The sequence below is a fragment of the Lissotriton vulgaris genome, chromosome 3_1 (assembly GCF_964263255.1).
Source record: "Lissotriton vulgaris chromosome 3_1, aLisVul1.2, whole genome shotgun sequence".
NCBI lineage: Eukaryota > Metazoa > Chordata > Amphibia > Caudata > Salamandridae > Lissotriton > Lissotriton vulgaris.
Window position 1 is genome coordinate 1856197619 of NC_141689.1, and position 72089 is coordinate 1856269707.

The 72089-nt window shown below is 42.0% G+C and overlaps 1 protein-coding gene across 1 annotated transcript; it reads right to left on the minus strand.

Moving 5' to 3' along the window:
- Positions 1-26291: 26291 nt before the first annotated feature.
- Positions 26292-44706, minus strand: LOC147728543 (uncharacterized). Its single transcript, XM_086963815.1, has 3 exons — positions 44107-44706; positions 34154-37275; positions 26292-26426 (listed from the first exon to the last, which is right to left on the minus strand). Coding segments are annotated over exons 1-3 (3258 nt in total). The 5' UTR covers positions 44108-44706.
- Between the last annotated feature and the right edge of the window lie 27383 nt (positions 44707-72089).

Here is a 72089-nt window from a genome sequence, read left to right on the forward strand (position 1 = left end):
TTAGGGGACTTTACCGCCCAGTTGGCAGAGCTACATGCCCTGGTGCTTGCACTAGAGTTTGCTGATCCTCGTGTGACTACTCTTATTGTAAGTGACTCCTACTACTGTGTTCAGTCTTTCAATGACAATTTATTCTTTCGGACTCAGAATGAGTATTGTGATTCCAAAGGTAGTACAATCAAACACGAAATGCTTTGGGTTCGAGTAGCAATATTAAAAGAACGTCTGCCTCTTATGAATGTAATTCCTACTCTTGGTCACCAGCGCATAGGAGTACACGCTGTTGGTAATAGTCTTGCTGATGTAGCAGCAAAGACGGCAGTGGCATCATATGTAGTAGAAGCAGTTACACGTTCCAAAAGTAAGATTGGTGATGACATCTTGGCAGCCATTGCTGCAACAGAGAAGGGAGGTAATTTCCCTAGAGGTTTCCCTTCTAAATACTCTTATCATTTAAGTCCTGATAAAGTTCCCTATGTGAGAATTAACGACGTTGGTGACAGATTGATTCCCAAAGCGGACCGCAGGCAAACCTTGATAACAGCCGCTCACAAGGGCATGGCCTCGGCACATGCCGATGTTTCAGCAACTGTCTCTATCTTACAGCAGCGTTACTTGTGGCGCGGATTGTACAAACATAGGCGTGATTATGTCCTCAACTGTGACATTTGCCAGCACATTAAACCTTTGACTGCTGCACGTCCACCACAAACACAGCTTTATATGTCTAATAAACCGCTTGGGTGTGTTTATTTAGATCACTGCGGTCCTTTCTCCTCTGATACTGTGTATGAGTACATCTTAGTTGCAGTGGATTTGTGCACACGCTTCTTATAGGTCTGGCCGCAACACAGCTCTGATGCTCGAACTGTCATCAGGGATTTGCGTGTATTTATGGGAATTTTTTTGGCATGTGGCACCCTCCATTCTGACCAGGGTCCGGCGTTCACTTCTAAGGCATACAAGGAAGCCATAAGGTCTTTAGGGGTGTTGGTCAATTTTTTTCTCCATACAGGCCTCAGGGCAATTCGGTTGTATGAACGAATGACCCGTGACTTAAAGCAATCCTTGACAGCTAGGGTTTTAGGTACTGGCAGAAACTGGCTGGCCCATTTGTATAGCATTCAACATGCACTTAATAATCTCCCTAGAAGGTCTCTGGGTGGGCAGACCCCATCCAAAATGCTCTTTGGCATAAAAATGTTTGTCCCGGACCTTGAGGGTCTAGACATGGCGGCGTCAACCGCACCCTTTGACGTAGATGATCATTCTGCTGTATTACAGAACCTACAAGAGACTCAAGACAGTCTTGCAAAGTAACACTTGCCCTCCACAACTGATGCTACGTTTCAGATTCTGGTAGTTGGCTGGCTACCCCAAGTCCGTGACCTGGTCTGTGAGAAGGTGGAGAACAAGAAGGAGTTTGGCCCCTCATATCGAGCACCAGTTTCTGTGCTTGGAGTTCAGGGTACAAGAACAGTCATTTTACCTCCACTTCCTGGTCGTAGGAATAACAGGTATATCTCCATTGACAATGTCAAATTACAGCGAGTGGACGATTCTTCTTAGTATGACTCCAGTGGTCTCTTATCCAGCAATGCTGAGAAATTCTGTTTTGGCCTCGGCGAATACCATAAAGCCTGACGTTGCCATCGAGATGAACACAATTACTAATCCATTACTGAATCTACCTGCTGGTGATCCTCATGAAGATACTGAGTATACGTATCCCACAGATGTGTCTTTTGCCTGATGTGCAAACAGGTGCAGTTGACCAGTCACATTTTTCATTTGACACTGACTCTACAACATCGAGTCCCCCATTGAAGATTTCTATTTTTGCTGTTTGGTTTAAAAGACATTTTTTGATACCCCCTTGGACTTACATTTGGCTGGTGCTATTTTACATTTTTTTATTCATATGAATTAGATTTGTAGTTGTATTTTTTCATCTAGTGAATGGATATTACGTTAAAGAAAGATCTACAATTAGGTCATTTGCTGGAACTTTGGCACCCCACTCCTCGTCCCATATCATGAAGCCGGACCAGACTTTTGTCAACATCTCAGCATGGCCTGTGTTAGATGGGATTGTATGGGATGCTGTTAAATTTCAAATACATGGCCCTACAGATGTTATAAATGTCCCCAATGTACTTTGTGTTTCATTGGGGAATGTTGTAAAACAAAACATAAGATCTGACGATTGGGCTGTCCAAGCCGTAGAGGCTCTTTTTTCTGATTTGAAATATTATGTTGCTTTTGATGCTGAAGATTTGTACTTAGATTCAGCTAATTATGCAGACTTATTCTGCTACCAACTCTATGGCAATCATTTCCTGCACAAAAGCAAACACATTTAGAAATGTGGTTAATTATACACAATGGGAACATTGCCCGGCACCCATTGAAGGCAGTTTGAAAACTCTTTTGAAGAAGTTTACATATTTTACTGATTTTAATCAATCCAATCCTGACGCCTTTTATTTTAAGATGACTGCTAAGTCCTCTTCCAAAGTTAGACTCACCCGCACTAAATTACTGTATTCGAAGTCTTTAGCGATCACTTGGCTATAGGGGGCTATGGGCTGTGGAAAGATACTATTGATCTTAAATCTGTTTGGGGTTCTAGAAACTGGCAAGGCACTGAAGCTTTGCATCATGCATGTCTAATCCCGAAGCACATATTGTTTTTGAATTCGACTATTTCACAAACTACTTGCTTTGGATTGGCTACATCTAAAAAATTAAATGCGCCTTCCATTCCTGATTTGGGGGAATACTCTACATGGTACAATCACACCGATAAGTCCCTTGATGAATTACGGTCCTTAATTACAAATTCCTCCTTTAACATTTGTGCCTTGTATCCTGAAGGTTGGTTAGTATGTCAGAAAAGTTCAGATTCATGCCAACATCGTTTTCTGGGTCTGGCCTCTGGCTATACACCGGTTAGGGTGGATCCCCGTTTTGATAATGCCCTTTCGTTTACTACCTATTCAGTAGGCAAATTATGTCAGTCCTGGCTTAAACATTCCACTTTAGCATCAATTAAACTTCATTTGTCCCGCTTCAACACTCTTGCCGGGAAAAACAGTGTGCTGTAAACTCCCCAGGCGGGGGAGCAATGTGAAGTTCTTTTTGCTGCCAGAGCCCGTGGTAGGACAGGGGGCTCAACGCTGACCACAACGCACGGGACTCCAGGTACCAGGAGTCCGTGCACCTGAGCGGAGCTCCGCCCCTTCATCATCTCGGTATTTAGTGTTGCGCAAGGTCACGCAGCGCGGGACCAACGCCGGACTAAGCCTGGGACAAGGGTGGGACAGTCTGCGACAGTCCACGACTGGTCAAGGCTGGGCTGGGCCACGACCCCTGCACGACTGTACCCAGATTCAACAGACTTAATTACCGTAGAGAACTGTGGACTATATATGGTAATTCTAATTTTTATAAGTGAATTAGCTGCTAGCGCTAATCATTGCAGTTGTACCCCGGACTATCATTTATTAATTTTTATCCGGGTTTCTGCTTACTTTCATTTCAGTGCTTTTCGGATTTTTAAAATTTGATCTATTTTCTTAACATAAGGCTTCCTATCATCGTATTGGTGTTAAGTGTTTTTTCCCTTGTAAAATGTCTAAAAATCTGGGAGGGAACGTCCGACCCACTGTAGCTACACTCGACAACTATCTGGTGAAAGTTGTTGGCAAAATTAACAAAGAACGTAGATTATCTTTGGGACGGGGGATTGTCTTAGATCCACCGATCATCGCCACTGAGATACCAATTCCCCTGTCTACCTCTCAGTCCATCCCAGCTATAAATGATAGCGATGTGATAGGTTCTCCTGACAATTCAATTATCCAGGGCAGCATTGCCTCGGCGATACCACAGGATAACCAAGATACTAATGTTTCCATTAACGACTCTGAAGTTCCCAGCACCCCAACCCCTAAAGTGCAGAGAGTATTGAGGTCAGGGAGACATTTAAGTAGACCCATGCTGCCAAAAAGGGGGGTAACCCGTAAGTATAAAAGAAACACTGACTCTATATCAAAAGGAGTAGTTAACGACCTACATAGATCGCAGGAGGATATAAGCCCCACCAATTTTACACTAGGTCCTGATCAGTTAGACGCTTTGATTGGTATCATTGATGCCAAGCTAGAAAAAATTGTACTACCCCTATTGGATAAATTCGAGACAGTTTCTAGGGAATTGACACGCTTGGGGGGATTGGTGCAATCTAGTTTGAGTCCAAACATTAGTCCCCCACCGGCCCCTATGGCGAGTGGTGATACCAGTATGCCCATGCAGCTCAACAATAGCCCCTTAGGAGCTGCTGCGGTTCGGCCTGACTCTTGTCCGCCCTCACAGCAAAGTAATATCCCAAACACAGCTGCCATGGTTCAGGGTCAAACTAATAAGCCTCCGCAGCCGACCACCAAAGGTTTAGCTAAAGTAACAGCGGCGATACCAGTATGCTCCAATACCGTCCCCTCGTCTCTGCCATCTACCTTGATTTCAGGTAATCGGACCACCAACGCAGATAGGGGGAAGTCCAAAACTCACGGCTATTCACACCCGAATCTTCCACCTGACTGCGCACCCTATGCGGCGGTACTGACCAACGTCCCGCCAGTCAGGGAAGATGGGCCCCATTGTGTAAACGAATCGCAGGAATCGCTTAAACACAAAATCGTGGCATGGCTCAACCGTGAATGTGGCTTCCCAGTTGCCCTGGCGGACCAGATTTTGGTCACCACCAGAACCAACTGGATCGGTACTACCCCTAAGAATATTTCTGGAGATTGTATCATTATAAACTTTAGTAATCCCCACCTTGCAACTACTACTCTGATTAGAGCCACCTCCCGCCCCTGTAATGAGAATGGTATTTCTCTTCGCCCCCTGGGTTATTTTTATAGACAGTTCATAGGCCAACCCCACAGGGACGATGGGCAGATGAATAGGAGGGGTGCAGGTTTTTATAGTGAGCAAAGTGGATTCCAGGTGGACATTTCCAACCGTTTCCAATGTCTAAGTGAGCTAGATCTTATCGATTGACTGGAGCCTGGTTTGACTACTATTATTGTTAACAGGGAGGAGCAGGGTCCATGTGGTGGTGAACAGAGTTTTTATCCACTGGGGTGTACAACCATTGCCAGTGAAGTATGTACCCCTGTAGATTGTATGCCTGTGGCTATGGTGGGTGATACTGGTGGAGGTATGGAGAGTTCACCCAAGATTACTACCTCCGAGGTTAGCCCACAGCTTGCACCTATTCAGCATGGTAGTGGTCGACCACCCTCTGGAGAAGGTTTTTGTAGCTGCCATATTGCTAGTTGGAATATCGCAGGTATTAGGTCTAAATCGGATTGTCTGGGTTGGACAGAATTTTTAGCCCTATTTGAAACTATATGTTTCCAGGAAACTTGGTGCCTGGACTTTAAGGGCTATGACGGATTCGTCTCATATCAGCTACCCGCTATTGGATCTTCGTCGGGGAGCGCGAAAGGGGGCCTCCTGGTTTTGATTTCTGTTAAAACTCTTTTGTTGGTTAAAAAATATGTAAAAGTGGGGGTGCATTCTCAGATCCTGTGGTTGTACAATGCGGATGGTAGGAACATCCTTTTAATCAACTTTTATAATAACACTTTTGACAACACTAGGGACCAGGCGGTAAAAGCACTATTAAGTGCCATCAACGATATTATTAAAGCTTCTAATGTCGTCTTTGATCTGTTTATGGCAGGGGATTTTAATGCTGCCACTTGCCCTTTTTCTGATCTAAACCTATGCGGGGTGGTAAATTGTGAAGGAGAGGGAGTATTACATTTTCAACATAATCATTATGGGGAATCATTAAATCTCTTCCTCCATGGACACGATATGAATATTATGGATAATGAGAAAAACGATTGTGAGGAACACACCCCCACCTTCACAGGCCGTGGAGCTTCCTCAGTGATTGATTACATCTATATCTCCTCGAGCCTAGAACCCTGGATTATGGCACCTAAAGTTGTAGATATGCAGCTTAGTGACCATAATTGCTTGACTGTAGAGGCCCTGCTATGGGAAAACAAAGGGACTCCCAATACGGGGAGTATTAATAACATCGAACCCCACCGCCCCAATGGCATGAGAATCAGATGGAAAGGGGAAAAGGCTGAGATCACGTCTGGTTCCATTATTAAAAGTTGTTTGTCAGAAATAGTAGGGATTTTAGACGACGGTGATGCCACTGCAAACTCTATAAAACGATTTATTTATATTAACTCTGTAATTGATTTTAAACTCACCATTACCTCTAAGCATAAGGAAGGTCGCTTGCGGGATGGTTTAACCAAGCCTGTACATCAGCTCTTAAAGAATTAAAAATGGCACTAGCAGCCAAACCCAGAGACAAGAGCTTGGTTTTAAACCTCAGAGGTAGTTATAAGGAAACTTTAAAACGCAGGAAAGCGGAGCTCCAGCAGGATGCGTGGGACAATTTGGCACAGGCCGCTGAACTGAACGACTGTACCCTGTTTTGGAAAACAATTAATTCCCCTTTTCTTAAAGATGAAAAAATCCCTGAATTAACGACCACCGTTCTTAGGGAAGAGTGGATTTCTCCCTTCTCTAAAATCTTTGACTCAGGCATTGTAAGGGAGGATACAGCGGTTAGATGGCCTCATCTGCCACTTAACATCTCCGTTCCAGAGGTCTTAGATAGTATCAGGGCTAGTAAAGGGGGGAAAGCACAGGGTCCGGATGGGGTCCCAATCGATGTTTATAAACTAGTACCCGAGGTATGGGGTCCACATTTAACTAATATTTTTAATGCCGCAGTCTGCAATGAGGTGCCCCCCCACATGGGAAGAATTGATTATTATTCCAATATTTAAGAAAGGCAATCGTGGGGATGTTAAGAACTATCGCCCGATTTCCTTGCTGGATTCTTCCGTAAAAATCATGAGCAGAGTTCTCATGGTAAGATTAGAAGAATAGGTGGAGGAGAATGGTATACTGGCTGACAGTTAATTTGGTTTCAGGAAAGGCCGTGGAACGATAGAGCAATGTCTTAACCTAGACTTGATTATCGGCAAATATACCCTAGCAAAAACAGGCTCTATTTATCCCTGCTTTGCGGATTTAAGTAGTGCCTTCGATCTAGTGGATCACACCATCCTGTGGGCCAAGCTTCTTGAAATGGGGGCTCCTGAGGGTATCGTGTTTTTCCTGGCACGGCTGTACACCAAATTACGTGCTTGTGTACGTTACGGTACCAAAGGGGAATGCACCACCAAGTTTAAAATCGGGTGTGGAATTAGACAGGGATGTGTGTTGGCCCCACTGCTTTTTATTCTTTTTATCAACGAGATAGACTCCACCTTAAAATCTATGTCAGTGGATGCTCCCAAAATACACAGAGACCGCGTCCCAGTTTTATTATACGCAGACGACGCGGTTCTAATTTCACGCACCCCCATAGGCCTTCAACGGTTGATGGATGGTTTTTCCCTATTTATTAAAGGAAGAAAGCTAGTGATTAACAAATCCAAAACCTTTGTAATGGAATGTGGGCGGAGGAACGGAAAGAAGCCCTTTTCATATTTCATTGACGGGCAGAAGGTTCAACTTGTTGATAATTTTTCTTATCTAGGGGTTACATTTTCAAACAACAAATATAACAAATGGTCTAGCGAGCATAATAATGTAAGGTCTAAGATGGCCAGGAGTTCAAATGGCATATTTACGTTGGCCACGAAGTTGGGTGACAGGCGTGTCTATGACATGCTTAAAATATTTCAGTCCCGATGCCTATCTACGGCCTTGTACGGAGCGGGTATCTGGGGCTACGCCCCGGTGGGGCCGCTTCAAGTAGAGGAGAATACTTTTCTAAAGAGACGTTTGTGTCTATCCAGCTCAGTTTCCAACGTTTTAGTGCACAAAGAATTGGGTATTTTCCATCTTTCCGAGTTGATTCTCCTGAGACCACTTATGCTTTGGCGCTCGATATGGATGAAAGAAGAGACGTCATTGTGTAGATCAATTATATCCGATTGCTTGTCCCTGGATAACTATCAAAGGATCCCATGGCTAAAATATAACGTGGACAGTTTTCGGGAGGATTTTTGGCCTGGATGTTTTTTCTGACCATTGTGGTGCCTCTGATCTAGCCAAACATGAAATCAATCACCAAGCTAACAGACGGCACCAAGACAGTGTTGAACTTTCCTCTTGCATTCTATACCATGATTTAAATGATTTTTGGGCTATCAACCGTACTTATCGCAGGTGACTTGGAAGGCCCACCGGTATGTGTTGACTAGATTGAGAACTAGGATAGTCCACAATTTAGTGGCCTTCCCACAACAGCGTTCACCCCCTGTTGGCCCCTTCCCATGTGATAACATTTGTTTACAAAGCACTATGCACTTTCTTTTGTTTTGTCAACTGTATAAATACTTGCGGATTGCTTATCTTAAACCTGTGTTTGTAAAGTTTGGAGTTAGGACTGTAAAAGACTCCATGAGACTGCTTTTTAACCTTCATCACCCTGATGTCTGTTTTTACACAGCTACCTTCCTTTTAAAATCAATTATTGCTAGGAAAAGTATGCAGTTTTAACTATTATTAATTTATCTGTATAGTTTGCGTTAGTATGGGCACCGCTTTTTTAACTGTATATTGTATGTTGTGCTTTTATGGACTTGTTTCTTGTTCCGAATAAAGCTTTATGAAATGAAAAAATGTCTCGATTGACTGACGATTTTGATTTAAATGACTTTGTTAAAGGCCCTGTAGGAGGAAGGTCCAAAAGATGGGTATATGCTATTTACAACGAATTCTGTAAATTGTCCCAAATTGAAGCTGCTTCTATATTAAGGGCAATTGATCAAGCTAATTTAGAAAAAGTGCTTGCTGTTCTCGACAATAGCAATAATACACTGTCTTCCAGGATTTATACCTTAGATAACATTGGGGCAGATGTAGGAAGCCTAATACCGGTCGGTAACGGCCAAAATTACTGAATTTCGGCCGTTACCGACCAGTATTAGGCTTTTCAGATATAGGGGGCCAAATTGTAGGATTTGCTAATTTACCGAATCGGTAATTTAAGGAATCTGTAAATTACCGAATTCTTAAAATACCGATTCGGTAAATTACCGAATCCTTAATGTAGGGAGCACTCAAATGAGTGCTTTTCTCATTTCAGGATTTGTTATTTACCACCAACTACAAGTTGGTGGTAAATATCGAAAACCATGAAAAAAGCAATTTTGGGCTTTTTTCAACTGTGCCATGTGGCAGACATACATGCCCTTAGGGCATGTATGTGTGCTACATGTGCACCTATGCACTATACAGGGGTGCAACAGGGTGTCAATGTGACACCCTGCCACCCTTGTAAGTCTACCCCCTATTACTGATGTGGTATTTACAGAATCGGTAATTCTCATTCATTCCTTTGGGCCTTCAGACCCATAGGAATGGGGAATACCAAATCGGTAAATACCAAATCGGTATTTACCAAATTTTACAGATTCAGTAAAATTTACAGAATCATTTGCTATATATCATTTACAGATTCTAAAATACTGTATCAGTAAAATTCGGTATTTTAGAATCGGTAAATGATTTTTACCTACATGTAAATGTAAATGTCCAGTATTTGTAAAGCGCAAACAATTACCCGAAGGTGTCAAGGCGCTGGGGGCCGTCGGGAAGATTAAGCAAGCTATTGCCCAGAGTCATCTGGCCCTCAGTTTTATCTGTTGTGGATATTGTACAGGATGAAGTGTCTGTGTTGTACCATGGTCAAAATCAATTGCGTTCCATAATGCAGTTTGCTTGGAATTTACAAACTTTAAAATCTGGGAAAGTGCCTTGGGACTACATGAATACTTCTTCTCTATTTTTACCGTTTAATTTAACTGAAAAAACAACAGTTTATGTCCATGAAGGATGCTGCATATTCACTTTTGATTATTGAAAAATTGGAACCTTTACCATTTTCTGTTGCCGAATCTAATTCAGCTGTATGGCTTATTCATGGGTTAATAACATTGTCCTTCTCTTTGTTTAAATTCAATTCTTGCATGAAATACTATGCCATAGGCAGATATGAACCATTGGGAAGCACCTATCTCCACTTATAGGTGCCTGAGAAAGGGTAAAGAAGTTTATTTAAAAGGCGAGGAGTGCACTTCTACACTTGATCACTCACTTGCTTGCAAAAACATACAATTGTACTGCTCGTGTAACACGCAACAGATGAATTTAGCCTGCATTTTAACAAGAAATCCAGGGCCAGCAATAACACCAACTTTCACGCTGCTAGCTAACGATAGCTATTTACTTTTAAATAATGAAGATTGCTGAGGTATGTTGGCAGGGATTCCATACATTCTGTCCGTCTCCCAACGGGTGTTTTGCTGTAAAAATTTGCTTTTCCCTCCTCCGCATGGGAGACTCGATGTGTCCATCTGGCCTTCGCTTCCGACATTGAAAGCGGAGTTCAAGAAGATGAGCAGAATAAGGGCTTTATTGTCCCAGAAAGAAGTCGCCCTTACTTCTTCCTATGAGACATTTGTCCTTCACATGACAAGCACCCGCACCGAGGTGCATGCGCTTTTACATACTGATCTCCCACTTAATTTCGGCACTTTGATTCACACAATATTCAATGCCTCGTCAACAAGTGACTTGGCGCAATTTTTTAAAGTAGTAAGCTCTGGCCTTGTGACTTCATTCCAAACTATATTGGTGTGATACCGGCATTTTTTCCAGCTTCTTCAGTGGGTTACCATTAATTCTCACCTTGGCTGCTGGCGTGCTACTGTTGATTTGCTTGCTCAGAAATGGCTGCATAATCTACGTCACAAGACGGCCTGCTCCGGCTGCTCCTCCTTCTCAACCGGATGCTTGATTACTACAGGACGCTACTCCTGGCCACCTTGAGTGTCGCATATGGACTGTCCTTCTGGTTCTCCTACTTTACATGCATGCATCCTGTTTTCCATTGGCTGGATTGCTATTTTGAATGGGCTCTGGATTTGTGCCTCTGCAATGCGGTGTCTCCTGACCCGGATTATGATTGACTGATGAGTCCCTTAGTAGCTCATGAGTTAGAGTGTTCTGGTATCGGGATTATGGCCTGTGCAGCGGCGCATGGAGTCCTAGGGAATTGGAATATATGTGCGGCTGCACATGACTTCCTGCAGTTATTCAAACTTATCACTTCCAAATATCAAGTTTGGCAAATTATGGACTTGGTTCAGTCTCACTCGAACTTGAACTCTGCGTTCCTTATTTGCTTCCCTTCTTGACCGTGGTCCGATCAGGGGAGGGTGTAGTGAAGACAGGGCCCTGCTTGAACACATTGCTATGTTAGCATAAGCGTAGTAGAAGTTTAAACGCCATTTTGCCACTTTGCAGCTTTTGCACACAAAACTACATGTAACTGTTTTTGTAAGTTAGACTGCTTGGGTTCCTCGCATGAGAACGGTCTGTTTTTCACATCCCTAGACTTACAGCGCAACCTTAGTCTGTACACAGCGTGCAGAAGCCTTCAAGGTCACCATAACCATATATGCTGTTATTCAGGGTGATCTGCCCCCGCTCTAGACACAACACGCACACAGTTTCAACCAACTGAAATTCTAGTGCCTTTAATATTGCCCTCCATGCATGATTTGGGCGCTTGGAAGAAAATCTTTTCCAGACACAGAGAGCTTTGCTGATCCTGAGATGTGATTCACCTGTGCTGATCTTGAAGGTATGGGGTTTCCCGTTCAAGCCTAAGAGACCTTCTATTATTATTATAAAACTTAGGGGCAGATGTAGGAAGCCTAATACCAGTCGGTAATGGCCGAAATTACAGAATTTCGGCCGTTACCGACCGGTATTAGGCATTTAAGAAGTAGGGGCCTAATTTAATGATTTGGTAATTTACCGAATCGGTAATTTAAGGAATCGGTAAATTACTGAGTTCTTAAATACCGATTCGGTAAATTACTGAATCCTTAATGTAGGAAGCACTCAAGTGAGTTCTTTTCACTTGTAAGGATTCATTATTTACCACCAACTACATGCTGGTGGTAAATAACGAAAACCGTTAAAAAAGCAATTTTGCGCTTTTTTAAAAGTGCCATGTGGCAGACATACATGCCCTTAGGGCATGTATGTGTGCCACATGTGCACCCATGCACTATTCAGGGGTGCAACAGGGTGTCAATGTGACACCCTGCCACCCTTGTAGGTCTTCCCCCTCTTACCGATTCGGTATTTATCGATTCGGTATTCCCCATTCATTCCTATGGGCCTACCAAATCGATATTTACCGAATTTTACCGATTCGGTAAAAATTACCGAATGAATACCTACATACCATTTACCCATTCTAAAATACTGTATCAGTAAAAGTCGGTATTTTAGAATCGGTAAATGGTATTTACCTACATCTGGCCCCAAGTTCCTAGCAGGGAAGGGTCGTTCACAAGGCACTATATGACCTGTTTCCACTATCATTATAACATGATTTCTCCTTTTGTGTTTTATGGAATTGTAACAATGCTGATTGTATTATTTCTAATCGTATGCCTGCTTATGTTAGCCAAAATACTGCATCTTAGAGCACGTCGTTCAAGTAAATATTTTAAACTTTTCCGTGTCTCTGATTACTCACGTTGTGCACTGGTATGAGAATAAAAATCAAAGAGTGTTCTTGATTTCCACCATTCCTGGGAGTATCCTAAGTCGCATGTTCTGGGTTGTCTATTCATTGGTAGCTTTTCTGTAGGACAGAGAGCTAATGAAACACTGATGCTAGTCGGATAGGGGTTCTGGGAACTGAGGTGAGTTTCTGGTAAACCACAAGTCACTGAGGTCCTGGTTTCCTGCGCATAGTTCTGTGCCTACACAGAATCCCCGCAACAGTAGGTGGATTTATTTTCATGATCACCTCAATACGGTCTGGTGACATCTTCTCAATGTGATAACCCAAATACTGAACTTCAGGCAAACAATACTGAAGTTTGCTCGGGGACACCTTATTTCCAATAATAGGGCAATGGTATAGTCCCTACAAGCCTCCTCAGTCTGAAGCAATCAGTAGGTCGTTGATGTATTGCACAAGGACTGAACGTTTTGGCAAAACCAAACTCTCAAGATTCTTTTTCAAGATCTGGTTAAAGATGGATTGACTCTCAGTATACCCTTGTGGAGTATGACTTCCCATGATCTCCTTTGGGATTCCCTGTACAATCATGGACTCAATTACTGGTGTATCCCTGCCACCGTTTCCAGGGTCAGGTTGAACTGAAGCATTCTTGGGAATTCAGCATATGGCTTGATCTGTATACAGACAGGCTCAACCCCTCAAATCAATCCTATCTCTTCTCCTGTGAAATTCCACACCACAAGAGAGATGGTGTCTCTCAGATCATATGGCATATCATCCACTGTAAGCACAGGAAACCTCTCTACACACTTATTTTGAATAGCCAATTTGAATGCAATGTCATCATCATTAGTCTGTAATTACACTGAGTTGGGCGTGCAATAGATGGTACAATTCAACTTACACAAGAGATCCCATCCCAACAAACAGACTGGACTCAAATCGCACACCACAAACTGGTGTCAACCCTGAAAGGTGCCTATTCTCACAGGTATTTCATCTTTCAACGGGTTTGTCATTCTCACATTGGTTCGATTGTCCTGAGAGGGTTAGGTTTGTGACTACTGTTGATCTCACAGTAGAACGGGTAGCTCCAGTATCAATCAAGAACATAATGGGATGACCATCTACATCTGCCTCCACATATGGTCCACGCTGGTCTACTTTTAAGACTGTTCCAATGGTACAGTCTTCCTCCCCCCTCAGGCACCGTCATAGCAACGCATTTGGAGTGAATCCGTCCAGAGTCTCCATGAAGGGCATTTGATGATATGCTCGATTACTCTGTGAAATTCTTGGAGGATAGGGTACATGCACAAGCTGATTCATACCCCCACCCCATGTACTGACCTAGGTTTCATTACAGTTTTTATAACATACAGGCATATGTATAGTTTCCTCATCCTGAAACTTATTTACTGGATTTGCATAACACTCACACTTCCAATGCCTGATTTTGTGACAATAATGACAAGCAGCTGTTTTTTTTAAAGTACCACTGTCTACCCCTAGCTTGGGATCTGTTCCTTTCCCTTTTCCCTGTTGTGTACTGCTCAGCACATTCGGAGTCCCTCCTTGATTTGTCCCCTGATTCCGGCCTAAAGTTCCTCCATTTGTCTGTGCCTGTTCGCGTTCCTCAACTGGACCAACATTAGTTTGTCTTTCATTTTCCTCTGCCTAGAATCCATCTCATTGCTACAATAACTTGCATACCGTAGGATCTCATCGACAGACTTATTTTGCCAGCAGATCATGTGCTTCGGAATCATGACACTAATCTCTGGTCTCAATCCCAGCACGAACTTGGACACAGACTGTCCCATAGCCTTTGGATCTAAAGTATCCAACCCACTGCACTGCTTGAAGGCTTGCAAAAGCTGTTCATAGTAGGCATGTACCGATTCCTTAGTGCATGAACCTACAAACCTCCAATGAGGGGGACTTTTGACATCGGAAAGGTTATTTTCTGTGTCCTCATTCTCAAATTGGTTATTCTGTGTATGCTACACTGTCTTAACGTCACCCATAGGTTTGGCTTATGTATTAGTTCCAATGTATTTCTTGGGTAGTTCGATCTATATAAACCCAATCAATGTCCTGTGGGGCAATCTCGGACTGCAACCACGTAACTATCTGTTTGAACTTGTTCATGACCAAAGGTGAAGGACCATCAGTTATGGGGTCTCTATCTGGTTCAGTAGAAGGCCAATCAATACCAATTTTACAAGCAGATCATAACTCACTAGGAACCACAATGTCAAACAATGTACTCAAATCAATACAAACACCTTTGAGATCTTCACAAAGTGATCGACTTGCTTGTACCATTCAGCAGAATTCTCCCTCAGCCGAGGAAAATCATTTGTGAACACTGCCAAATCACCTCAGCTCCAAGGCACATGCCCATACAATCTGCATGGTACCTCTTGCAATGGGTAAGCCTCAACTCCTGTTATAACCTCTCCTGGCAGAGGTGTATCTCCCGCCATATTTCGAGCGTTCTTCTTCTTTGATCATCTTTCTTCCCATTTATCAAGCATGCTCCATGTTAGTGTCCCTATGACTAGCTCTCAAATGTGTGTCTTAAATCCTATGACCCTTTTCTCTTCTAGTTACTGATCGATATAAGTCAACCTATGGTTTCCCAGTAGCATTTTCATCTTCGACAAATCCACATAATTATTTTGAGCTAATTCTGTCAGTTTTTCATGTGCTCACCTTGCTTTATTAGTGACAGCCTTTGCTACAAACAAAAATTCATCCTGTTCACAAAGTTCTATTCGACCCAACGGCAAGCTTCCACTGATTATATCATCTACTTCACCGTCACCACAGGAATTCTGCTTTCACTGCAGCTTTAAATGTTCCCTGATTTGAATTACTACTCTGTCCTTCCTTTTCATCCCTCTGCTTCCTTGGTCGATGCTGTAGTCTGCAAGACATGCTGATCTACAGAAGCTCCATGATCTGTACCTCCCTCTGATATCTTTCCCATGGGTCCTCTAACTATAGATTCCCACATTCTCAGATCTGAATTCGAATTTGCCAGTGACACTGATCGTATTGTACCTAGACCCAACATGCACCCTCAAGGAGTCTGCGGTTGCTGGCAATGGGGTCCTAGCTTCTACAGGCACCAAAAATGGACCGTTTCCATTCATTGTCCCATTTCCTCCTGGGTTGACCCTTTCTCCCAATCCTGACTGCTGTTGACTAGCGTTTTCTCCTAAACTCAGATCATACACAGAGACTACAGGTCCAATGGTGACTGGTACCGTAAGGGTTTCCGGTAACCTTATAGCAGCATTGACTCCACTTGACTCTGCACCTCCAAATACTGGTATGTCTTTCCCTTCTGTTCCTGGTGAAATCTTTCCCATTACTCCTGCACTATGGCCTACCTGTGGCATTACCATTCTATCCATACTTGCTGTATTTGCCAGTTCTCGCCTTTCTTCTTCTGAATGTGGATTGTATGGTGGAGGAAGCTCTGCTAATAACCTGTCTAACAAACTGTCATCAGTGTCACTTTCATCCTCTCCATCTCCATCCCTATTCTGAGGGTCTTCTTCTTTTACTAATAGTGGGTACAACCTCTCTCCCTCAATGGTGTCTACTATCCACCTCTTCAACTGTGCATCCAATTGTGCACCCTGGTATGCTTTAATTGCCTTCCTCATCCTTCCCGGACACCTATTCCTATTCGTTGCCTGAGCTGCTTACATCCAAACATCTAATGCCTTTAACTGTGTTGGTCTGGGTGGAAACCATAATGAAGCTATCACTCCCCTCAGCTGAAATGAACCATACCTCTAATCAAAATGAACCATAGCGTGGAAAAGCCAAGTCTCTCTCTTTTTCAGTAATCTTGTGCCAATTTTGAATCCAAACTGTGTTATGGAGTCTGACTTTCATTGCCATGTAATGTGCTCGGGTATACTCAAGCGGGGCTTCCTCACCTGCTCGAGTCACCACTCCCCTTTCTCCTCTACATAGATCATGTAATACTTTAAAACATTGCATAATTGAACCAATTTTCTTCAACTGATATGATTCCTTGCTTCAACCTTCCTGATGACCACCAACCAATCCCAATGCAGCGTTACACCAACTGACCTATCGCAGCACGGCACACTCCAACATCAGCCTTTCCTCCTCGCAGCGATTCACCCTCCTTCACAATCTCACCATACACATTCACTATCGCAATCAGAACAAGTAATTGTCTGCCTTTCTAAAAGATCGATAGAGTTCAATCACTCAAGAACATCCACGCACAGTGACCCTTGAACTGCGCTGGCCACTTGAATCAATGTAGTCCACCCCTGCACATGAGGCTTTCTACTCGATCCTAACAAGTCCACTCACACAAAGTTACCTGTCTCAGGTGGGTTGTCAATAGCGTTTCACAACTTCCCAACAAACTAACTGTCAGACAATTACAACTAATCGGTGTATTCTACACCACTAATAGATCCCGGGATCTTAGACTACTCTTGAGCCCGATAACCAAAACAAAACTCTTGGACCGCGTGCGTCCGGTCCGAATCCACATTCACTCGACTCTCCTCCCAAATACGCAGAAACGTCACACAATCAGATCATCATCGCAATTGATCACACAATGCATTCCTAATGATACTCACTCCTTCGTCCACCGCTGTTCTCGTCGCACCCTTAATCAAGGTCGGTCTCTGCAGAAATCTCGATCATTGGACTATATTCTGGGGCTCTACAATTCTAAATCTTTTCTAGAGATTTCTAGATTCTCCCATCACTTCAAGAGGCAACCATCTTCTGCTACCAACTGAAAGAGCCGGGTTCCATGTTCTAGATGTACTCTGCAACCCCGGGCCAATGTCTATTTTTGGCTGCTTGAAAGTGTAGCGGGGAGGTAGAATCCTTGGTCAAATTATTCATTACTGTTCCTATGGGCTATGACTCCGAAGAATCACAGACACTTGATCCAAAGTTTAGTTCGTTTATTTACAAATCCAAGAACAGTTGGACATACAAACACCTCAAAACGAGAGTGTAGAAATACATTGGAACTAATACAAAGCCAAACCTACGGGTGAAGTTTAGACGGTGCAACATGTCATCCATGACTGGTTCAATGGGGGATGGTCTGACCCGGCCTACAAGACGGAACTTCGAGATATGGATTGTCCCCAGGTGCTGGCTTACTTCTATGGATGCCCTATACCTAAAGTAATCCAGCCGCTAACCAGAACAGTCCTGGTGGCTTGGTGCACGGCCCTGTGGCCCATGAGATGGGATAACCGTTTGAGCCAACACATGCCTCTCTGGCGGGGTACATGGCTGGGTGGGTGGCGGCGCTCTCGGAGTTCAAGCAGTGCGATCTTATAGGGATCTCTTTCCTGGGTGATGTTTGGATGGGGGACCACTTCAGGACGTTCCAAGACTTGCAGGGGCAATATACTTTCCATGCTTCACAGTTCTATGAATATTTGCAACTTCGTCATACCAACATACACATCTCAACAGGCACGTCCCTTCCAGAATTTAGCCCGTTAGAGGCTTAAGTCATGATGGGGGGCCTGGGGAAGAGGGGAATCTACCGGATATAACTTAACCTTGTTAATAACGGACCGCCAACTCGAGATCCGCTCCGGACCCGATGGTAGGGGTGGGTGGGTCCACTAGAAGTCGAGGACTGGGCGGCGTCCTTAAGGCCCCTAAAACTATTATGTCCGCAGCCAGGCTCCGCCTTATACAATTATACTACCTACATGCGGCATATATCACCCCAGCACGCTTGCATAGAGCAGGGCTGCGTCCCTCCTAAGATTGCGGGTGCTGCGGCCATACAACCGCTGATTTCTACCACATGATTTGGACTAGCCCTAGCCTTGCACCCTATTGGTTGAACATCGAGACAGAACTCACTCAGGTCCTGGGCTGGACAGTTCCCCACGATCCTGTGCACCTGGTCTTGGGGGTGATGGAGGGCATGGACGATTCGAGGGCAGCCAAGGCATTTCTTGAGACTGCAATTGCGGTGGGCAAGCGTGACATTGCGGCCTCCTGGGTGCAAGCCAAGCCCCCTACCGTGGCAAAATGGTGCCGTAGAGTGGACTGGTGTGGCGCACAACAAAAACCCTTATTCGAGGCCTGAGGTTGCCCCGCCAAATTTAACAGGGTTTGGGGTAAATGGATAAACCTGCTGGACTAAATGCTTGAAACCTTCTCGTTGTGAGCGGGTGTAACGTTGGAGTGATCTGGAGATCCCTCCGGCTAACAATCTGTATGTTCTACAAAATGGTGTCTCCGACTATTACATGTAAAATCCATTCAATGTCCAGTGATGTCGATTTCTTTGACCCAAAAACCAATAAAGTTGATTATAAAAAAAAAGATGGTGCAGCATACACAGAATAACTAATTCGAGAATGAGGACACAGAAAATAACCGCTCGGATGTCAAGACTCCCCTTTATTGGAGGTTCGTAGGTAAAAAGCATTTGTCTGTCCCTACACTATTGCTAACGTGACATCCCTACTTAGCATTCCAAGAGGCAAGTACTTAAAATGGTGTCAGCTCGTGAAGGCTTCCTAAGAAGACCACTCACGCTGAATGAGTCAGGAAGCATAAAGATATAGAGCTAGTTCTAAGATGCTCTCTCTTCTCAAAGCAAGTCAGAAGTCCCCGGACTCTGTCCCTAACTTCAATACAAGAAATGATACAAGACTTCCCATAATGCTGTGCAACATCACCTCATCCACACAAGACACCTCCTTTTAGGTAACTTTTTGTGCAGCAGCAATGCTCCTAGACCTTGGCTTGAGGACCTTGAATTCCAGGCTCTCTCCGGTGAGTAAGGACACCATTCCACATTATCAGCATTGGCGTTTAATACATCTTCTCCTCCCTAAGCCTAACTACTAAAACAAAGACATTATTCTAACTAACAAAGATGCATTTCTCCTCCTGCAATTGAAAATGTGAGAAAGAACAAGTTCTGCATACACATGAATTCTTCTAGCAAACCTAACTTGAGAGCAGCAGGGAGAAATACACTTTAGGCCTACAGAGTGGCCTACAGAGTGCGGCTAACATAAGAAACAGCACGGAAATTCATAAAACATGCGTATACATGACCATGGTTACTGAGCACATTTAAATCAATTTGTTACGTCTGCGTACAAATTATAACGTTCATTAGTCACGTGTACCCCTCTGCGGAACCAGCTTTGCCAAAAAACAGCAACAAATTGCCCCTGTACATTCCACTCCTACCCCACTATAGCATCTCATGCCTGCTGCTGGGAAATCCCAGGCTCCATTAATAAATCTTCTGGTCCAGATCTTAGACTCCCAAAGCCAAAAGAATGTCCACCTGTTCCAGTCACCAGCTTATTCCTCCCTTGAACGCTCACGCACCCTACCATGAAAAATAAGGAGTTAGTGGTGGATGCATTCTCCCTTCTAACACACACAAACCCCCTACTTCCACACATAGCGCTCACAACACCTCAATCTACACCTTTGTATTCTCCTAATCTGGTTCCAATTCCATCCCAGGTAAATTGTTGCTATTGCTGCCCCAATCCCAAGGAGTGCATCCCAAAAGCTAGCTGGATCTCGCACCAGTTTACGTAATTCCATATGCATCACCCCCAGCAATTGAAAAGCAGTAACTCGTGCCCCACCTTCATGACAGAAGATTGTCTCCTGCCTGCGCCCTGGCCAAACCCGATTCCTTTGCCACTCCGTCACTGGGCCCATCTCTGCTCTTCCCCCTTCCTGCAGCCATACCCACTTTCCCCCTTCCCTTTGATCCTTCTTGGATTGCCTCCGCCATATTTGCAGCTGGCCCTGCTCCAAATGTATCTCGCTATGCCAGCCCTCCCATGTCACTTACAGACACGAGCAATTCAGAATCCCTGAACGCACCAAAGAACATCTATATCATACACAACCTAAAAATCATCAGTTCAAAACCATCATAACATTAATCTGGCAAAACCTTAATAAAGCCTTGGAACAATTCAAATGCTACTGCTTCACGTAAGCGAAACCCCCGCTCCTCGCTATCTTCCCCGCCCTTTCAGAACCCTCCCGTAAATCACATTCCTTGCTGGGTCAAAACCCCAGTATAATATCCCATAAAATGAAACACCAGCCAACTTGCCCATGATAGTCGCAAGCGATAAACCTTTGTCAATTAAAGACAAAACAAAACGTATCACTCTCCCTACCTTGTCACTGCGTTCCTGCATCATCGGCCTCTGTGGGCTTCCCGCAAACTCTTAAAAAAATCTTTCAACAGCAGCTGATAGCTCCTCCTATTGAAATCCACTAGAGACCTCAACACCAGCTCAATCACTCTTACTCCCCCTACGCCCAAATGCCTGCAGGTAATGACGTCTTGAGGTCCTCTGCTCCCTGTGTCAAGCTGCAAAATCGGTGCCACTATGAATGAAATAATTAATCTGCTGTATCACTGTTCACTCCTGGCAGGTATTCTGCTCTAAAAACAATGTTCAATTGCAAACAGCCCAACCTAAACTGTCTCAACAAGTGCAAAGCTGTCACATCTTGATCCCTCTGTCGATTTACCAACTCCACCACTGTCATGTACTCTACATTAAACATCACCATCCGGTTCGCAAACTAACCCCCCCCCCCCACACTGTCAAAGCTACCAACAACAGAAAGAATTCCAAGAAGACGATGCGCCAACCTTGCTGCAATCAGTGTGGTGGCCACCTCTCCGCACACCCCCTTCTGTCCCCGACCAGACCAAACCCATGTTCTCCTGCCTCATCCAAGAAAATCTGAACCTGCAAAACCATGTTCTCCTCCAAAAACATAATTGAAACTCCATTGAAGTAGTCTAGAAAAGTCCTCCATATACAAAGACCAGCTCTCACTGCTAAAGAAATATGCTTTCTATGGTGGGGTAACACTGACCCTGAAATAGTCATGCCCAATCTCCTGCAAAAAGTCCATCCACCCCTCACCACTCTGTATGTGAATTTCAAGAACCCCAGCAACTTCTGCACCTTATTCAACTCAAGACTCCTTTCCCTGATCACCTTGCCCAAACACTGTTGAATCTGTTACGTTTTTGCCAAATGCAACCTTACCACCAACAACTCTGGGTCCAGTTCAATACCCAAAAATGTCAACACCGTGCTGGGGCCTTTTGTCTTTTAGGGAGCCAGAGGAACACCCAGGTCCTCCACTAACCACTCAAATTGTTGCAGACCCCTGCATCAATCATCTGACTCATGCCTGCCCACAAAGAAAAATCATCTAGGTAATGGGATTTCCCACGGTGCCCACTCCTCTTTGTAAAAAAACACTGCAAAAAGATGCTGAATGCTTCAAACAAATTACATGACCCTGGATACGCTCATGGATGATTAACAGCGCTCTAAAAATTCTGCTTGATTTATTGATTGATTGATATAAATATACATCCTAATTAATCAGATAAATAAAATGAATGTATTAAACAATTTAATATCAAACAAAAACTACAAATACAACACATTATAAAAACACCAACTAAAATTACACATCAGTAGCAAAAATCAGTAATGTAACTCCTGTTTTAATAAAAGTAGTAAAAGTAGTAAATTTTGAAGGAGTTAGATTTACTATTCCCACTCCAATCTACGCAACAATATAGAAAATATTGAACTTTGGAGGGGTTACATTTACTATGCCCCCTCCAATCTATGCAGTAGGAAAAGTGTTGGACTTTGGGGTTAGATTACTATTCCAACTCCAACGAAAGCAAAATCAGGGACAGTGTTGGACTTTGGAGGGGTTACATTTACTATTCCCACTCTAACATAAGCCAAATGAGGGAAATGTTGGACTTTGAACAGGTTATTTTTATTATTTCTACTTCAATCTATGCAACAGTAGGTAAAGAAAGTGTTTGAATGTGGTGGGGTTAGATGTACTATTCCCACTCAAATCTATGCAACGGTTGGGAAAGTGTTGGACTTTGGAGGGGGTGGTTAGATGTATTATAAATAAAAGTTTAATGTAAATAAAAAAAAAAAATTGTAATAAAACATTAATTTTTTTTTTTAAACAATATCTTAAATACTCTCCCCGCATTCTACTTAAAAATGGCCACAAACACACCCTGACAAAAAAATACAATCATAATATTAAATTAGTAATTAAATAAAATGAATACAATTGAAAACCAATAATAAAGATAAAATACATTCCATGAATGTAATTATTACATACACGTATTAACAAATTATTGAAACACATCAAATAAATTAAATAACAAATAAGCAATTATGCAATTTACATAATTACCAAATAAACACTTACATAACATAAAAACTCTAAAAAGAATTATAAGTGAAATACCTTCTCAAATAATGATTGCTCAGTTAAATAATTTCACATAATTAATTACCAGTTGAATATTAAATTAATGTAAAAAATAAATAAGAAAAGAGCAATAATTTATAAAAAATAAAGTAACTTCCAAACCTATTCCCCAACAACCTGCTACTACATTATAAATGACTAATCACAATTTTTACATTTATTTAACACATAAAAAAGTATGAACTATATTTTAAAAAATAAAAAATTACTTTAGTAACACTAACACCTAAAATAAATATAAGTACTAATACATATTTAATTAATCAAAAAATTTATTTACTATACCTATATTAAAGTAGAAAATATTATGTATAACAATACTTTGAAATTATATTATATACATTAAAAAAGATATTCTTCCTGTAGATATTCTGGCCCAGGGCATTTAAGTCTTAATGCTATTTACTACACAATATTTTGGAACTGATATTTGTGCCATTCATGATTAGAAATAATGATCCAATTGACTGTGCCTAAGTTCGCTCACTTTGCAAATAGATTTCATTCTATTCCCTGTATTTTCCTGTAAACACCTGTTTCTCTAGTTGTTTACTTACCTATTTCTTACCACTCATTGTATTGCAAAGTGCGCAGAAAGCCCCAGCTATAATATATGCTCAATAAAACAATGAAACTGCAAATAAAAATAAATAAACTTGCCATAAACGTAATGAGTACCAAGTATCTGCTCTATTGGCCCGCAGGGCTGATATTACACGAAGATTGAAAAACAACACAACCCAAGAACTAAACGGGTGGGGGCAACGGACATTGGGCTGCCAGGTCAGATATTTTAAAACTAATAAATGTGTTCTGAGCACACCTATTTACTCTATATTAAACAAATTGCTACTAGTTGTTTTGATCTGTGTGCTGCACCTAATAGAGTATACCCAATTCTCTGTATTCTAAACTACGGAAAAGTGGCTGGTCAACATACGTTGACACAGACTTAGCTGCGCACAACTTAAATATATGTTTATCGATCTAACAATGTTTATTTCATTCACAAATCCAATTTATTCATGTTGCTTCACAATAAATATCATCATCAACATTGTAGTGTTATTTTTCAGTTGACATTTTTCATTGCATTTCTCAACAGTCCATGATTCAATATATAAACAAAAAAGCAAACAATCAATACAAAGTTAGGCTGGTATTCGCCCAATGCATTTCGGGACATTGGAAAGGTCCCTTCGTCAGGGGTATCACTGCAAATAGACCTACGTCATGAATATTAATGAGGTAGGTCACGATTTGCGACCTATTAGGAATTGCAGCCATCACAGGAATAGTGGACTCCTGAGGTCAGCAGACCACCAGGTCTGTTATTGCTTTGAAATAAAGCAGTCTTTTTTTCCCTAAATTCCTTTAACCCCTTGAATGCTCATGACGAGCTGAGCTCGTCATGAGCCACGGCGCTCCGGTGCTCATGACGAGCTCAGCTCGTCATGAGCCGTGGAACGCTCGCATGCGGGGATAATTCCCCTGCTGTGCTGAGCGTTCCACGGGAACGGGTGTGGCCGTGACGAGCTGAGCTCATCATGAGCACAGGAGCGCCGTGCCTTATGACAAGCTCAGCTCGTCATGAGCATGTGAGCGCTGTGCGCGCCGCCCTCCCCCCCAGCACAGCGGGGGAATATCCCCCGCAGCGAAGGGGTTAAGCAAAACGGGGTGCGTTTCAAAAAAATAAAATGAAATGTTTATGTTTCATTTCTTAAGAGTGTGCAGTAGTCTCTTAGACCACTCAATGGGCCCGATTCACAGAATGAACTTACTACTTTTGGCATTCACAGAATGCACTTACTACTTTTGGTATTCACAGAATGAACTTACTCATTTCGGTATTCACAGAAGTTAGGACTACTAACTTTAGGACTCCTAAATGCCTTCTGTGAATACCGAAAATCTTAAAATTAGGATTTTTCTCAATTTAGTAGTAGTAAAGTTAGGACTCCTAACTTTAGGATGCCTAAATGCCTTCTGTGAATACCGAAAGTCTTAAAATTAGGATTTTTCTCTATTTAGTAGTAGTAAAGTTAGGACTACTAACTTTACTACTACTAAATTGAGAAAAATCCTAATTTTAAGACTTTCGGTATTCACAGAAGGCATTTAGGCATCCTAAAGTTAGTAGTCCTAACTTTACTACTGCTAAATTGCGAAAAATCGTAATTTTAAGACTTTCGGTATTCACAGAAGGCATTTAGGCGTCCTAAAGTTAGTAGTCCTAACTTTACTACTACTAAATAGAGAAAAATCCTAATTTTAAGACTTTCGGTATTCACAGAAGGCATTTAGGCATCCTAAAGTTAGGAGTCCTAACTTTACTACTACTAAATAGAGAAAAGTCCTAATTTTAAGACTTTCGGTATTCACAGAAGGCATTTAGGAGTCCTAAAGTTAGTAGTCCTAACTTCTGTGAATACCGAAATGAGTAAGTTCATTCTGTGAATACCAAAAGTAGTAAGTGCATTCTGTGAATGCCAAAAGTAGTAAGTTCATTCTGTGAATCGGGCCCCTTGCTCCTAAAAAATATTACTTTCATCATTCACAAATGCCAAATCATTAAACACAACCCGCGAATCTGTAATATGTTCCTGAATCGCAATTTGTGCTTTGTTCTGCGAATCGGGCCGTTTTGCGACTGCAAAAATGCTTTTGTACATATAGCCCAAAGATTCTGTACAATGCAGTCCTTCAACACATTTTTATTGTTGTTTTTTGCAAGGAATGATATTCTAGTGAAAGAAAGCTTCAGAATAGTGTGGAGTTGATCCTTTCCCAGATTGCATTGCTCTGAACAAGTTAGTAGAATACCATGTATTTGGCAGACGCTTGGGTTTCGTTTGACATTTTCAAATTGCCCTCTCAAATATCTACGTAGTCCAGCCTAACAGTAACATGAAATCGTGTCCTACAGAGCCCAGTACTGGTCCAGACCTCTGGCGCCATTAGTTTAGGAGCTGCATAAGAATTCAAATTTAATTTGAGAACACTGTGGAAAATAACCTTTTTTGTCGGTCTTTTTGAAACATTAGTGCTTGCTGAAATATGTTTCTTAATCTTCCTTAAACTGAGATTGCAATTACTCTAGGAGCGCTCACTGCAGTCAGATAGTCCTCATCCTCTATCTGACCTACTTGTGACTCACAATCTCTCTTAGATTCAGGAAATATGTCTGGTTTTTGTTTGACTAATGTTCTCTAGATTTGTAATTTCTTTATATTATGAAGCAGTCATCATGGTTTTTGTCGCTAATGAGCTGAATTCTGAGAGACCCATAAAATAGTTCAGGTATGGTGTAAGTGGATGGGTGTATGAGAAACGGAAGAATTGGTATGTTCAGTGGCCCATCCTGTAGGGATGAGAATGGTTTAATGTCAGAATTTGTGGTTACATTACTCAGTGTGAGGATCATTTGTGCGGCCCATCCTGTGAACCCCTCTAGTGCTAATACTCGTGGTAGGAGAGTTCCGACCCACAATGAGGTTTATTGTATTAATTTCTTATTTAGTCTTATCGCCTATAGGGAGGCATTTGAACCCTGTCCTAGAGGCAGGCAGTACCTCGGGTGGTAGACAGCCCCTGTTTAGGAAATGCATTGAGTCATGATACCCCATCGCTCACCTCTCACTACAATATGCTGGGTCAGGCCTTGTATCAAAAATCTATTTACTAACCAATGACAGGAGGGACACATAGGTAATATGTGACCAAGTCAGCCATTACAAGACCCCCATCGGGAGACAGCCTTTACCACGCAGGTATTTGTACTTTTACCATGCATGTCTTTGACACGGAGGTAAGTAATTTTCCAGATAACATAATTATTGTGTTAAATAACATAATTATTATGGGGCATATTAGCAAGAACCACGGTAACATTATCGCTGTTTTAGCGGCAGGAAACTGCCGCTAAAACTGCGATAATGGGCTTGGTAATATGAGTTATAGAATTCCAATGGAAGCCCAGGTTATATGTGCAGGACATCTAACCTGGGTTTCTATTGGAATTCTATAACGCTTATTAGCAAGCCCATTATCACCGTTTTAGTGGCAATTTCCTGCCGCTAAAACGGTGATAATTTTAACAAGGTTCTTGCTAATATGCCCCTATGTTATTTAAAAGAAGGCTTTAAGTGTGACTAGTGGTAAAGGGAGTTAAGAGTCATTTTAGAATATAGTGGCGGGCAGTGGTAAAGGGAGGTAAGGGTACTTCTAGGGTCTGGGGTGTGTAGTGGTAAAGGGAGCTAAGGGTAATTTAAGGGTGTAGGGTGGGTAGTGGTAAAGAGAGGTAAGGGTAAATTTAGGATTATGGGGTAGGCAAAGGGAAAGGGAGGTAAGGGTAATTTTAAGGTTTAGGAGTGGGTTGTGGCAAAGGTGTATATATATGCGGCGTGAACAAGGGCTCCTGTGCCCGAAACGCGTCGCTGGTTCTGTGGGATTTGTTAAATAAATAACATCTTGCTGACTTTTGCTGGTCCGTCCCTGATTTTGCTGGCGTGGAAGCGGTGTCTGCGAGCGCAGAGCGTGCTGAGGAGGAGCCTTGTTTATATATATATATATATATATATATATATATATATATATATATATATATATATATATATATATATATATCACACAGTTGCAGGTATCCCAAGCGAAGTGACCACAGGAAGAAACTTGTTGCTTTAGGTATGTTTAATGCCATCTTGCAAGCATGTTAGCAAACAGCGTGACACCATCGATAAAGTTCAAACGCCAGACGCGTTTCGGGAACAGAAGTATCCCTTCCTCAGTGGCGTGTGGTTAGCAGAGGGCAGAGAGCACTTTTAAATGTTAAAGTCCAGCCCGTGTGGGCGTGACCGTATGCACAGTCTTGTGGGTCTTGTAGTGCGTGGTGCATTCACCCCAATGGGCGCGCTCCTCTTGTCCTCAAAATTAAAACCTGTGTGCTCCCCAAGTGGGTAGAGGTGCACTCTGTTTGCGGATCCTGAGCCTGCGTCACAATGGTGCAGGCAGTGAGAGGAAGGAAGATGATCGGGCGTCTTGCAGGACGAGGCCCGACCGCCCAGGGATGTCATTTACAAAGCGGGGCAGGCTATCGACAGAGTGCACCTCTACCCACTTGGGGAGCACACAGGCAATTATTTGCTATTAAAAAACCATTGAAAATCACTGAAAAAAACATAGGTTTTAGGCCATATATAGTTAGGGGTTAGCATTTACAAAACCTTAATTTACTCGCACAAAACCATAGAAATTCGCATGTATAGTTAGATGCAATAACTATATATCGCGCACCCGCAATCCACTGCTGATGATGTCACATATTACATCATTAATGACATGGTCAGTGACATCACTGATGACATCACTGATGACATCTCAAATGACATCACTGATGACATCTCAAATGACAACATCCAGTGACTGTATGTTTCTGAAAAGTCAAAATATGTCTTACATATTGAAGAATGAGTGGATGTATAAGTGTCTGGATGAAGGATTTAGTAGGTGCATGACTGACTGTATGAGAGAGTGATTAAATGTGTCTCACTGAGTGCATGGGTTAGTGACTAAACTGTCTTAATTTGTGCATCATTATATCTGTTGTTCTATGAAGTGCTGCATGTGTTAATCAGTAGCTATATGAGTAACTATATGGGTTATTGATTGGTTGCCTAAGTATTTCTATGGGAGAGTGAGTGTGTGTGTGGGGGTGGCTGGGAGGTGTGTGACTCTGTGTATACATGTGTGAACAGTTGATTCACTCGATCTATGGGTTCAAAACTGCATGTTGAAACAGCTGTATGGGTGGTTGACTGTGTACGAGTGTATTGGTGAGTTAATGGATATCTCAGTGCTACATGTCAAAGTAAGTAAATATGTAAAACACAGTACATGTGAGAGTTCACATATATAAATTACTGTGTATAAGAGCCAGTGAATGTGTGAGTGGCTGAATGGATCATTGAAAACTTGTATCAGGAATTGTATAAGAGAGTAAATATGTGTTAGTATATGTTTGAATAAGTAAGGTGTGTATAACTGTATAGTTGATGAAATGGAGGTGTGATTGATTCAGTGCATGACTGACTAGGTGTGTGAGTAACTCCATGGATGAGTGACAGTCTGTGAGTGTCTGTTTACTCTGAGTGTATCTAAGGTTATATTAGAGTCTGAAGAGGTTGATCGTATTATCACATGATTGATGTCATCAGTGATGTTGTCAGTGATGTCATTTGAGTTGTCATCAGTGATGTCATCATTGATGAAATCAGTGATGTCATTTGAGATGTCATTTGAGATGTCATCAGTGATGTCATCAGTGATGTCATTTGAGATGTCATCAGTGAAGTCATCAGTGATGTCACTGACCATGTCATTAATGATGTAATATGTGACATCATCAGCAGTGGATTGCGGGTGCGCGATATATAGTTATTGCATCTAACTATATATGCGAATTTCTATGGTTTTGTGCGAGTAAATTAAGGTTTTGTAAATGCTAACCCCTAACTATATATGGCCTAAAACCTATGTTTTTTTCAGTGAATTTCAATGGTTTTTTAATAGCAAATATCTGTAGCTGTAACATATATTTTTATTCTAATTCACAAATATTTTTTATATATATTTGTATTATATTTTTTTAATTCAATTTATATTATAGTTTAAATTATTTTTTCTTGTTTCGTTGCCGGTCCGCGAATCGGTAAACGTTCCGTTAGTGCAAATACCGACTTAGAAATGCACATCGTGACGCGTCCCGTAAACGCAACATATCGCGTTACTACGTAATGCCCCTTATGACGTGCTGCGTTAGCGCACCCGGAAGCGTTCTGGAACGCGAACAAAGGCGCGAAACGTAAAGCCCCGGAATCGATCCAAGGCGCGGTGCGGAACGCGGAACGTAAGCATAACAGGTCATGTGACTAGTTAATAAAACTTTTCATTGGTTGATTTTACTTTTAGTTTCCTAATGATGGAACGCTTGATCATATGACGTTTAACAAACACTTTTCATTGGTTTAGAACATTTTGTTTTCTCAAATGATGAAAGTCCCACCTTTTTTCCTCACTCCGACTTACATTTGTATGAGAGAAAGACCTGTTTTTGTTTGCTAAGACATGGCATTTCTATTAGCTGCAGCTGGTGGATCTCCACCACCACCAAAGAAGAGAGGACCGACTAGCCAGGTCATCTTCGACCAGGAAGAAGAAGAAGAGGAAGACGAGGAACAGGAGCAAGGGACAAGTGGCTTTCTGAAAGAAATGCCAAGAACGTCCCGTGTGAAAGTGAATTTTATCTGGCAATTTTTTTCTTTTCCTTCTCATGAAAAGAAAGTTAATGCTAGGTATGTTACCTGCCTCATCTGCAAAAAAACACTCTCGAGAGGGACCGAAAAAAAATATAGCTATGGTAATCATACCATGCATCGGCACATGGAGACTTGGCACCCTCTTAATTATTCCAAAGCGCAATTTCGAGATTTGGTGGAAAACCCCCGACCGGCAAAAACACCCACCAATGACTTTACAGTAAGTGAGTCAGAGGCAAGGGAAACGGTTCCAAATCTGCAAAAGAACTTTGTGCACATGAGATTGACTTGTTTACAGTGTGGAAAATTAATTTCATGCGGAGAAATGAGTATTACTTTAATAAATAGATCATTTGAAAATCATCAATGTCCAAAACGTCCTAGAAAGTAATTTTTTTTTCTTGTTGCTCCTGTTGAGCCCTTTGAAGTAAATCATTTTTGTTTCTCCTTCCTCAAAAAAAATTCAAAAACAATATAAAACATCAAAAATAATAAAAAAAAGTTCTTTTCAGAACTACCTTCCCTTTTCAAAAAAAATTGCTAGAATGTTTAGCACTCTAGCATCCTCTATTTCTATTGATACGCTTCCCGGTTAGCGTTCGAGTACGCGAACCGGGAGCGAAGTAAAAAAAATATTTTAAAAAAAAAGACGAATTAATAAACAGAGAGTAATGTGAAAAGAAAGAAAAATAGAGTGAGTAACACACAGTTACTGTAGAAAGAGGGACTGATAAAAGAAGTGAAAAGAGTAGTATAAATAAGTAATAGAAAAAGAAATGAAAGAAGTAGCAAAGACAGGAAACTAAGGGTTAAAAAAAGAAGCAGAGGAACTAATAAAAGTTAAATCTGATAGACATGTAACGTAAAAAGTACTAAACGCTTACCTTATAATTGTCATTACCGTACTGTATTGTCATTTTCATACTTTTTATCTGTGTAAGAAAGAACAAAAAAATTTAAATCAATACAAGATGGTAAAAAAAGAGTGAGCATAAGACAAAATGAATGTTAAATGTTAAATGTGGTATACTAGTAAAGCGTACAGCTGACCCAGCAAAGAAGCGTCCCGGCGCTGTATTTTGCTGGGGAACCCATCCTGGCTTTCCCGGTGAGATAAACCCTCCTGAGCATCCCCAAGGTGATGCCAGGCATCCCCGGCGCTGATGGGGCTGTTAGTTGAGATTAAGCAAGCTATTACCCAAAGTTGCTGAGTGGGACCCATGGTTGGAGTAGGCACCGAAGCAAAAATTATCGAGTTCGCTGACCAAGGCCCAACATCCTGCCACGTCAGGAATTGAACCCTGGTCCCAGGCCGACCTCTGCTTCTAGGTCTACCGCCTCTAATCAGTGAGCCACACCAATCCATATACATATTACAAAATCACAATTCAAAGTAGAAAATTAATTAAACATATTTAATGGTTTATTTTTGCTGTTATCAGAAAAAATCAAATTTCACTGAAAACAGTGAGTTGAAGGTATTCATCATATAACAGCGGGGAAAAAAAACACAATCAAAATGATTGTGTTTAAAAAAAAACAAATAATATAAATAAGCAGAAATAAAGTAACTTACTTTCTATGACGTCAAAGGATATCCTATGAACAGCTTATACTCAGTTGTGCTGTTACTATTTTCTGCCCTCCACTTTCTGAAAGATAAACTCAATTGTTTTAAGAAAACTGAGACACACAAAGCAATTTGAAACAGCACACTAAGTTACAGCAACACCTAGAATCATTGTAGTACAATTACCTACCCTAAATTCTGACTTCAAAAATCAAGTTAAAAGGCAACATTGCTTCATACTCAATTAGTAATGTTTGATGAAAGAATAGCCATTTTTAACATTTTAAATAAGCTGTGTAATATCCAGATATTGTCAAAGGACCAGCATATTATGTAATAACTGCAATGGAAATGTTCTTCCTGAAATTGATGACTGTGTAGCAAAAACATTTTTAATTAGACTGGACAACTTATTTTCTTCTAGTTTATGTAGTTGAAATTGTAAAATGACATTTCATCCATAAGTTTTCAAAAATAATGTGGACAGCATTGCAGACTTACATTTCCTCTACTCCTTTTATTGATCTGCTGCTTGACTTTGCTTATAAAAACAAATAGTTTTCGCTCTGTACTACAATTATCCACAAGGTCATATATAGTAGGAGCCATTAGAACCTCTGTAAATTCCTCTAAACAAATCCCAAGCTTCCTTTCCTAAAATTTTGGTTGTAAGAACACCAGGTAAGAATTTTGAAGGTGGAAAGGCAATCTTTTTTTTAAAGTTAAAACAGAATCATTGCAGAATGACCATCCGTTTCCAGATTTTAAATAAGCTGTGTAATGTCCTGAATTAGTTGATGGACCGTTATGATATATAATTGCATTAGTTTTAAAAGTCCTTCCTGATATTGACAACTGCGAAGCAACAACATTATTAATTAAAGTTGTCAATTTAGTTCCATCAGGCCTACATCGTTGGAACATTAAAATGACATACTGGCCATAACTTCGTAAAATTAACGTGGACAGCATTCCAGCCTTACATTGGCTGCACTCCATGTTTTGATCGGCTGCCTTTACTAGCTTATTGAAGGATACTGATTTACTGTCAGGCAAAGTTAAATATATAAATCTTTCTGAGTCTACACTAGTAGTACTTGATAGCCTACAGTTCTCGCAGTCATGCTGCCATTGATAAGAAAGGCCAAATAGATAATCTACATCTACACCCTCATCTTGCAATACATCAAGCATATACATTAAAAACTCCTGACAATCCTGCTGAATATTTTCAGAGAATTCTGTTTGACCTGAACATTCGTCTAACAGAAAACGAATTTCAGACACACTTTCTACTCTCGTTTTATCAGCACTACATTTTTCTAACCCAGAATTCTACAAACAACATAAACTTTGTTCCGAATTGATCACAATCTGTTCTTTGAAAGTCTCTAGTGAAAAGAGAACATTAACAACTACATTAGCATAGCAGTTGACACCAGAACTATTTTCAAATTTAAAACCAACAACATTTTCAACAGAATTCATTTTATTCTTGCTTCCACTTTTGGGTTCATCGACTTTTGCTCTTTTTGCTACAACCTCCCTACTATTACTGATATTTATTCGTTTCCGGCCTACCACACGTTTCTCAATCAAAGGATATTGAGGCAAATGTGGCGCATACTCTCTTCTTAACCTATTGTATTCCTTAACACAATCTAGATCTGCACAAATGTTTGTGACATCACAGTCAATCAAGTACAAACCCGATAAAGTTTTGACTCGTGACAATGCTACATAACCCATACCCTCTTTGAATACAGAACTGCCAATATTCACTAAAGCAGTGTCTACACTTAAACCTTGCGATTTATGAATTGTCACCGCATATGCCAAGCAAACAGGAAACTGCTTACGGCGAACATATAAGTCTTTAACAAGCAAAAACCTAGCAGAGCAACGACCAATTACCTGTACTTCCTCAATGCCATCAAATTTAATTTTTTTAAATTCAATTCCATCTCTATTTCTGTATTTCTCAAAATCAACAACATTACCCATTGATCCATTTACCAGACCTCTTTCAACATGTAAATTCCTTCTCAAAATGATTCGGCAATTTAAGCACACATTCAAAGTCTTTTCAAAACCCGCAGTTTTAGATATTGTCTTCTCTAATGAATCCAATTTAGATTTCAAATTCTCTGACAAAATAATTGTTGCTCCCATATGCTCTATTTTGTCAATAGCTTCAAGTTTTACAATCTCTTGTTTTTCTAAATTCAACATTTTGTTGTTGAAGATGGAACATTCTGCAAGAGTTGGCATCAAACATATTCCAGATTTCTTCACAGTAATTTTCTGAAAAATATCCTCTGGCAAAACGTCTTCTTCTGGATATAAATTTGACAGTAAGCGTGCATGTAAAGCTTGTTTACCACGCTCAGTCACTCTCCCGATTCTAATATCTTGTAGAATATTCTTGTAATCTTCGTCCTTCGCCTGACGCATATTTTCACGCAGCTCAGCATAACTGAAGTTTAACCATATGTTAACATTGCCAATGCTCCCTAGGCACTTCTTGGTATCTTCATGTGTAAGCAGTTTAAACACTGGTTGTCCTTTCACTGGTGTCAGCTGCAGAAGATCACCAAAAACAATGATGTGTTTGCCACCGAATAACACATCATACTCTGTTTTAAGAACTTCCTGCATTCTTAAATGCACAAAAGCAAGCATGAGATTGGAAACCATGCTTACTTCGTCAATAATAAGAAGTTTCATCTTCTTCAAAACTCGAGATACTTCACAACAAGCATCTCCAGATAACTTGTGGTATTGTAATTTGTTATCATGCTCCACTGGCAGCATCAATAACCGATGCAAAGTAATCCCTTTAATGTTATGAGATGCCAGTCCAGTTGGAGCGGTCACAACACATGACAGTGATGAATCAGTCCTTTTCTGCATATAACATGAAATTGATTTAATAAGGAAACTTTTTCCAGTTCCGGCTTCTCCACTCACGTACAGTCGGACAGGCTTCAACGACGTACATGAGCACTCTTTCTTCTCATGACTTAATCCATGCTCAATTTGGTTGGTAACTTCGACATATATTTTCCTCTGCTCAACGTTAAGTTGTCTTTCCAATTCTTCTAAGTTAACCGCATCCTTCTGAGCATGTGCCATGGCTCTTTCCACTTCAATCATGGCAGTGGCAGCTTCATTTTCAATAACTGGTTCTCCTAGTGGATCCTGACTCAATGAAACAGAACTTTGACTGTCCTGAGAACTGTCTCTAGCAATGTCGGCTGCAATTGTTGCTTCCTGCTCAATTTCTGCATTCAACATTTGTAGATATTTTGGAAAAACAGGACATTCTATGGACTCCTTGGCTGCATTGAAAGAGTCTTCGTAAAAGAGGAAATCCCCAAGCAGTTCCTCTTCTGCACGCCAAGGCTTGAAAAGTTGCAAAAGAGCTAAATAGAAAAACTCTTTTCTTTCGGGAGATTCGCAATCCAATTTTCGATGATTTATCAATTGACATTTTTTTTGCTTGACCAGACATCCCTCAATTCCAATTACAGCATACACACCTTTATCAATATCTTCTTTGATGTTCCTCTTGAAAACGTAATTTTGAAGAACTTCATACAGACAAGCATTCTTCAGATGACTGCTTCTATTTGGATAATATGTATCCAACATGTTGCTCTTCAAAATATCTGTACTGTTTGGCTCCTTCTCCGCCAAATACTCAATTTCCCGTACAGGTTTCAAAACTCGATTACGCGTTGCAGCAAGACCAAGACTCGCCCAAATGATACTCCTAGATTTGGCATAGAGACTTGCTGAAGATAACCGGTCAGAACATTCGTAAGCTCCAATTTCTCGATGCGACAACATCTTCAGACTGAAACTGTACAACTTCTTACTGAGGCTCTTTTCATGGGAAATATCCTCCCACATATCCTTCAGTTCTGTCTTTTCTTTTTTAGTGATGTAAGACGTCACATACCGAGCCACAGCCATACAGTTGTCGGCCACAAACTGTATATCCATGTTAGCATTCCACATGGACAAAATCACTGGGTTGTAGTCGTTGATGTACTTGGACTCTTCGTTTCTTTTCAAATTGTATGTGTTTTTGGGTGATTTCCTCGTCACATTATGTCGCAGCGATGACATCAAATTGTTAACTCTTCCTTTTGATAACACCGACCGTGGAAATGCAAAACGACATTTGGTGTAGTATTTGTCCTTGTTTCTGAATTTACGACGACAGTACTTTCCACAACGATGACTTTGAAACCGTAAAACTTGTTCTCTTAGACTTTTGTCTTCATTTGTCTTTGGAACAGCACATGTAGCATACTGTTCTATGAAACTCATCACTAAGTCATCCGGATCTGTTCCAAATTTGGGTGCATCTTTGATCCATAGTAGCATATGTATATGAGGAGCACCTCTTGCTTGATACTCCTTTCTCCAAAAGAAATCCAACACCTCTCCAAGAGGTGGATTTTTCTTGTTCGTGATGAAAGACATCATAGCTTCAAATCTATGATTGAAGTACCTGCAAACATTCACAGGATCCAAAGAGCACAGTTCTCCGGGTGTCTTAAATTCAATATTTTCAATGTTTCCATTTACCTCTCGTAGAAATTCAAGTAAGTCTTCCCAGCCATACTCAGCACAGCTGAGAGTGAGGAACCATGTGGGAGTTCCTAAGTTCCTCAGCATACATTTTAAGTCACCATGACGGCGGTACCAATACTCATTAGTACCACGCTGACAAGCCATGAGATTAATCAGGTGAGAATCCAAAATACTGTCTTGCACATTGACTTTATCCATAAAGTCCCTTGCCGAGATATTTCGCAGTTGTATACCACTTTTCAAGATGTGGTTCACTGCATAAGACAATCCAGAGAGATCACTTTCAAACAATAGATGAAATAAATAGGGAATGCATTGTCGAAACCTAGGATCTTCTGTATACAATCGTAAAGTCCGGTATTCTGAAGCAGGAATTTGAACAGGTCGCTCATCATAACGTCCTCCTCGACCTGTGGGAAATAACTGAGGGAAACACCGAGCTTCCAAACTTTCCTCCCAAACACTAATAGGACTCCCTTTGGCTTGTTTCATTTGAAACAACTCAATAGCATTCCCCATGACTTCCTTGGAATGCAAAGGATGAACACTATAATGTTCATATATTTCTTCCTTTTTAGAGGCTTCTATTTTCTCAATTTGACCAGGACACAAATCGCTGTCCTCTTCTTCACTTACTTCCTCTTCTGCAACACATACATTCTTGTAGTACTTATTATTTTTTATCAAATACAATGTTGCCTTTTTAACTTTCCTAACATCCACTAAATCTTTTCTTGCTGTGTTGGGAACGATGCGGGAGTTTGTCTGTCCGTTTGCCTTGCTGCCAACTGCTCGCCGCTCCCGCTGTGTGGGAGCCGCTTCGCCTGTGGGAGGATCAATCGACCCACCAACGCTGTTTGCTCCTGCCTGGCTGCCGAGGGAGACGAACACCTGAGGAGGCTGCTGGGGTAAGCGCGGCAGGGACTCACTATCCCAGGAGTCCCTGCATGACCACGTGACATCCGGTCAGCGCCCCCCTGCGTGCCCCGCCCCCACCGGCAAACAGTTAAGAGTGAAGTTGGAACTCTCACCTGTGTGACCCTTTTCTTGCTGTGTTGGGAACGATGCGGGAGTTTGTCTGTCCGTTTGCCTTGCTGCCAACTGCTCGCCGCTCCCGCTGTGCGGGATCCGCTTCGCCTGTGGGAGGATCAATCGACCCACCAACGCTGTTTGCTCCTGCCTGGCTGCCGAGGGAGACGAACACCTGAGGAGGCTGCTGGGGTAAGCGTGGCAGGGACTCACTATCCCAGGAGTCCCTGCATGACCACGTGACATCCGGTCAGCGCCCCCCTGCGTGCCCCGCCCCCATCGCCACCCTATAACATCAGAGGAGAGTCTGTCTTGCGGGACGCAAGCGGGACGCCGGGCGAAGCCCGGGCAAAGGGCGGGCCGTCTGTGGCCGTCCGGGGCCAGCAGGGGCCGGGACGGGCCACCCCTCTAACATCACAGGTAACCAGAAGATTACTGTGCAGGGATATACAACAACATAGCTAACTGCGCTAAGCATCTTACATGTCTCCATATTCCCCAATGGCTACCCGTTCAGGTAGATGCTCACGGAGAGGGGGAAACTCTACGCTGGGGACTATAGATAATTTCATTACCCGTGCTGTTTCTGTTGTAGAGAAGGAGATCATTTTAGCAGAACGTAGACTATCATGTGAATACGTGGCGCACAAGCGATCCTCTATGGGGTCTCTTGCGCAAGCCAAATCTTCTTCAAACATCACTCAATCTGAATCAAACACCCCCTTGATCCCTAGCGACCAGCAACCATGTGCCGTCGATTTAAGACCGGAAAGCGACTTTTTTGAAATTGCACCCGATCCAGTACCCTTAAACAAAATACCAACTAATGTTGAAACCAGAAACGTTTCAAATTCCGTAGTGCCCGCTCCACCGGTCTTGCCTCTAATAACGATACACGACACTCCCACAGATCATACTCTTCAATCATCCCCTCAGAAGACAGGTAGGGCCGCTGTAAAACGGAAAAGTCTAGTTATCCCACGCAAAGCCTATAGACTAAAGGCCTTAAAAAGAATTCGCAAAAATTACATGAATGTGGGAGCACACTGCAAAGCAGTAGTTAATGACTCCACGAACAATGGGACAGAACGTAGTGAACCTCCGGAGTGTGACCGATTAAATGTTTCTGTTGATACCGCTGGGGTCATTGATCTAGCAAATAATCCTGAAGAATTATCAGCCCCAGAATTGCTGATGGAACGGATCCAATCCCTTATGACATCCTTATTGCTACCTGTAACTGAAAAACTAAAAGGGCTATCAGACCGCTTGGATAAATTTGAGCAAACATCCTTGGACAATTTTTTTGCCCTAAAAACACTGGTTAAACTCCATTCTAAGATTGAACAAGACAGTGCAAGGATTGAGAAGAGCTCAATGACCCCCAAACTAGCGCAACCATCTCGTCCACCCAGGAATGATAGGGTAGCAGATTTAAGTAGGACCAATGCTGTATTGGGAGGATTAAGTTCAGAGCATCCGAAAGACCTACCACCCAACGGCGGAATACAACCGGTTGTTCCTCCAAAGCCTGCACCGCGTAAAACAAAACAATTATCAAATACTACCACTTCTCAAACTTCGGTACCCACAAAACCAACGAATGGGATGGGACCCACAGTCAACAACAATAACACCAATGTTCAAACATCTGACTGTAGCACAGAATCACAGGTGCCAAAGAAGGTCCCAAATGCACATCTCCCACCAGGGTGCCAACCATATGTGGTAGTTCTCACTGGAGTTCCCCCATTGAAACCAAATAAAAGGGAGTCTTACGATGAATTAAAAAATAAGACCTTATACTGGCTAAAGGAAAATAGACCCCTACCCTACACTGTCAATTGTCAAGTTATTCAAGTCCGAAGAGTTAGTTGGCTGGGCATTAGGTCTAAAGATATTGATGGGAATTGTATTTTGGTCAATTTCAAGGATCCCTCCGTAGCACAACTTGTATATAGCCAACAACCACGAAGAGGTAATCGAGGAATTGGAACCTGTGATCTTAGCTACTTTTACCCAATGCAATGGAAGCAAGACAGCAGAGTCCCTCAACAGCCAGGTCCGATGGACAACAGATATTCATTTTTCGATCCCCCAACTCCAATTGACAGAATACACCCGACAAACTTGGGAACGGACAAAAACTGGTCATGGTGGGGGTCATTGACAAACAAATGAAGACTACGAACTTAATGGATTGTCTTCCCTTACGTTTAGTGCGCATCAGCACGAATTAAGTAAAACATCAAAGACATGTACTGGGGTATTGATCTCCGAAATAGAAATGGTTGAGCCAATGCAGGTAGGGAATTTGCCCGGAAGAAATTCGGTTGGCCATCAAGGGACGGACTTAATCGATCATAGTAGCATCCAGGGCCATGATTTATCATCACCATTGTCTAATAAAGTACCCTGGGACCAGGTGTGTGGAAAAGAACCTATGGAGTTACTTAACGAGGAGGAAACATTGATTACAAGCAATTGCCACCCAGCCAACCAAGTTCATCGCAAGCCTAAGCGAGACTTAAAAATAATGTCATGGAACATCGCAGGGTTGTCTAGAAACCTCTGTGATAGAAATTGGAGCTCCTTCTTGGAGGAGCACGACATTATACTTTTGCAGGTAACATGGGCTATTAACATCGTACATAGACTTGGCTATAAATCATTTTATTGTGGGGCAATTGCATCAGTGAGAGGTAGACCCTCAGGGGGTTTAATAATCTGGATAAGTATATCCCTGGATGTTGTTGTTTCGCCCTTGTACCTTGCTTCCAATGATTTACTTGGGGTTAAGTTAGCCACGAAAGATTTGGGTGATGTTTACATGATAAATGTCTATAATAGACCCTCCCCGCAAAATAAGGAATCAATGGTCATAGAACAACTTAACTCTTACTTGTGCAACTTAGAGCCCGATTCCAAAATAATTATAGGCGGGGATCTCAATTGCCAGTTCGAGCCCATAATGGGGCTCGAAAATCTACTGGAAAATGAAGACAGAGCGCTTGACATCCCTCCCCTAGATAATGTAAAGCCGGTAAAATGTACAGTGGCTGCTATGCAGATATATGAATTGACTGTATCCCATGGATTGAGGGCATGCAATGGGCGACTAGACCCGGATAAGCCAGCTAACAATACATTCAGCAATGGGTTGTCTAAATCTCTGATCGACTTTATGTTGATTTCAACTAACCCCTGGTATTTATTGTTGGCCCTTAAGGTCGTGAACAGACCGGAGAGTGACCACTTTCCATTACAATTAAGGCTATTACCGGATCCTTTTTTGGCACACGATAGTGAGATCGAAAGGGAGAAGGAGGTGGCTGAGGTTGTTGTCTCCAACAACAGGAAAGCCATTAAATGGCCTCACATCCTAGCAAAAGAGGATACGCTTTTGGGAATTTACAACACCTTCTCAGATATCATACCTTTATATGAAAATCTAAGGTTGGGATCCTGTGAGGTCCTGAAAATGCACTATCATTTAGTGGAATCACTAACTCCCCTCCTGAGTAAAAGTTGTACAAATAAAATAGATAATACAAGGAGGCAATTGGAACTAGAGACACCATGGTACAACAAACAGTGTCATCTAGCTAAAACCAATTTAATCACTGCCGTGAAATCTAAAGACCGGATGAGGGTTAGAGAATGCAGACAAGAATATAAAAGACTCTTGCATAATGCAAAAAGGGAATGGGATGACTTAATCTGGGAAGATCTCTTGAGTGCCGCTAGGAAGCACGACCAATGCACCTTCTGGAATTTGATAGCCAAAAACAATAAAACAGGTAGCTCCAATAGGGATTTCTTTTTGGATGAAAAAGTCTGGTTTGATCACTTTGTAGTTTTATATGACCAGGCTGGGCCATCCCCCGAGTATAATGTTCCTGGTTTTTCTCCCCAGCGCTCTAACATAATGAAATTCAGAATTAAAGAAACTTTGTGTGCAATAAAAGCAATTAAGGCAGGTAAGGCCCCAGGCCCGGACAAATTACCTGGTGATTTATTTACCCATAACATTGATGTATGGTGCCCCTATATAAACTTTCTGTGTAATTCCATTTTGTTGGGAACCCCGATCCCAGAAACATGGAAAGGGGCAGAAATAGTAACCATCTACAAAAAAGGGGATCACTACAACCCAGGTAATTACAGACCAATTAGTTTAATTGACATTTTACAAAAAATCTTTGCCAGACATATTTTAAATCGGCTTTTAACTTGGATAGAGGAATCTGAAATCCTTTCTAAATACCAAGCAGGATTCAGAACCAAGACAAGCACTGTGGATCAGGTGTATAGATTTATGTGTATTTGCTGGAAATATATTAAGATAAAGAAGTGTAGTATATATGTTGCATTTGTGGATTTACGCTCAGCGTTTGACCTTGTTCCCCGCCACCTATTATGGGAAGATCTAAGGAAGATGGGTGTCCCGGACGAACTGTTGGCCAACCTTATAAGACTCCATACTGATAACTTTGCTAAAGTAAGGTGGGGAAGAAATGGTGAACTTACCCGATCCATTCCAGTAAAAAGGGGGGTAAGACAAGGGTGTGTGTTGGCCCTAACCCTTTTTTCCCTATTTGTAAATGATATTCCCCACTACCTAGCACAATGCAACCATGACTCCCCTAAATTGTGCAATGAGGCAGTCACAGCATTGTTATTTGCGGATGATACCATCCTAATATCCCAAACACCAAAAGGCTTGCAAAATCTAATAAATAAATTTAACAGCTATTGCGAGCTAAAGGGGTTAGAAATTAACTCATCTAAAACTAAATACATGGCCATTAATCCCCCTAAAACATTTAAGAAGAGCTTGGCATTAAACAATACTAAACTTGAGTATGTGGACTCCTTTGATTATCTTGGTATCAGGCTGGATAGCAGAATGTCTAGGACAAATCAATTAGTAAAGAGCAGGTTAATACTTAAGCAAAACTCCCTCCCCATTTTAAAAATCCATGGTGGGAGTATATCAAAAGCAATAACCCCTGCGATAGAAGTGTTCAAAGCCAAAGCAAAATCTGCCGCCCTGTATGGGGCTGAGATCTGGGGACCTTATACAAAAAAAAATTTGATATCGATGAAAATGTGTTTTTTAGACGTGTATTAAGACTGCCAGTAAGAACACCTCTAGTGCCGGTCTATCTAGACATTAGTCTAAAACGTACAGATCACTTGTGTTGGTTGAGGCCATTGCTTTATTGGGTCAGATTATGGTCTACCCCGGAACTTGCTGATTATAGAGCAGGATTATTGGAAGTAAGGGAGCTGGACTCTTTTAATTCAATCAAGTGGCTGAGACATGTATCCCATTGGTTTATAAAAATAGGCCTATCACACTTCTGAGAAACACCAGCAATGTCAATCATTTCGCCAAACATTTGTAAGGAACAAGTAAAATCTGCCTACTGGAATTATGTGAATATCAATGTATATGAACGTGCTTCTGGTTCTTTAACGCATACATTTTTCAATTCAAGGATCACCCCTCGTTTGAATATTTTATGGACGAAATTGAGCCACCCTTGGCTAAATCTGTCTACCTCCAATTCAGATATGGGGTTTTACAGATAAATGCAAATACTTGTCGGTGGGGAGGGGCAAATAACGATCCAAATTGTAAATTATGTAAATTATGTGATCTAAAGCATAAAGAAGATGAGGCACATATCCTTTTTTTCTGCCCGTTATATGTTTTATTGCGAAAGAAATGGATCATACCCCTTTGTAAAAACTTGGGCACACGATCATACAAAGAGGCAGAGCGTATACTTAGATCCTCAACCATTAAGTTAATAACATTTGGTTTGAGTAGGTATCTCCACGGTGTTTGTTTAACTAGAAAAAAACTTGGAATGCTAATGTAGGATAAAACTGTTTTTATTGCTGGCATTTTTAAATATTTATAACTGTATTCAATTGTTTTTAATATTTGGTCTTGTAAGATAGCCGGATGGTAGATTTTCTATTACCATACGAGTAACGAACCACCCAAAAATTTTTGGAATGATGGTCCTGGACCTGCACTTACTGCACTTTGCACTTATTGCACCTTGCACATTATGAATGTTTGTCAATGTCTTATTAATTTTAAAAATTTTTTATGATGATTATGTTGTATGTACTATATGTGTGTGCAGTAGCGGTCGGCAGTAGGTGTTTCTATAGGGCGGTGACGTGGACAGGAGGAGGGGCAGGGTGGGGGGAAATAATGTATGGATTACGGAGTTTTACAGGTAAGTAAACATTTAAATACATAAAACGAATTTCGTTGCGCACACTGCATCACCAAATGTGATGCAGTGTGCGCAACGAAATTCGTTTTATGTATTTAAATGTTTACTTACCTGTAAAACTCCGTAATCCATACATTATTTCCCCCCACCCTGCCCCTCCTCCTGCCCACGTCACCGCCCTATAGAAACACCTACTGCCGACCGCTACTGTGTGTGTGTTGGCTTTATGACAAAGTGTCGAATAAAAGCTTTTTACAACAACACTAAATCTTGCCAGATTTTCTTACTCTTTGTCGGAACACCATTAACTATGATAACCAGAGGTTCCTCTTCCACTTTCTCTACTCCAATTGTGTTAATGTTTTTCTTCAAATCCAAAGGCAAATAAACAACCCTTCCCTTTAATCCTCTCTGTAAATCTGATGGAGGCAACTTCCCTGTCTTTGGCTCTATTCGTACAATAGCCTGGAAGGGATGGACACTTTGAATCAAAATAGATTCATAAGTATTTAAATCCTTCAATTCATAAGGAATGTCATCTAATTCCAGATTATTATAAACCGCTCTAGCAGGCATCTGGTTTTGGTTTAATTTGTTATAGCAATAAGTACACATATGTTGGTCTGCTCCCAAATCAAAACAATTTTCTACCATCAAGTATGTGGCAAAATCCTTCCATTCACTATTGTTTTCCATATCACTCTTTGCATATATATCCACTAACTTAGTCTGATTCTTATAATAAGTCCGTCGACAACACACACAAGTGAAATTAGGCCTCTCACTTGATTTTACCATAAACGGGGAAATTTCCTTGTGAAACTTATCTGTACTGAAAATCTGTTCACTGTCTTCCACATTACCATCTTCTAGTGGTTCAATATCAACATTGTTCTCTTTACCAGCAAAATAACAGAACTCAATTTCTTGACAAATATTCTTCACATCTACTTCAGAACCATGCAAAAGAGCTTTGCTTAATTTTTTAAGCATAATTGCTGGACTCTTAGCATAATACAACATTCTAACTAATTTCCTCACTTTATTATGATGCACTGCAAGCATCCTGAAATGATGAAATACACTCTGGCATACTCTCCTAGAAAGACAAGCCAGCGAATGACCACGCAAACCTGTCACTTGTCTCACTCTGCAAGGATCTAATTCTTGCAACAACTTTATTTTTTGCTTTACACTTTTCTTATGAAATGTCCGTATAAAATCACAAAGCAAATTGATAGAATCCTGTCGCACACTGCAAATAGAACTACACTTCCAGGTGTACACTGGTCCCTTAGGACGTCTCCCTAAAACCTCATCACTTAGCGCCTCTTCTGCATCTGCAGACACAAGTATTTCTTTTTCAACCGGATGACCATCTTTTACCTCATATGCTCGACCACTGCTGTCAACTGCATGCACCAAAACATTGTCCTGAAAATAACTCTCCTCATTAAAAAATGCCTCACTATTTGAACTATGCATCCATTCTCCTAAGAAAACTTCACAAAAATTACTCCGATTAACGTCTCTCTTCCATCTACTATTAGATTTGAAAACATAGATTACCTTGTTTAGTTTCCTAATTCTATTAATTACCAAAATAAATAACTTTCGCTTGATTTCGAAAGCCTGATCAATAATTTTCTCTACATTTTTCTTTTTCTTATAAAATGACACTTTCTGTTGACCTTTTTTAAATTGTTTTACCAAATTGACAATTACCCTGTTACGGAACATTCGCTTACGAATGTCCCTGAAAATATTTGCCCTTCTACTGCCATGCACAGAGTTATCTCCTGCTCTAGCACAAACTTTTTTCACAGGCCTTTCCTTTCCATTTAAATTGGCTCTCTTTTTGTGGACTAAAACTTGTTCTGTAGTTATACTTTTGTTTCTACAAATGTTTTTAAGGAATGATTTCGTTCTCTTACCCGGTGTTCTCTTCGTCCGTTGAGTTAATATTAATGTAGAGGACTGCTGCAAAATTTTAGGTAACTGCTGTCTTTGACGTTTTGTAGCCTTTCGAATTCTATCCTTAGACGGCATTGTCTAATTCCCAAATAATCTGCAGTTGAATCTGTGGTGAAATATAATAAAAAATTTTATTAACCACTATTACCAAACAGTAAATCAATAACAGTAAGAACTAGATTCGACAATGCTATAAAAAAAAAAAAAGTATTCACAAGGGTGCAGGGGGTATCACTTTGACACCCTCTGGTACCCTCAAAACAGGCACAGGTGCCATTTGGCAGGCATACCAGCCCTAAGGGCAGGTCTGCCTTTCACATGACATAAGTGTGTATGCACACATGTGCATGCACACCGGAATCGGTATTTTACCATGAAGTTTGATTTCATGCTAAAATACCGATTCGTTAAGGCCTTTGGGACTCAGAAGAGTCCCCCCTACATAGCAAATTTACAGAATCGGTAAAATGAGTGATTCGGTATTTTACCGAACCAATAATTTTTCCGATTCTGTAAATGTAGATTTACCTACATGTGGCCTTGGATTTAGGCCCCTACATACCGATTGGCCATTTACCGGTCGGAAACGGCCGAAATCGGCCGTAACCGGTCAGTAAATGGCCTAAAACGACCACCTACATCGGGCCCTAAGTGTGCATGCATTTGATTTCAAACAAAGTTTTTAAACCTTTTATGTAAAACAATAATACACCTACATTCATGGGGAACAGACTTAAAATGCCCTAATACACATGAAAACGTTTTTTACCGATTCCTTAAAAGTTCGGTATTTACCGATTCGGTAAATACCGAATCGGTAGTTGCTATTGAATCCTATGGGCCTTGAAGCCCATAGGATTAAATTCAAATACCGATTCGGTATTTACCGAATCGGTAAATACCGAATTTGTCAAGGGTGCAGGGGGTATCACTTTGACACCATCTAGCACCCCCAAAACGGGCATGTGTGCAATGTGGCACACAGACATGCCCTAAGGACACGTCTGTCTGTCACATGGCATATGTGTACATGCACAGATGTGCATGTACACAGGAATCGGTATTTTACCATGGATTTGTATTCCATGGTAAAATACCGATTCTGAAAGCCATGTGCCAATGGAAAATTGGCTACCCACATTTCAATCTTGCATTTTCGGTAAAATTACAGAATCTGTAAAATTACCGATTCGGTAAAATTACCGAATCGGTAAAATTACAGATTCGGTAAAATTACCGAAAACGCTACATTTAAGGGCCCCTACATGTCAATGCCCATTTACCGGTCGGTAACGGCCGAATTCGGCCGTTACCGATCGCTAAATGGCTATTTTCAGCCACCTACATCTAGCCCCTACATTCATGGGGAACAGACTTAAAATGCCCTAATACACATGAAAACGTTTTTTTAAGGAACTTGCACCTTTTTTTCAATAACTTTTAACATGGCTATGTAACTCAAACAATCAAAATGAAAATTTGCCAGGCACACATGGGGGCGTATTTACAAGGGCCTTACACTACAAGAAAAATGACTTCAAATGACCAGACACACATGGGGACGTATTTACAAGGCCCTTGAACCCGGGGGAAGTGACTTGAAATTGCTAAGCACACATAGGAGAGTATCTACAATGCCCGTGCAACACTTATGCATCATTTTTTACATGTACACCGTAACATTAACAACACAATTACATCATATATCTGTTCCGCAAAAGCGACGCATTGCAGGAGTCACATCATTTTACCATCAAAAACAATTTCTTCGATTCTGTAAATGTAAATTTACCTACCTGTGACCCTGGATTTAGGCGCATACATACCTTTTCGCCATTTACAGGTCGGAAACGACCGAAATCGGCCGTAACCGGTCGGTAAATGGCCTAAACGACCACCTACATCGGGCCCTAAGTGTGCATGCATTTGATTTCAAACCTTTTATGTAAAACAATAATACACCTATAAATGAAAAATGCTAAATCGCCTTTGAAAGCAGAATGCAAACACTAGACGCAAAACATCATTTTAAATACACAGCTGACTTTCTTATTTACGCAAATAACTACTCTTTAACTAAAATATATAAACGATAACTCACCTTTACAAATTCTTTTTGAAATTGAAAACAGTCTCAGAAACACACCAATTATTCTGTTCCAGAATTAAAGGTATGCACTCCAGAGGCTGGAACCAACAAAGGCACCGAAACGCTGATATTCAACACACATATCTCTCATGTCAGCCAATAAAAACTCTTCCCTCACTTTTTTCAAATCAACACCCTTCCCCCCTCTGCCCTTTCTACCTCTTTTCCATAGCAACTACTGCCTGCCTGACCTATCATGGCCACAAGTTCACACAACAATGTTTCAAATGAACTCTGAACTCTCAGTACACCTGCTAATCCACTGCAATCTTTCATAACAACATTTTTAAATAACCATTCAAAATACATCTTTCAAAGAACACATCCATACACCCTAACTTTCTGTTTTCAGCAATGAAAATACACCAATCACTGCTAATGAATCATTTGCACTTAAACTCCACAGTTTTTTACATTACAAACATCACTATTTCAACTGCCATTTCATTCCCACACTTCATCTGACTGCAGCAAAAACTCCTCTAGCCATGTTTTCAGTCTGGATTCTGGGACATAGCTACATCCACTGGGCTCACAGGTATGCTGATAACAAACATTTACACAACCTCAATTTACAAAATGTGGAAATCAAATGGATTGGGCGAAGAGGATTGAAATGTCACCAATTGATACCATTGGTGAAAACCTTTTTACATTTGCCAACCCCTGACCTCATAATAGTGCACTGTGGAGGAAACGATTTGGGCACTTTGACTGGGGTAGGTCTGGAAATGCTTTTAAAGGACACCTTTGAGCAATTGATGACACTTTTTCCTCAAACTGCCTTGGTATATTCTAATATATGCCAAAGACAAAAATGGAGGTGGTCCAATCAATTTTGTCCACAAATTGAGAAAACGAGGAAGCATGTAAATAAGTCTGTTTCAGCTTACATGAGGGACCATGGAATGGGCTGCATCTACAACAATAACTTGCGTTACTACATGCAAGATATCTACAGAGGAGATGGCGTGCATTTCTCAGATGAGGGAAACAGAGTTTTCATACTAAATTTAAGAATGTGTATTGGTTCCTACTTATAACTTTCTAGAACATACACAAAACCCAAAAGCTCTTTTCAGAGCTACCTTAACTTAGTGTACTCTTTTAAAATTTCGAATGAACCTTTTTTTTCACTTAATTTCACCTATATTCGCTTCCCGGTACGCTACCCAGTTCGCGTACCTGCAGCTAACCACGCGAAAAAAAACTTTTTTTTTTATCGACATATATGAGCCTCCTCAGCCACCCTCAGAAAACTTAGGGAAACAGCATACGGCTAAAGTACCCCAATCTACCCATTCTGAACATTATTTACCCTCCATCTTGTATCTCAATTCTACCAAAACACAAAATGGAGGACTCCTGTAACACTGCAAGTTTGCATACCGAGAAATGCACTGACAAGCACTCGCTCAAAAAAGGTGGGAAAGTAATTTACAGAAAAACCACTGGAGACACTTTCACCAATTAAACAGTAGCTCATACTACATACCAATTCCTACCATTTTCACAAATTTAGTTAGAATACCATTTAGCCATTTAGCATGTAGAACTCTCTAAAATCCCTGAGGTAAATTACTTCACAAAACATATCGGAAGTGTTGGAAATGACAACCAATTAAAATATTACTTTCAATTTCTACTATTATATCATGACATTTGATTGGTTATGTACCTGAACATATATAAACAAAGAGAGAGAAACACAGCCATTTTGACTACTACTTAGTGAAGTGCAGAACAACAAAAAATCAACTGATAACTTCAAATTATATTTAAAAGGTAAGATATTATTTTTAAAACTGAAGTATGTTCTGTACTGAAAGCTACTTAGAAAAACATTTTCAAACAGTTTTATTCTTTCACTCTGTAATACTTATAGAATAAAATAGACTTCTCTGTTTTAGTTATGGCAGGGCCAGTCCAAGGATTTGCGAGGCCCTGAGCTAAAAGGGAACGTGCGCAAGGCCCCCTCCAAATGACATAACTGGCCACTTACAAGGAGAACATGCACAGACACTGTGGGGGCCCCATTGCCCATCATTTTGATGCCCCCACAGTTTTAACTTTTAATCCACACGCATTTCTCACACCTTCATAGGTGTGAGAATTGATTGTGGTCTAAAAGTTAAAACTGAGGGAGCGCCATAATGCTGGACAATGGGCCCCCCACAGTGTCTGTGAATGGTCTCCTTGCAATTGAGGGAGCGTCTCCTTCTCCCTCCCCTATACCTCCTGACACCATCCATGAGAGGCCCAAGGAGGGGCCCCCGCCAATGGACCTTAATTGCAGGCGACACCTTTCTTTGTGATAGATCTCCAGGAAAACAAAAGGACACATCACCAGTGCGTGGCCCCATGCTGGTGGGCTGAGTGCGAGGCCCTGAGATAAGGATAGAGTTAGACTTCTATAGTATAATTCAGAATTGACTAAGAGTTTATTTGATAATTTTCTCATATTTCTACTTCTAATTTGATACCATACACTGCCCAAAGAAAAAAACACTGTTTAAATAACCAAACTGCCTGTCTGTACTGAAACCCAACAATGCCCTTTCTGTACTGATATATTTTTTTTAAATTCATTTTTCAGAATTCAAAATGGAAGAACAACAAAACAACATGAAAACTGAAACAGAAAAAAAAATTGAGACAGAAGTTGACATGGATTTCTACGACGACACAATAAACAATGAACTTGTGCAATGTGTAGATGCAGTAGATTTTCTACTGAAAAATGAAGAAAAAAATGATCACGATTTTTTAGATTTTCTTTTAAATTTTGAAAAACAATCTGAAAAATAAATTTTAATTTCTTAATTCAAAAATTGTTTCACACATTATTTATTTTTATATGTATATTGAAAACTAGTAGCAAATTGATAAAAACGTGAAATCAGACTTTAAATATACTGTGCAACTTTTTAGTATTACATACTAACTTTATTCATAGTTACTTCCTTTCTCCCACTATATTATCTCCAATGTATATTTAACATTTCTTTATCATCTCCTGCCTCCATGTTGTTTCGGCTTTCCAGACAGACTATGGTATGAATTCCATATACCACAATAACTTCTTTAACAACAGGCAAGATATCTACAAAGGAGACGGCGTTTATTAAATTATAGACTCTACATTGATACCTACATGTAGCTACGTAAATAAAAATAAACAAAAAAAAACAACAAAACAAACAATCAATAAACATACAATAAGTTAAAAGTCAATCATTCTTGTTTCCTTATAGTACGCTCCCCAGACCGCTTTCCAGTACGCGAACAGGGCGCACCCCACGAAAAAAACAATGGTTTGGTTTTTTTTTTTGGGCCCCGCGGGGCACTTTAATATCCCCCTCATCAATCCTAGGGGGTCAGAAGGGGTCTACCTTGCCCCATTTCCTTCATTTCCCCCTTCGTTTTGGCCTCCTCTTGTCTCTCGATCATACCGAGAGAAAAGATGGCGGCCGCTACGGACTGTTTAGAATGTTGACAGACACCGGAGAACCAATCAGCTTCGCTTCGCAAAGCTCCGTTACGCGAAAAGTACGCGATCTGGAGCGCTATCTAGGACGCTGTCACAGATATATCTGTTTTTTTAAACGTTAATTTCTCAAAATCCACTGGAGCACATATATTGAGACCCAGCAAAGGCATATCGGGCAAACAGTCCCTACAATTTTGCCAAGTTTCGTGTAAATCCATTCAGCCATTCGAGCTAAAAGTGAGGCCAAAGGCCCTATGGAAAAATGAATGGGAAAAACACGTTTTGGGACCCCCCTTTTTTCTCGGCCCCCCCTTGACGAAACCCCCCCAAATTTTCAGGGGCTGATCAGAAACAAAATGTGCCATTTTCCTGAAAATTTCAGCCGATTCCGTCCACAAACGCCAAAGTTATTAGACATAGAATTTTCAAAAGTTCCATAGAGAAAAAATCCTAACTATATATACCTACTGGCGACCGCCAGTAGGTAATATATGTATATATATATATATATATATATATATATATATATATATATATATATATATATATATATATATATATATACATATATATATACATAAACATACACATATATAAGGTTCCTTGGGGGGGCCATCCAGATAAAATATTAATAAAGTAATTTAAAAAAGACCATTATATATACCTACTCTACAAATACTTACCATGGTAAAGTGATGCATAGTAAAGGCATCTAAATGGTAAAGGCTGCGTGCAAAAGGCATGTGTGGTAATTGCATTCCCTCCATCAAATGGTAACTTGCAGCACTTAGCCAAGCCTACTTTTGGTGCCCTATTTACACCAAAGAAATGACCTCACCATGAGAGTTGAGCATTTTTAAAATTGCATTGCTATTTTGTGAGTAAAATCATTTAGGACCCAGAGCATTTTGGGGAGAGTGGTCATTTTTATCAATGCAACTTTGTCCATAATCATCAGCAGTCCAATATCACTTTTCAGCATCTCCATCCATGGGCCAACATTACATTCTCGTCTCCAGGTCAGGTCTTTTGAGATGTACATGCCCAGATATTTTATTGCACATAAAGTCATTGGTAATAGCAAGTGGGAAGTTCAACACTATTTTATCTATTTGAATCTACACTGGCCTGCTTAATCATTTAGTATGTTTTGTATGCTATATGTGGATGAAACCCAGATCATCTTGAGATGATATAAGTGATCGCGAAGTGTCCCTAACCAGCTTTTGTAATGACATGACTGCTTTTGCACATTAGATGAACCAGAAATCTGAGTTCTGACAAAACAAAAGTTATTTTATTTTTCGTTGGTGGTTCTTCTTCATTTTGGGTCAATGACTGGTGATCTTTAGATCTTGGCCTACTTCCATAACGTATACTCTCTATAGCGATTAGCGTGTGATTCATGTTTGACCAAAATCTGTCCTTTGTGCCTCATATCAATAATGTCTCTTCAGATGGAGCCTAATATTACTATCTTTATAATGTTGAAAAAATTGTGTTCATTCTCCCTTCATATTGCCATTTTGCAGTTATCCAAGTAGTGATTGGCCCATGCATGAGCTACAGCGTGCCCTTTACCTGGAACTCCCTGTGCATTTGATGAATGTCCTCAGTAAAACCCAATCACTGCAGCATGATTGTTACTGGCCTTGCTGAGTTCTGTAACTCCACAGTAGCGTTGTTAGGAATGCCATGGGCCCTCATGCAAGCAAAGACACTGGGCACCTTGCCATCTAGTTTGGTAGTAGAAAACAGCAACTAAATCGGGTGAAGTGGACTCCTTACAAACTTGAGCCCTGGTGCCACTGCACCTGCTGCCCTATTGATAGCTACACTATTGCAGTAGAATCGTCAGGGGGAGGCAAAGAAGAGCCACTGGACCAGCTGCATTCCATAAGTATTGCAGAGCATACATCTAATGTGTCTGACCCTTGTGAGTTTGCCTAAGTATAGGAAATTGCAATGTAAGAGTATACTTCCAGTAAAAATCCTGTCCTAGACATCGCACACTCACTTATGCACCAGTTGTAAGAATGTTGTGCAAGGCAGCCATTTTGTGCACCAGTTCAAGGGAAGACTTCAGCAGCAGACCAATCTTAGTAGATATGGTTCTGCACTTTGTTCTTTTCTTCACACAAAGAAGCACTGTCAAATGTGATGCTGTGTTCCATTGCATGAAACGTTATTAAACCTGGGTTTGAACTTGAAATCCTGAATTCATAAATTAATCAGCGGAGGGACAGTTAGGCTGTCATTACAGGTTGTCCAGATTTAGATATGGAAATTCCAGTTGGTATCCACGCACCTACATTATTTTCTGCAGAATGAGGAATAACACATGGTCATGAAAATACCAGGTCCAGTTTTGCATGTTTTTCTCTCTTTTGGGGAAATACCAGACCCACATCAACACTCAAATCAAAATCTTTATTTGGTCCAATTAGGAATAGACTATAAAAGTACATAAAAAATAGTACAAATTCATCATGCATAAAACTATTTAATGAATGTCATATTATATAAAAATCGAAGATGAAGCATGCTTTTAAAACTACAAAAGTCAGCGAATAACCAGGTTAATGGTCATTCAGGGATACAGTTCATATTTAAGTGTTCAAGGCGCCCAGACAGTCGTGACTCATTGGATCCAAGCCAGAAAAAAAAGGGAACGAAAACCTCAAGAAGGGTCCGCTATGTACTACTCCTCTTCCTGCGAAAGGAGAAGGGAGCGCCTCTACCTTCAATTAAGAATAAGTTAAATATGATCCGTGTCTACCTGGGCATAGGCAGACACTGAGTTACTCTCCTCTAATACATGCTAGCAGTCGTCTAGGGGCCAATGACATACACCTAGCAGATAAATAAATATTTTGAGTATAAAACTAACAGTAAAATAATGCAACAAAACTGTACAAATGACCCTATCATGCTTTTTCTAACCCGGATCGCTGCTTTCAGTAAGGCACGTACACGAAAGCGGGTTTTAGGTGAGCCAAGGTTCTGTAAGTGGAGCAAAGCTACTCTACACTGCTTGGTCCCTGATTTGTATAACAAGGGCTTTACGTGGTAAACTCTGCAAATAGCAAAAGAATATCAAATCTAAAAGTGACTGAACAGATTGATTACCACAAGGGCAGGAAGAATATATTTAGCCAGCCCTAAAATGAAAAATTAAAAAGGAGCGATCGCTCCCACTGCTTAAGAATCTAAATATAAGTACATGGGGTGTTCGCCTGTAACTAGAGATCTTTAATAATTGAGTACGGACGATTTTGCTAACTCGTTTTTCGTTCTTAAATCTTCACAGTGGTCAAGAAATAATGCTTTGACCTCTCTTTTGTAAGCTTTGGTAAACTACTAGTTTCAGTCATGAAAGAAGAAGGACCCAGATTTGCAAAAATTTCATGAGATATGAAAGGCCTTATTAAGGTTGATACAATCAAGGATGAGATCCCTGCATAGCGTTGTGGCAGGGTTCGTCCACACGCTAAACCATAATAAAAGAGGAGTCAATAGGGCCTTATCAGAGACAAAATCCTGTTTTATTTCAGAATGGATGACATAACTAGAGGTAGTGCGCACTCAGGGTGATGCACCCCACCCCTCCCGCAGCATCGCGCTCAACAGATGTCTGTAGGGCAGCGCTGCCCTTAGGCTCAGGCCTACCTTATGGTACAGCAGGTCTTTAAAATGAGACAGAGATGTGACTGAATGAGGTCAAAGATCACATCAGAACACATGGCAATATCGCTTATTCGCACGTGCGCACTCTGGCTGATGCATCCCACCCCTCCCGCAGCACCGCGCTCAAGAGGTGTCTGTAGGGCAGCACTGCCCACTGGCTCAGGTCTACAGTATGGTCCAGTAGGTCTTTAAAATGAGACAGAGATGAGACTGAATGAGGTCAGAGATCACATCATTACACACGGCAAAATTGTTTGTTCTCACCTGCGCAGCCAGGCGGAAGCACCCCACCCCTCCTGCCGCAATTGGAGGTCCTGTGCACCCAGGCCGCTCTGCTTACCTGCTGTCATTGTTGTGTGAGCAAACACTATGGGCAGCAGTGCTCACAATTCAGATGGAGTGTTGATTGCAGGAGAGTGTGCACCTCATGGATCCCTTTCATAGACGACGGGCAGTAGGGCTCACAATTTAGAGTCCGTGTTGATTGCCAGGATGGTGTATACCTAATGGATCCATTTTTTTCTTTTATTGCGCATTGTGATATGAGAGGTGGATGCAGCATATCATTTGAGGTAGTGTGGAAGAAGAGGGACGTGTGGCGTTGTGGTTATCCTATTTATACGTACGCAAAGTGGGCTGGGCTTGCGTACGCCAGGCCAGCGTAGGGGTGTGAATAATTATTGTTGGGACCTGGGTGTTGTTCAGTTCCTGTCTGGCCATGAAGTGTACTTATGTGTGTTTCTTTTGTAGTTTTGACCTCGCAGAGTGTGCAATTTAGTTTAGTGTAGCATGTGTCAAAAGGGCGGAAACTATTGTTAATGAGATGGCATGTGATCTAGGATGTGCAGTCAGCCCGTGGCTGATGATACTCCTTAGAGCCACCAATACCCAGGCCGAAAGGCAGCACAATAATGTGCGCACACACACACAATAGGGGCATTGTGTAACACATATTTGTTTTTTTATGGAACGTTTGAGATGCTGAAGTACCGGGTTTTTAAGAACCCAGCGGTGCCAGGGAGAACACCCAAAGACTTCGAGTCCTTCCTGTTTCAGACTACAGAAACACAGAGTCTTCTTGGTGAAGTCAAAGATCGTATTTATTGGCTGCAACCAGTAACAGGTATCCTAGAAGTACAACAGCATGTATGTTCTCAGGAGACTGCTCGAATTTACAAAGCCAGCCTTCTCTTTTTATACAAAATAATAAGCTTCAGGCAAACATTCCTTATTTTACAGTTGACCATACACATATTTTCACTACAAAGAAAAAGCAGAGTCATGATGACAAGCCCACATTTCAGTTTGTCCAGTCCATAATAAATTACCCGGCAAGGCCCAGAACTTTCATCAGATATCGACGGACCCCTAATAAAAACGGGCACCTCCTCCTCGTAAAACAGGTCATAAAGAAGAAACAGGGACAGGTGTGTGTAAGATTAAACATGGTTTGTGTGTGATGAACGGTTTATGACATGTTGCGCCTTGATGTTAATCTCATTCGGCCACTGGGAAAGGAACTGACCGAACAGGTTTGGCTTCGGACAGTGGAGTCAGCTTGCCCAGGTCACAGAGGAGTCAGCAAAGGTGTACGTGTCCCTCAGATCGAATTCGGCCTTAGTTATTTGGCTATGTGAGGGCAATCACAAAATGGCTGCTGCTCACAAAATGGAACCCGAGGGTTCAGGACGAAAACTTCGATTTAAGGGTGGTTCCGTCACTCGAAAGTGACGAAAATGCTTATGCATAGTATTTAAACCATATGCTAGTATCAAATTCGTCATGATACGACGATGTTTATGACACAAGTCCAGAATTTCGGTACCACAGAGCACCCGAGTCCAGAATTTTCAGTACCACAATGCATGGCAATCACACGTGGAAGGCTAATGTACAGAGCATGAATATTGATCAAGATGATCGTTGCATGTTGTGTGTAGTATAAGATATGTGTACACAGGAAAACACTTTTCAAAAAAAGCTTTCTAAGCAGAAGAGGTGTCTCTCATCAAACGTTGTAGAGAGAATGAGTAAAATGGGTGGGGTTCTCCAACTGTTACAATGGGAAATGTTATGAACCGATCAAATGCTTTTTTTAAGATCACATGGCAATCGCGCACCGAGCGCGCAAGGAGGCCGCACCCAACGTGATTTTGACAAAATATATTTATCATAATATAAGTTTATTACAGTTAGAAATATATAAATGTTTAAAAGAATTTAGATTTTCGTGTGCTCTCATATACTGTTTAAAGTTATTTAGATATACTTTTGAGACAATAAAAAATGGGAATGGCATACCCGGTGCAATACTATACGTCTGTGACGTAACACAGGGCCTGGCAGCGTGTACTCGTCGAATAAACAAAGCGCAGCGGGTGCGACCCCATACGTACATGACGTAATGCGTGCTTCGTACTGCGTACCCGTCGGATACTAAAGTAGCACCTGGGGTGACTTCATGCATGTATGATGTTACGCGGGACGCAGTGTCACAAACCCGTTGGATATGAAATGCGCATTATTTATGAGTTTAGCAATATGGTGGATAGGATTTGTGTGGTAATGGAGCTTGGTACGCTACCAGTCTGGGAGTGCAGTTTTCTCCCCCCCCAAAACAAATAAACATATTTTTGGGAGAAGATATAAAACATTACATCATTTTTAAAGTTAAAAAAAGAAGTATAATAGAGTTCCATAATATTTAAAAATATAATAAAAAATATAGGTTTTATAAACATTAAAATATGAAATTAATATTTAAAAAACCTTTGAAATTCATTGAAAAAACCATAGGTTTTACAGACGTTATAGTTAGGAATTAGCATTTAAAAAACCTTTGAAATTCACAAAAAAACAGGTTTCAGGGACGTTATAGTTAGTTGAACATTTGACTCATATAAAACCAGAGAAATGCGCCTGTTATAGTTAGTTGAGCTACCTATAACTCGCGCCCACAATGCACTGCTGATGATTTCCCATATTACATCAATTATGACATGGTCAGTGACATCATTAATGACATCTCAAATGAATTTCAAAGGTTTTTTAAATGCTAATTCCTAACTATAACGTCTGCAAAATCTATGTTTTTTTCAGTGAATATATATATATATACTTACATGTAAAACACATATGCCTTTACCATTCATGCCTTTAGAACGACATTTGTTGTAAAGGCATGTGTAGTAAAAGCATATGCATTGTAATGGCATGCGTTGTGATAGCAGTGCGTTGTAATGCCACTTGCGTTGTAAGGGCAAGCTATGTAATCACATACATTGTGAAAGTTTCGTTGTAAGGGCTGTTTCCCGCTTCAGAGTAACAATGCTCTGCAGGATCCGAGATCTAATATGAACAAAATCTAGATTTCTGCTCAAGTGAATGTTTAGCGCCTTAAGAAATCTATGCACTGCTGCCACTCCACCAGAAACATTTGCATCAGAAGTAGAGCAGTTCTCGGGTTGCGAAGGTCCGAGCGGATAGGAGCATAGCACTGGTCTGCCTGCACCCTGCCCATGCAGCAGTAAACCACTCTCAAACTCATCACCCCACAGTTTAGGGCCTTGCTGAAAACTCACTTATACACAGCATAGACCCCTGGATTCTCTCTCTTGCTGGTTTCACTGCTAGCTCAGCGCGGGGACATGCCGTGATGGCATTACTGTGCGCTTTACAAGCTCTTTATTATTATTTCACAGTCCCTGCAGAGCATTGTTTCTCAAGTGCATTTCCCGAGTGTGGTATCACCCTGGTTCAAGGCAAAAGTAATTGAAAAGCACAGACACTAACTAAACAAAGATCCAGTGGATTGGGATGGGCCAAGTGGAGAGTGGGCCAGATCTGTCCTCCAAGGTGAAGGACTGGGACTGAAGGACTGGGTTCTTTAAGACCCAGCGGTGCCAGGGCACAACACCTGAAACCTTCGTGGGTAACCTGCTCCGGCGTACGAATGACAGAGACACGGGACACTTCCTTCGGCGTCAAAGATTCAAGGTTTATTTACTGCAGGGAACACAGAAGTCACGACAAGTACAACACGTGCAACTTGGGGAGACTGCTTCAAATTGGTTCTGTGGATCGCTCCTTTTATACAGAATTTACCCATAGGACAACATGATACACAAAGGTTTACAACCCGGTTCCCACAATTATCCCCCAGAGGGGTCGCTTTGGTCACTTTGATACACACAAGGTCCGGAACATAAGTGCGGAAACATTTGGCGGTTCCCAACTGTAAAAACCCATCTTCCCAACATTAGTGCATTCCAATCGGCAGTAAAACAGATCAAAATAGGAACAAAGACAGGTGCAGAGGAAGATGGAGACAGTGGGGAGATCGGAAAGGGTGTAAAAGGGGAGGTATCGGGAAACACGAGATACAGGCATCAAAGGGACGTGCCTAATGAGATGCACGGCTGAGACAATAAACCGGCACGGCAAGATGAGCCTCGAGCGGGGCCATCTGCCTTACAGTATCATCCCCCTCATCATAAAGACACTTACAAAGGACATGTGTCTTCCGCAAATATCTTGGGAGTCCCAGGGTCGCGAAGCGGACAGCGTCCGTTCGCTGGCTACTTGAGGGCAAGAGACAAAATGGATGCCGTATCTAAGATGGAACCCGTGGGTACAAAGGGAAAACCCACAAAACAAACGAACGGTTTAAGTTAGCACAGCGAAACTGCGCACACTTACTAAACTCGTCATTTGCGGTTCATAGATACCAGACTCGACCATATTCGTGCGAGTCGAAAAACACCACTTACAATTGTCACAGAACCTCAGACGCTCCTTTTGCCCTCATGTAGGCAAGCACTAGTCGGAATCATATTCGATATTCATCAGACCATCTAGATGTTGCTGTAGCATAGCTCTGTCCAACCGAGTCCCCTTGGTAACAGGTGGCTGTCTCATACACGTTGTAGCACAGAGGCCACATAAGGCAGGACCGCACTGCATACAAAGGCAACACGTGAACAGGAACGCCACAACGACTCCGATGATCATCAGAATCTTCCAACCCCAAGTCGACATTAGGCCCCAAAACCATCCAAGCAGCGTCCAATCCCCTACGTCCACGTGTATGGATTCGGAGATCTTATGCAACTTCGAGATGGCTTGATAAACAGTCGGAGCGTTATCAGGAATGAAAATACAGCAGCTCGAATGGATCACCTTACATACCCCACCTCGATCTGCTAAGATAAACGTCTAAAACCATACGGTTTTGTAACGTCATAAGTCTATCCGCCTGAAGTTCAGTGGTGATATTACCAAGGGCACTGGCAGTAATATTAGCTGTCGACTCTACCACTCGAGTCAATTGTCTCAGGTTCCTACTATTAACCATAGGTCCCCAAAACGGGAGGAAACCCTTGAAAAAGTCTCCTGCCTCTTGACCGGCAGTATCCTCTTCGCTAATTACGCCTCTCACAACTCTAGTCTTGTGATAATCTGCATCTACAGTAAACGTCGGAGGCAACAAGTTTGCGATAAAACATGAGCCCATGAAGTCAGAGGGCAACCATGCATACGCACGATCATAACAGATAAAGTAGGTACCCTTGGCAGCCAGGAACACAGGGGACGAGACCATCGGCAGAATGTAATTTTCAGTACAAGCGCTCTCTCCAAGTCGGGCTTTCGATCTTCGGCCACGACCTATTAGACAAAAATTACCAATGTGGGGTACGACCCATATCGGAGGCGAGCTTTTAAGCTGTTTTTCACTAGTGAACACACTATATTCGCCTCTACTTAGGACCCTATAGGCTTGTACCTCTTCTTCAGGAATAAGCGAGGGATCATAGATATCACTATCTAAATCCTCTATTGCTATAGACAAAGGTTTTTGGTACGAGGTAGGACCAGAGTAGGGGGAACGTGGTTCTCGAATGGGGTGGAAACCCAGTGCGCTTCGAAACATTGTTTGAAATGCTCGAGCAGACCCTTGGGAACTATACGGTAACACCAGATATGGAATTCCCTTATCCGTAGTATGTGGCATCAACCCACACACCCAACAATTAGTAGTGTTAACCACTAACTGATGCTGGTGAAGGAGCTGAATAAAGGAATTGTTGCGGAATTCTGCACGTCTAGCCTGTTCGTGTTCAGGTAAGATATGAAAAGAATGAGGAGAAACAGTGGAGGTGAGTTTAGGGTCAGGGGTAGGAGTAGGTATAGCAGAAGGTAAGAAGTAAAACATCGTGTAATACACCCCACCCGCCAATAATGCAGAAACAATCAAAAACAATACGAATATTTGGAATTTAAAACATTTGGTGCGACTGAGTTGCTGCAGCTTGAATCTTTGCGCTTGAGCTTCTTCCAAGTCCGTCAGCTTCGAAAACGCCATTCCCTACGACCGTCCGCAACGTTTCTTGACGCACTTCGTTCTGTGTAGCAGTAGTCAATCCCTAGGAGTTCCCAGGAACCGACGGTCTTAACCTAGTGTCAAGACCTACTAACCAGAAGGAAGTACGCGCGCGGCCCTACGGTCTTTATTTCACAAATATATATGCGAAAACAATGTTTCTCAGCTGTGGAAGCAAAAAGTATAAGGAACGAAGCTCAATGAATATGTACAAAATACAGTAGTCGATGATATGAGTGTTCAAACTGATCGTGGAAAACGGGATAATGCAATTGTCAAAGGACAAAACAGGATCTTTTATTAGTCTCTGGTGCTAGATCGCAAAAAGTATCGGGTTTTCCCAGGACCTGTCTGTTCGTCAAACAAAGGATCCGTTGAAGGGACAGCGTCCTGTTGATCAGCTGAATGTTCTGGTCTTGAGTCTTTTGATGACAAATGTTCAACAATGTCTTTTTGCTGCACTGAAGATTCTCCGACAGGTTGTGCGTCACTGAAAGGTACAAACGCCGGCAATCCTTCGGTTTCAGTTGATGCAATGCCTTTCCTCACCCACGAGTCTGCTGGCAACGGAATAGGGACTTTTTTCGTGTGGGTGGCATGCACCCAATTCTTCCGTCCCTCAAGACGAACTGCAGTTCTCGTGGCAAGGAGGACCTGGTAGGGTCCAGTGAACCTGGGATCCAAGTTGTTCTTGCGCGAAAAGTTTCGCGTTACCACCCAATCTCCAGGCTGGAGCTGGTGGCCTGGACCCTCCGTCTGCGTCGGCAATGCTTCGTGAACCTGTTGGTGAATTAACCTCAGTTTAGCAGTCAAGTCATGAAGATAATCGATCAGCATTGGATACTCAAGATCACAGAAAATACCTGGCCTAGGAACCCCCCAAACATTGGGAGGACGACCGAACACTATTTCATAGGGACTGAGCCTTACTCGGGAGTGTACAGTTGCCCTTGTTGACAGTAATGCTAAGGGTAAAGCGTCAGGCCACGAGAGACCAGTCGTAGCCTGAATCTTTGCTAGTTTTAGTTTAAGGGTGCCGTTATACCCTTCAACCAAACCAGCTGACTGAGGATGATTGGCACTATGGAATTTCTGATTAATTCTAAGGCCCTTACACACACTCTTCTTCACACTCCCCACAAACTCACTTCCGCTATCTGACCACACAACTCTAGGCATTCCGTACCGAGGAAAGTATTCCTTCAGTAGGATTTTCGCAGTTGACAAAGCAGTGTTGTCTTTGAGAGGATAGGCCTCGATCCATCGGGAGAATGCGCAAACCACAACTAAAACGTATTTCAGGTTATTGCATCTCTCCATATGGATGAAGTCCAATTGAATCACCTCAAAGGGACATGAAGGGGGAGCAAAACTACCAGGAGGAGTTGGGGTTCCCTTACCAGGATTGTACAACATGCACACCATACAGTTCTTAACCAAGCGTTCAGCACATTTCGTAATACCATCATTCTTCCACACAGGGGACAACAACTTGCAAATACCTTTCGCGCTAATATGTGCTAACCCATGCGCCATAGTCACAACAGCTAGCACATACGCATCATGCAACATCCATCTTTTCTGATCCGATAAGTCAATCCAACAACCATTCGCATCCAACTTTCCCGTACTTTCTTTCCACTTCATCTTTTCAGTCTCGGTGGCCTCATTCTGAATCGCTTTCACACTCTCGATAGTGTTTTCACACATACTCGATTCGGTAGGCCACCTAACCGAACTCGTCACATACATTCGAGTGCTAAGGTTCCGGGCAGTCTCCTTAGCAGTCTCATCCGCAAACGCATTACCATGACCAACATCATCCGTCACCTTACGATGCGCACTACATTTGACAATCGCCACTTGCTTAGGCAACGTAAGTGCATCCAAAAGATCATTCACGAGCTGGCCATGCTGAATCTTCGTACCATGCGATGTTAGAAAACCTCTCTCTCTCCACAACCGTCCAAAACTATGTGCGACGCCAAAGGCATATTGGCTGTCGGTAAACACATTCACACGTTTCCCTTTCGCTAACACACACGCTCTAGTGAGAGCGATCAGCTCTGCAGCTTGGGCAGAATTCTGATTTAATCTTGCAGCCTCAACAACAGTATTCAACGTTACAACAGCATAAGCAGTAGTCACATCGCCATTCGGCAACTTGAAACATGAACCATCCACATACAGTGTTCCATCTGGGTCTTCCAATGGGGTGTTTTTAAGGTCCACTCGACCTTTTGTTTCCTCCTCTGTCCTCAAATAACAGTCGTGTTCTGTTATTTCATCTGACTCTGAGCTAATTGGTAACAAAGTTGCCGGGTTCAGAACATTACAACGTTTTATTTGAATGTGGCTTGCCAACAGCGTCAACTCGTACCCAGACAACCTCGCACTCGTCAAGTGCTGAGTTTTCGTACGATTCAAAAGAGTGTCAACTGCATGCGGAACCATCACCGTAAGCATATTATCCATGACCAATCCTGCTGATTGTCGGATGGAGACCGCAGCTGCCGCCGTTGCTCGTAAACAACTCGGCAATGCTCTAGCTACCGGGTCCAAAGTCGAGGAAAAATATGCACATGGACGTTGCTTACCACCAAAAGGTTGCGTTAAGACACTCAACGCACAACCTTCTCTCCTGTGAACATATAATGTAAACGGCTTACTATAGTCAGGAGTACCTAGCACAGGAGCCGAACACAATGAATCACGTAATTCAGAAAAACTTTTCTGACATTCTTCCGTCCATGGTAAAGGAGTTGAAACATCCTTGCACGTAAGAGCCACTAATGGTTTCGCTAGCAATGAAAAGTTAGGAATCCATTGCCTGCAGTACGACGTAATACCTAAAAAGGCACGCACATCTCTTTGGGTTGTTGGCACAGCCATTCGCGCAATCGCTGCAATTCTCTCTGGGGTCAACCGCCTTCCCTCCTTTGACAATAAGTGACCTAGATAGGTTACTTCTTGACAACAATATTGGAGTTTAGAAGGTGACACCTTGTGATTTAGCTCACAGAGATGTTGCAGCAGCGACACCGTAGCAATTTTGCAAATGTCCTGAGTATCTGCAGCCACCAATAGGTCATCGACGTATTGGATTAAGGCCGCACCAGCCGGCAACCTAAACGCATCCAGTTGACCCTTCAAGGCTTGACTGTAAATCGATGGACTTTCACAGTAGCCCTGAGGAGCGCGTTTAAACCGGAAGCTGCGTCCACCAAGAGAGAAACCGAAAAGGTCTCTGCTCTCCTCTGCAATCGGGATGCTGAAGAACGCATTCTTCAAATCAATCACCGAAAACCACGATGCGGAAGCTGGAATCAGAGTCAGTAGCGCCGTGATGTCAGGCACAACAGGGAACTGAGGAATCACAATTTTATTCACCTCCCGTAAATCGATAACAAAACGATAAACAGGTGGTTTCGAAGGATCAGTACGTTTTAGAATGGGCAGTACAGGGCTGTTGCACACGTTTCCCCGTGTTTCCTCAATAACGTCTTTCTCGATCAAATCATAGATGATCGCTAACAATGCTCGTTCACCATCAAGAGAGATACGATATTGGGGAATACGTGGCAATCGCACATTAGATTTCAACTGAACAACATAAGGTGAGATGTCAAGCAGGCCCACATCATTGGGACCTGTTGCCCACAAAGACGCAGGAAGAGAACTCAATTCCGGTGGAAGCTTATCGAGAGACAAGTACATAGGAGAGACAACCCTCTCTCCCAACGTAAGCTTTACACCCGCAGGAGAACAATACAGAGTAGCATACAAATGTTTAAGCAAATCCAGGCCCAAAAGATTTTCACCACAGCCAGTAGTCAAAATCAACGGAGCTTCTAGCTCACGAGGCCCAATTGTAAGAGGCAAAGGGCGCGAAACTGGATTGCTAACGGGGACGCCAGAAAATCCAACGGAAACATTTGTTAAGCCAGACAAAGGTGCGCCAGGGAGTTTCGAATGCTTAATGGAACTTTTCGCTGCACCAGTGTCCAACAGAAAAGGCTCAACGACGCCCGATGTAGCAACTGCGACGTAAGGCCCTCTCTGATCAACCGGAACTGATACCACTCCCTCTCCTTGTCTATGGCTGTCCTAGTAATTACTGTCGTCAGTTCCCTGATCGACGTAATAATTGTCTACATTGTACTGGGCAGATCGTCCTCGCAACGATCCTCGTTGATCAAAACAATTGTCAGAATTTGATGAGGTGTCTGAACGATCATTCTGAGCACCACGACCTCTACCACGTGGTGTCTGCTGTGAACCACCACGACCTCCTCTAGATGAATTACCACTATTACGTTCGTTCAGAACGGGACAATTGAATTTGATATGACCCTCCTGTCTACAATAAGCACATTGATTGTACCCTAACGAAGATCTTTGGGAAGAGGAGTCATTACGAGATTGTGATCTGTTCGATTGCGGCTGCGATCTATTTTGTTGCGAAGCATTCTGATTCGAACGTGGAGGATACGCTTGCTGCAACAACACTTTAGTTTTAAGCTCTTTCGTCTTTTTATCAGCACGGTCGTTTTCTTCTTTCTCTCTGTTCTCGTAATATTGTGCCGTAGCCAATATTTGGGCTGAAGTAGAAACGGCCCACGCACTTTCTGAATTCTTCAATTTATTGCTCAAATCGGGCAATAAGTTCGAACCAAATTTATCCACGAACAACCTTTGACCACCCTTAGTGCTCATATCCTGACCACTATGGTCAATGAATGCCTCCTCGAACCTCGTAAAGAAATCGGAGACACTCTCGTCCTTCTTCTGTTTACAAGCTGACAATTTGTCCCAATTGACCCTCATAGCTGGCATAAGAGTTTTCATTAACGTTATTATTCTTTGAGGAAGATCAGTAATGAGTTGTTCAGGCTTAGCACCACCAGTTTGCAACCCATCCGCCGCTATAATGGCCGCCCAATCACCACCTAATTCGTTTGCGTGATTTTCCTGACGAATCTTAGCCCATACCGGTTGCGGTACAACATTGCCGAACAACATGTTGATATCGGCAAGATTCATTATCGTAGCGTCTACGAGCTGTGATAATTCTTTATAGTACCCTGCAGGATTTTTGCGAGGGTCAGGCAAAGATTGCTTCACCTGTAACACTTCTGAGCGTTTCCATGGGAGATGTATCCACACTCTCTGGAAATGCGCCAATACCGGAGGTTGAGCATTAGGATTAGCTGGCATCCATACTGGTGGAACTTCCCGCATGGGAAACTGACCAGACTCATCTGGCAGCCTTTCAACATCTTCAACAAAAAGGGCTTGAGGTATAGGAGTGGGACGAAAAGATAGCAACCGCTCAACAGCACGTCGAACATTGGTATCCACTATCAGTCCAGTTGAGAACTGAAGTTGCAAATCAGACAACGCGGTCAGCACCTCGTCAGGTGCATCGGCCGATATCTGATCACGAAGAACCTTACACATTTCCTCGAACACAAATCTCTAGGTTGGTATATTGAATTGACAAAACGTGGCGAGTACAACACGAGGTGGATTTCTAAGAGGATGTATCATCCAACCCATCGTCATATTATACAGCGAAGCGCGTTCCCTGTTACCAGGAAGCTGACTACGTCTCTGAGGACCGTCTGAACCAGCGGACCCAAGAACAGGTCCGAGAGAATGAAAGAAGCTAGCCGCAAGAGGAGAATTACGACTATGAGTAGAGGGAGAAGTATAGGACACAGGACTAACAAGTGAAGGAGTAGAAACAGAAGCAACAGCAGGAGTTAACAGAGCAGGAGCAGTAGCAGGAGCAGGAGTATGTGGAAGCGGAGGAGCAGTAGGGATAGCAACAGGCAAAGGGGCAGGAACAGTCGGAAGAACGGGTGCAGGTTGAGGAACAGGCAAAGGGAGAATAGGTGCAGGAACAGGTACAGGGGGAATCACAGGAGCTATGGTACCCTGTACATACGGAGGTGGCGACTTCATAAGATAAGACATTAAAGGATCCTCAACTGCTTCTTCCTTCCTATCCGACTCCGTAGGCAAAGCGGGATAACATTTGTCTATGGACATACGCTGTAGTCTATCAAACACTTCCTTTTCCTTAACCTCCTTATCATGCTGAAATTGCTCCGCTTTCTTTACAATGGCAGCAACATTATCTCTCTGATTTCGTTTAGTCTGTCTGATTTCTTTCTGTCGGGCTTCTTTGCGCCACAACCGAAAGGCATCAAACATGGCCGGCCTTGACTTTTTCTCGAACAATTTAGCCTCTAGGTTATCTAAGATCGGGGTCTCAAAGCTACCATGAGGTGGCCAACTAAGGACACCGTCCTTCTTTGTATAGCGAATCCAATAATCATTAAAGGTAATCGGGCCGAGCCCGTGTTTACTGTACAGTTCATAAGTCGGAGTTCCAACCGGAGGTATCGGACACGAGTCCTCCAGTCGGGAATCCACACCACAAGGTCTGAAGCAACTAAACAAAGTACTACGACCAGGCATCTTGCACACTAGCCGAGTTTCACAAACTTCAAGGGTTACGGGATTTACCAAGTCCCAGCAAAGAGCAAAAACCCTCGGTTTTTGGCGGCTGCAGTCGTCAAATAACACAACAAAGTACGCTAGCAAAGTGTCACCGACAAAAACACTCACACAGCGTCAACAACAAAAACACTTGCTAAAGTGTCAACAACCAAGGACTCTGGGAGCGACCCACAAATACTTAACTCAAAGATCGATGGCGTCACCAGGAAGGCCCGTCAATCGTCTCGCTATACCAAGGTCTACGCCAGGCGCCAAAACAGGTCTACAGTCAGGGCAGCAGTCCGTCGCAGCCGTCAGGAGGCGGGAATCTTCGCGGGAAAAGTCTTCGGGCCACTTGTTTCGACAACAGGATCGATGAAGCGGAGTGCACCTTCCCTCGGAGATTTCACACGAAGTTCCTCACGATCGTCGGGCTTGGACCGGTACCACTGATGCAGCCCCACTTGGGCGCCAACTGAAGGACTGGGTTCTTTAAGACCCAGCGGTGCCAGGGCACAACACCTGAAACCTTCGTGGGTAACCTGCTCCGGCGTACGAATGACAGAGACACGGGACACTTCCTTCGGCGTCAAAGATTCAAGGTTTATTTACTGCAGGGAACACAGAAGTCACGACAAGTACAACACGTGCAACTTGGGGAGACTGCTTCAAATTGGTTCTGTGGATCGCTCCTTTTATACAGAATTTACCCATAGGACAACATGATACACAAAGGTTTACAACCCGGTTCCCACAATTATCCCCCAGAGGGGTCGCTTTGGTCACTTTGATACACACAAGGTCCGGAACATAAGTGCGGAAACATTTGGCGGTTCCCAACTGTAAAAACCCATCTTCCCAACATTAGTGCATTCCAATCGGCAGTAAAACAGATCAAAATAGGAACAAAGACAGGTGCAGAGGAAGATGGAGACAGTGGGGAGATCGGAAAGGGTGTAAAAGGGGAGGTATCGGGAAACACGAGATACAGGCATCAAAGGGACGTGCCTAATGAGATGCACGGCTGAGACAATAAACCGGCACGGCAAGATGAGCCTCGAGCGGGGCCATCTGCCTTACAGTATCATCCCCCTCATCATAAAGACACTTACAAAGGACATGTGTCTTCCGCAAATATCTTGGGAGTCCCAGGGTCGCGAAGCGGACAGCGTCCGTTCGCTGGCTACTTGAGGGCAAGAGACAAAATGGATGCCGTATCTAAGATGGAACCCGTGGGTACAAAGGGAAAACCCACATAACAAACGAACGGTTTAAGTTAGCACAGCGAAACTGCGCACACTTACTAAACTCGTCATTTGCGGTTCATAGATACCAGACTCGACCATATTCGTGCAAGTCGAAAAACACCACTTACAATTGTCACGGAACCTCAAAGGGCTCCTCTCAATCCCCTACTAATAACTAATCAAATTGCCTCAGAATATCCTTGTCTATAGAAACCACTCCTAACGTTCCCTTTATGTAGCACACAGCCGTACCTGAGTGCTGCCGTGTTATAAATCACTACTTGGTTGTTATGTCTTTAAAGCCCAACCTGGAATGTTTCTGACAAGAGGCTTGGCTGGGACTTGGTGCACTATTAGAGTACTTGATGAGCGCTGGCATGTGTGCTCTAAGCATGGAAAAATCTGCAGATGAGACCATGGAGCCCAGGTAGGGTTGAATACCAGGTCTTGAAGATTACAGGTACTGATGGAATACAGGTAAAGGGGGTTCTCTGGAACGTCCAGCCTCCCAGTCATAAGGGCAAGCATGGTGTAAGAGAAAGTAGCTCTATCCTCAGTGTATTAGGTCATTCAGTCAAATCCCATATGCTTTAATGCTGTAAAAGAACATAAGTAGGTATTTCTCAAGTTTGGAGGGAACTAATCCGTATGTAAAATAAATTGAATGTTTGTAGCAATTGCCAATGAATGTTCCTAATGAAAGCCCTTTTGTGAAAAAGACAAATGTGTACTCGAAAACAGCGGTGCATCCTCTGAGCATGGGCTTCCATAAGTAAGCTGAGTGAAAAAAAATTCTTACAGAAAGTAATGTATATTTGTGCTAGAAAGCTGATCTCTCTATGAAATGAGTGAGGTTAACTAGCAGTCAGAAACACAAGCGGTCTCTGTAACCTAAATATATATATTCACAGAAAAAAACCATAGGTTTCAGGCAGGTTATAGTTAGGAATTATCCTTTAAAAAACCTTAGAAATTCTTTGAAAACAAGCATTTGCAATGCAATAGGTCTCGCATTAGGAAAGTTTGAGCTATTGGTATTGTAAATGACAATTTTTTTATGTATGTGTTGGTTTTGAAAATAGCGAAATTAATAACTTTGTCATTTACAATGCCAATAGTTATAAATTTCGCAAATGTCAGACCTATAGCATTTGTAATGCAATATGTGTTGTATTTACGTGACTTAGATGTATTGCTATTACACTTAACAATGGCTTTTAATTTGTTTTAATAATGAATACTTAAATAAAAGTTATTGTCATTTATAATGGCTATAGCTTAAACTTTTGTAAATAACTTTTGTGAAGATTATGTACAGTGTATTTTATTGTGACGAAAATCCAAGAACAGAAGTGAAATATTAACATCTTTTTGTGACATTTGTAATAAAGCTTGAAACATTGAGAGAACATATTTGAACCAGTTGTTGTTGAATGGTTGCACAGATTGATGCTGTGGTGGCACTGAATGATGCTGTGGTGGCGCTGAGTGATGTTGTGGTGGCGCCGAGTGATGCTGTGGCGTTCAGTGATGCTGTGGTAGCGCATAGTGATGTTGTGGTGCCCCTGAGTGATGCTGTGGTGGTGCTGAGTGATGCTGTGGTGATGCGATAGAGTGAGGGCGATAGATAGACGGAGGGCGATAGACAGAGTGACAGATAGAGTGAGGGCGATAGATAGATAGACAGATAGATAGATGGTTGTGTGTGTGGTTGTGTGTGTTGTTGTGTGTGTGTGTTGTGTGTGTTATGCTTTGCTTTGCTATGCTATGTTTTGTTATGTTATGTTTTGTTATGCTATGTTTTGTTATGTTATGTTTTGTTGTGTTTGGTATGCTACGCTATGTTTTGCTATGCTATGATATGTTTTGTTTTGCTATGCTATGTTTTGTTTTGCTATGCTATGTTTTGTTATCTTATGCTTTGTTTTGTTATGTTATGCTATGTTTTGTTATGCTATGTTTTGTTGTGTTTTGTTAAGCTATGCTATGCTAGGTTTTATTTTGTTCTGCTATGTTCTGCCTTGTTATGCTATGTTTTGTTATGCTATGCTTTGTTGTGTTTTGTTATGCTATGTTTTGTTGTGTTTTGTTATGCTATACTATGTTTTGTTTTGCTATGTTATGTTCTGCTATCCTGGTGTGTGATTGTGTATGTGGGGTTGTGTGTGTGTGTGGTTGTGTGTGTGGGGTTGTGTGTGTGGGGTGGGGTTGTGTGTGTGTGGTTGTGTGTGTGTGGGGTGTGTGTGTGTGTGTGGGGGTGTGTGTGTGGGGGGGGGTTGGGGGGTGGGGGTGTGTGGGTGGGTGAGTGGGTGGGCGTGTGGGTGTGTGTGGTTGTGTGTGGTTGTGTGTGTGGTTGTGTGTGTGTGCGGTTGTGGGTGCAGTTGTGGGTGTCTGTGGATGTGTGGTTGGGTGTGGTTGCGTGTGTGTGGTTGTGGTGGTGTGTGTGTGGTTTTGTGTGTGTGTATGGTTTGTGCGTGTGTAGTTGTGCGTGTTTGTGGTTGTGCGTGTGTGTTTGGTTGTGTGTGTGTGAGAAAGAGAATGTGCATGTGTGTGTGCCTGTGTGTGTGTGTGAGAGAGAGAGAGATAGCGTGCATGTGTGTGTGAGGGGGAGAGAAAGAGAGCAGAGCCTGCATGTGTGAGTATGTGTGTGTGTGTGTGTGTGTGTGAGTGCGAGAGAGCGTTCATGTGTGCCTGTGTGTGTGAGAAAGATAGTGCGTGCATGTGTGCGTGCATGTGTGTGTGAGGGGGAGCTGGAGAGAGAGTATGCATGTGTGAGTGCATGCGTGTGTGAGAGGGAGAGAGCTTGTGTGCGTG

Coding starts and splice junctions, on each gene's coding strand:
- LOC147728543 (XM_086963815.1), bottom strand. Junction 26,427..34,153: donor ATTTAGAAAAACAAGAGATT/GTAAAACTTGAA, acceptor TCATCCCTACAG/GATGGGCCACTGAACATACC.